Source organism: Cupressus sempervirens, chromosome 9, assembly GCF_028749045.1.
Source record: "Cupressus sempervirens isolate cs-2001-9-10 chromosome 9, ASM2874904v1, whole genome shotgun sequence".
NCBI classification, from domain to species: domain Eukaryota; kingdom Viridiplantae; phylum Streptophyta; class Pinopsida; order Cupressales; family Cupressaceae; genus Cupressus; species Cupressus sempervirens.
The window spans coordinates 106,995,802-107,067,890 of NC_143126.1; the positions used below are offsets into that span (position 1 = coordinate 106,995,802).

Consider the following 72,089-nt stretch of genomic DNA (forward strand, 5'->3'; position numbering starts at 1 on the left):
AGTAGGAGATAATTTCCATAGCTAGTCAAATTGTGATATGAATATCAAGATTTAACTGTGTGATTTTGAGTCAAACTCGATGACCCATGTTTCATGAGTAGTGATTCAACATGAATCCATCTCTCATGAGAATCAATGGAACACTTAGCACTCATTGGATCTAGGTGATGCTCACAAGGGTGAAGCACCGGGACTTCCCGGGAGGTCACCCATCCCAGTACTACTCCAGCCTGAGCGCGCTTAACTACAGAGTTTCCTCCATAGTTAAACCCAAAGCTTGCAACCCTATTTGCAAATAGGGTTGCAAGCTTTGGGTTTAACTATGGAGGAAACTCTGTAGTTAAGCGCGCTCAGGCTGGAGTAGTACTGGGATGGGTGACCTCCCGGGAAGTCCCGGTGCTTCACCCTTGTGAGCATCACCTAGATCCAATGAGTGCTAAGTGTTCCATTGATTCTCATGAGAGATGGATTCATGTTGAATCACTACTCATGAAACATGGGTCATCGAGTTTGACTCAAAATCACACAGTTAAATCTTGATATTCATATCACAATAAAAAAATATTATTATTACAAGTGAATAATCAACCATAGATTTTTTGTAATCTTTGCATACCAATGTATCATTATAGCTATATTGTCATTTCCATCATTCATCCACTGATAATAATTATAACTCATACAAAATATTCGAGATAACTCTAAAATTGGCTAGACCATGTCAAATAAGGATACGTAATCAATATCAATTGATTAAAATAAATATGCAATTTGTTATTCTTCTTTTGATAATACTAACAATGGATGTTAGCCAAAAGTTGAGATATTTTCAAGAAAAGTAAGGACACTTATAAACACCATTAAAAATATTCTAAGGATCATATAAGGCAATGTGGGTTAAGATGAACAAAAAGTTGTTAATTAATTCAAGGATGAATGATCCCTTTGTATAATGTACTCTAAATTGTAAATCTTATATTCCTAAGAGAAGGCTAGAGGTTTATTCTCCCATATCTTTCTTATAGGTGCCCTTAGTGTGTTGGAAATATATTCTTACAATTATTAATATAGATCTTGCCTTGAGCCTTTTATCAATAAAAAAACTATCTGGAAGAAAGGGGTAAATATAACTTTAAATTAAAATTAACTATATAGTTGGGGATCAATTGATTAAATAGATAAAAAAAAATTATAAATATAAAGGAACATTTTTAGACATCTACAACATCTTGTATATTTTCAGCTCTCTTTTTGTAGGGGAGAACTCTATTTTATGAGTCTTTCTCCCTTTCTCTAATTTATGATATTGTATTCATTTATTGCATTGCATTGTACATGAGTCCCTAAAATGACCTAATTATTGGGACTCATCTTGAATTGTGAATTTAAGTGCATTTCATTAAGGTTCACTTAAGGTAGGAGGTGGGGGGTGCTGGTCGAATTAAATATTCACTAGTTACACTTTGCTTAAGCTTACTTGGGATAATACATTGCATATGAGACACCTATGAGTTTGCACCTATATTAGCATATGGTGTAGGAAAAATTCCACTATAGGTTGTGATAGTTATTATCACATTCCACTTTATGTATGAGATCCAACTTTAGTATACACATCACATTGTCATCCTCCATATGTTGAACATACTTCATTGTATAATGGAGGATAATCCATCTTTGGTAGACATGTGATTCTATATTGTGTGGGTGATAACTTATTTGCTCCTTATCATAATCTCTTATTGCCTTTCCTATATAAGCAAACTTATTGTGTATATTTTCATTATGTCCATTATCTATAATATCATTCTTGCATCTTAATACAATTATCTACACATTCTCTTGTGGAAGTTATCTTGGTCTTCCATTTGATCTTAGGGGTGTTGCAGAGTCACTTAAGACTCTTAAAACTATCTACACTAATATTAACATATTTCCTTTGACAATCGATTTTGGCAGATTTTCTTAGAGACAATGATTTCCTTTGATATATTTTTGTACTATTTTTCAATACATTTGTTTAGAGACAATACTTTCTTTGGTTATCTTTTTTGCACCATTTTTTTGTAGATTTCATTGGATATAACACTTTCCTTAGATTGCCTTCGTTGTAAATTTCCTTGCATGCAATATTTTTCTTAGCTATCATTGGATGTGTTGACTAGAATAACATAACTTTCTATATTATCAATTACATTGTTGCATGTACCTCTCTCTTGGGATAAGTAGACATATAATAAAACAACTTGCTAGATTGATTTCTAATCTTCCTCCCTTTTTCGTAGATCGCATAAAATTGCACAATTTTTTGTCTAGTGGAATCTACACTTTTCATGAATCACCTAGCATGAAATAATTCACCAACCTACATAATCCATGATTTTCTTTCTCTCCTTCAATATCTCATAAGCATAGCTCGCTTGTTAGTTGATTAACAGAGTCTTGTCTCATCTTTGATTAGTGCTCTTACTCTATCAGTGGAACAACTAATAATTGAGACATTTTTTTACTATTTGATTTATAGCCTTTTTTAGTACTAACTCTTTTGTTGTCTTTCTTTTATTTTTATTTTGTGCCCCCTTGCATGAGTTGTATGAGTAAGATACTTGGTTTGGGGGATTGTTCTCTTGAATTTAGTAATTTATTATCTCTTTGTAATCTTTCCCATGATCACCTCTCTCTCTCTCCCCTTCATTGTGAGTATGTATGAAGGTTCATACTCTTGATTAAGTGGGGGCTAAATGTAACACCATAATTTTTTTCCTATTTGATTTCTTCCTTGTCTAGGTTCAATTTTGACATTTATGCCCTCCCTCCTACGTTTCCACTTAATACACCTTGATCTCATGCATATTTCTAGTACCCCTACACTAAATTGGACCCTTGATCCAAATCTGATCCCACATGGTCTAGGGAGACTTTTGATCACCTCTGACCTCGAGAATTGGCCCTAAATTTAAATTAGGTAATGGTTATTTGATATTATTAAAAAAAAAATCCTTATTGGCCCTCTTTAAATTTAACACATATATAGGAGAAATATATAAACAAGGCTACCCCCTTATTTTGAAATATCAATTAATCACAAAAGAAAGCAAGGTGAAGTCAATCATCTAAGCATCCAAGCATTCAAATATTCTTTCAAGAAATCGAGGATTCAAGACATTTTGTCCCACTATATGTTTCATTGTGGAAAGATTCAATAAATGCAAACATATCTTTTTACGATTTCCTTTTAGGCTTTTGTGGAGTCATGATATTGCATAAACACTTATGATTACATCTAAAGAGAATTGCATCATCAAGGTATAAGAAATCTTATTTCATAGATATAGCAAGCTACTACATATCAACATAAATTCCTTTCAAGTACATCTCATTGTGATTTCATGGTTGATTCCAAAACAAGAGCTTCACTTAGGGAAACCCCTTTTTACAACCCCTTTTCTCCACTCTATGTGCAAGAATAAAAAACACTCATGCAGTAGGATCTACAAAAAGAGTACATTGAGAGTTATACTTACAAGTTTTTTCATGGAAAATTACTAGGACAAAGGTAAATTTGACTCACCCACATCGATTGACTCACCCTTGACCTTGTAAGTCACCCATGACCTCTTAATTTGGGTTACAATTTAGTTTTCAAGTTAGTTACAATATTTGTACTAATGTTGGTATGTCATTCCTCAATCATCCTATACATGTAAAACCACATCTTTTCTCTCCACTTGACCCTAAATCTTGCATTCTCCAATTTCAATTGCATAGCTATCTTCTACAACAATGAAGGACCATTGTACCCACCTAGTGCTTGAGCTTTCTTGAGCATAGTGGATCATCTTCCTTCTAATGTATGCGAGGAAATAGGTATTGCCTTCCTAGTTTTTCCACACATCTTAATGAACACCTACATCAACATATTTTCTTTGATTACATTTTCTTAAAAAATATTAATAAATTTTATTTTGTCGATAACAAATTTCCACAACCCATGGTATTCTATTTATGCTCCTATGTAAGATTGCGTGTGATTTTTTAGCATCAATATTTCACATCATACTCAATGATCCATTAGTAGGGTGAGAGAACTAAGAATGTGAAATAATAGGATGCATACACAGGCTTTAAAAAAAGAAGAAAAGGGGAGGAGGCAAAGTTACCCAGAAGCATAAATATAATTTTGTTTTGGTTGACTCATATAATATGGAAACATCTAATTATATTTTTATGGAGGATTTTACATTACCCATGAGTTTATTTTTTCTACTTGATACGAGATCGCAAACCTATACAAATCCTGATCTTAATTTTATTCAAACAACAAAAGTAACAATATAAGCTTTGTGCTTGAAAACTGAGGGTATTCTATTCCATCGAAGTTTACCCAAAGGCACAATCATGAACACATCCCTTATATCATATCTTCAAAGCTTAACTTTCTATGGATTGGTAAGGAACATATCGTGCCACCTTCATGGATTGTACTCAACCAATTGATAGAGAAACTAAATAATAAAAATTCAAATTATGCACATTTTTAATGAAGAATTTATATCTTCTATGAGTTTGTTTTTGGTACTTGATTTTGGAACACAAACTAAAATCGATCTTGACCTCAAGGTCACTCAAATGGAAGAGGTATCAACATTTGTTTGTGCTTAGATAAAAAAAAATCCATTTTTATGAAGGATTTTATATCACCAAAAAGTTTCTTTTAGCTATTTGATATAGGGCACATACCTACGATGATATTGACCTCAAATTTGCTCAAATGGAAGAAGTATCATCATACACTTGTGCTTAAGAATACATCTATTTCATCAAAGTCACTTGACTTGAGATACAATCCTGACATCATCCTTCATATCATACTTTCAAAGATTGAACATTTATGAATGTTATAACAAAACAACATACTATCACCTTCACTAATTATACTCAACCAATCAAATTACACGATCCTTTAATGAAATATACAAAAAAAGAATATACCATTAAATAAATAAATAATTTTAATAAGATCCACAAAGAACACAATCTATTGGGCCATACCATTATAAAATGCACAAGTAGACCATGACTTCAAATTTTCTAGATCATGTCACTTTCATCAATAATTCTCAATCAATGGATGGAGAAATTAAATAAAAAATAACTTAAATTATACACATTTTTAATGATGAATTTATATCTTCTATGCATTTGTTTTTACTACTTGATATTGGAACACAAACTAACATTGTCCATAACCTCAAGGTCAGTCAAATGGAAGATGTATCAACATTTGTTTGTACTTAGATTAAGGAATATCCATTTTTTATGAACGATTTTATATTATCCAAAAGTTTCTTTTAACTATTTTATATAGGCGCACAAATCTATGTTGATATTTACTTCGACTTTGTTCAAATGAAAGAAGTATCACCATATACTTAAGAATGCATCCATTTCATCAAAGCCACATGACTTGAAGCACAATTCTAGCCTCATCCTTCATATCATACTTTCAAAGGATGAACCTTTATAAATAGTATAATAAAACAAGATACTATCATCTTCACTTATTGTACTCAACCAATCAAATAATGATTCCTTAAGAAGAAAAGAAGAATAAAACAAAAAGAATATACCATTAATAAATAAATACCTGTGATAACATCCACAAAATAACACAATCTATTGGACCATATCATTATTAAGTGCACAACTAGCCCATGACTTTGAATTTTCTAGTCATGATTTTGAGATGAAGACATTCACAACCAAGGCACCGCCCTTGCAAATATGACACCGTCCATATTGCTTTGAAGTGATGCTTTTCTAACGGAAAGGGAAAAGGGTGTCCCAATAATGCATACACTTGCATTACAATTGCAAAGGTTTAGAGTCCATAACTAGAATTAAATCGAAAAGTTTTGTAAAGCCAATTGTTTTTTAAAATAGATTGGACAATCTTCAACGAAAAGACACCACCACACACAATGAGAAGCATTCTAAAGCAGAAAATAAAGTATCATGGCTGAATATAATAAATGAAAGATAAATTTATTCAAGATTTGCGTACATGAGATGCGATACGTGGCAGGTGGAGAATTTTGATGAAGGAGACAACATGGGTGGTATCGGAATTTAACTGGAATTTAAGTGAAATTGAGTAACAGTTGAGTTCCGAACGAAGGAATATTCTGCTCTGCGTCAGGATGCCCCCGGCATGGTTTGTAGGCATTTCATGCCAGGTTAAGTACATGTGGCAATGGCCTTGGCATTTTATGCCGTCGATTAAAGAATAAGTATTTTGTTTTTCTTTGAGATTAAAAAGGAAAAAAAATTGAAAATTTGTTGGATTGAGATTCTGCAGAGGCAGCCATTGAATTTAACGGTCGAAGTCTGAGGAAAAGCAGAAGCATATCCTGAGTATGTGCTGAAGCGACAATGGGACGTTATTCTTGCATTGCTTCTGTTAGGGTTAGAAATTGGTTTTTCCTCAGGCTCTGCAAGGAAGAATTTTTGATGATTTTTTTCCAATTTGGATTGATATCGTGAAATTTGTGGTGAATTTCTTGCTAGTATGATGACTCTGTCGGAGGTGCGGTGTGTAGCTCCCTTTGCGATGGGGGAGACAGAGAATTTTACGAAAGAAGATGGGAATTCTGTACGGGTGAAGTTTCTGTGCAGTTTTGGTGGCTCGATTCTTCCCAGGCCCTCCGATGGGAAGCTCCGGTATGCAGGCGGCGAGACGAGGATTGTTTCTGTTAGTAGGGACGTTAATTATCGGGAATTGATGGCGAAATTGAGTGAGTTGTATGAGCAGGAAACCCTAAGTTTGAAATACCAGCAGCCAGATGATGACCTTGATGCGCTTGTTTCCGTTATGTCTGACGAGGACGTTTTCCATATGATGGAGGAGTATGACAGGCTTGAGGCCGGAGATGGAGTCTGCAGTAGGCTTCGATTGTTTCTGTTTGCGGCGGCCGATCAGCAGCAGCAGCAGCAGAATTTAATGTCAATTGAGGGAAATGACGAGAGAGACTGCGAGCAGAGGTATGTTGAGGCCTTGAATTCCGTGGTTGAGATGAATAGACAGCAATTTGAAAACAATCATATTAGTATCAGTAGTAGCAACAGCAATTATAATAGGAGTAATAGGAATAACGAGAATGTAAATAGTATTAGTATCAGTAATAATAATGATAGCAACACTTTACCATTAGTTGGGAATGGAAGTGAAGCTGGGATTGCACAGCATGTGTCTGTGGCTTTGCCTGTGTCTCTGATGAAACCCTTTTCTAAGGGTGGAGGATCGGCCTCATCCTCGCCGCCACCTTTGTCGCCTTCTCATCATCATCCTCATCATCATCATAAGCTGATGTCTGATGCTGATCAGTATTATCAAAAGCAGACTCATCATCAGCACAATCAGTATGTGCATAGCAGTAATTTAGTCCAGCATGACCTGTACTCTGATATACAAGGGCAATCCCATCAGTACTTGTCCTATTCGGAGGTGCAAGGGCATGAATATAGGCCAATGGGGCAAGCTGAATTCAATAGCCATAATCAATATGCAAATCATCATCATATGGCCATTAACGAATCATTTCAGAACCTGCAGGGGCCTGAATTACTCCCCAAGGGACAGCCCGAGCACAGTGGTCATCATCATCATCACTACCACCATCACGAGCATGTGCCTCAACGGCATGAAACTTACCGGGAACTCACTGCAGCGTCTGCAGTGGAAATTCCTTCAAAAGGGCAAGTTGGCAATGATGGCCATCGTCTGCATTTGTCACACCGAGTTGAGTCTTCTCTGGAAATACCAGTGCCATCTGTGGGTGAGATTCCATATAAAGGGCAGTCCGAGGTTGGCAATTATCATCAGCGTTTGCCCTATCCGCATGAAAACAAGCAAAACACCGGGGTTGAAGTTCCATTCCAATTACAACCCGATGTTGGATGTCATCAGCAGCATCCATCCCACTTGCAATCTGATTCAGGCAGCCATCTGAAACACGTTTTAACTACTGCACCCCAACTGCGGGAAACTATTGGGATGCATGGGGTTGAATCTCCTTTGAAAGGGCAGTCAAATTTTGGCAGCAGGCTTCATTCTGGATTTATGAATGGTAGAGATTACAAACAAATAATGACAGACAGATACGTGGCACACGTTGAATCCCATGACAATCTGCACCAGTCAGAGCAGCATCATATTAACGTTAAATCTGAGTTTTCTGTTAGTATGCTTGACTGTGATGGAATATATAGTATTCCATCACAACAGCATGATTTGCATAGTCCAACCTATTCTTGGCAGCATGAAATGCCTCTTGCATATCATCAGGCTGCTCAAAACATTTCTGATGAGATTTACCATGACCAAGAACATAAAGTTGGCTGGTCAGACTCAGTACAAAAAGGGACCATTCAGCACCCTATTGGCAGGCATTCAGAGCAACTTCAACATTTACAGAGTGATAATACATTGCACCAAGTTGCATTCAATAATTGTGATTATGTGTACAGAGATCACCACGAATTTGCCCACTCAAATTTGCTGCAGAAGAATGCATTTTCACGTACTATGGTTGGGCAAGTAGAGAAACAGTTTTTGCAGAATGATATTGAGAATGATGGATCTTGGGATGCCTCATATTATGTCCCAGGTCCGCAACTTTCTCATGATTTTGGCCATTTACCGCATTCATCAAATGTCTTGGATTTTCATTTGTATTCTGCAGCCACAATGCCTGAGGCAAATTCTAGCAATCACCATGAGAGGTATTTGCAAAACCATCATAATATGCAGGTTCCTTTGGTTTGTGATGAATATGGAAACCCAGTAGACTACATTGACAATCAACCAATGGGAAATTTAGCACCCTTGGATTCTCACCCAAGCTCCAACAGGTATGTACAGGGTGATAACCATGTAACTTGGCGTTGCCAGCCTTATTTTACAGAGGAGGACTCAAGATCGCCAGTGCAAAATCCGAGTCACCAGCAGAAAGTATTTGAAGGTAACTCTTCTTCTCAACAGCAATTTGCTGGAGTACAGTCAAGGCCAACCACATCTGAGGTTTGGGTCCCAAATCCATATTCGGAGCAATCAGTGCCTTATTTAGGTCAAAATCTATTAGACAAGGATTTAAACAAGAGAATGGATCAAAACATGTATTCTGCAGAACAGCCTGATCAATTAGTCACTTTTCAGGAGGTGCAAGAAATAGAGAAGGAAAGGATTCTGCATCCCATGAATGATCAAGTGGAACTGCTGATGGATGGGAAAGCGCATGGTATTTATCTGGAGGAAAGTTTGCATGATAGCATCGAACAAAACCACCTCTGGGATCATTATGCAAGGGGTTATAATGCTTCCCATCCAGATGATGCCTACAACATTACAGAAGTTGATGGTTTCCACAAGCAGGTCATTTCTAACCAGTATGAAACTCAAATATACAATACTTCAGATAAATCTGTAGAGGATATAAGGACACCTGACTTGGGAAATGTTCCACAGAATAAGCTAAGCTATACAGTTATTGGAAGTCATTTGAATGATAGGTTTGGAATTGATGTGCAGCCAAATAATGGGCAAGGGATTGGGTTTTACAATGTCGGAAAAGATGAGATTGCAGATCCTGACCTTGGTAAAAGATATAATCAGGACATTGAAAGGATGGAGCATGTTTATGTATCACATGGCATGAATACTTCAGACTTAACAAATTTTCCAAATTGCAAGCCAAGTGATGTTACTGTGAAGAATTCAAATATTTCTGACAGCAGCAGTAACCACCTTACAGGAACTCATGTCACAAGTGCAATTCAGGACTGTAAGGTACTTGCCATGGAGCCTGTTAAGAGGCAAACAAGCTTCCAGAGTGAAACTGACATCACACGTGTGTCTAATGTTTTTGAAACATCAGAAGACAGCCAAATTCTTTCTAGCAGTGATTTTTCACATGCTATAAATTCTATGGTTGCTTTTGTACATGATCAACCTTCCCTATCAAGATCATCGGCAATTTTTCCGTCTGTGTCATCTTCTTCACCCGAAACAAGAATTGACTTAACTTCTACCACTCCTCCAATATATGATCAAAGTCCTGCAAATAGCACCAATGTGGCTTTGCCAGAGAACCTGTTGGCAGAAACTGAAGAAGGGAGAAAATCTGGCGAGTTGGATAAAAATCCCATCTTGGAAAACATAAGAATGATGTCTATTACAGCACAGCTGGAAATGGAGAACAAGTTAAAAGACCCTGAATTACCAAAGCAAGACGAAGATACAGATAACAAGATGAATGAGAACAGCATGAATAGTAAAATGAATGCAGATTGTTTGGTTATGTCTAAACCCATGGATCTGTTGTCACACAGTCCAAGCATCCCACAATTAAATGTAGTACCATCAGCATCCGAGATATTGGGTAAGCAGCATTCTGTTGGAAATGAAAAAGAAGCAATAACAGAAGTTGATTATAAGGAAGTAAAAGACGATGTTATGTTTCCTACTTCAGATATTGAAGAAACCATGCTCCAACAAGAAGTTAATGAGGTAAGGTAGACATGAAATTTTTGTTTCTGAATTGAATGCTTGTCATATTGAATTCCTAATGCCCGCCTCTTCACTATTTGCAATTTTGTTAACAATATTAACTTTACTATTACAGAATTCAGACGCAGCAGAAATGGCAAGGAAAGCTGCAGCAGAAGCTGAGGCACAAGCGTTGGCTAAAGGTTTGCAGGTATGAACTACTCAGTATGTTCTGATTCATTTATGTATCAAGAAACATGCAATCTTCTCTTTGAGGTGGTTGTTTGTCTTTTAGGTACAGTAAATGCATAAATGCGTGTTCTTAGCTCATGCTTGAGGTCCATTTCAATTTTTTATACATCCAGTCCTTTACATTACATCTTTCAGATAATAAAAAATGCTGACTTGGAGGAAATACGGGAGCTTGGGTCTGGCACGTATGGAACAGTTTATCATGGAAAATGGAAGGGATCAGATGTTGCTATCAAGCGGATCAAAGCCAGCTGTTTTGAAGGAAGGCCATCAGAGCAAGAACGTCTGGTAGATACCTTTTTCAGCTTCTTCTATCATACATTTGAGCATTGTTGTTTAAAACCAGAGCTTTATTTGTTGTTGCAGATACTATAAATTTTGATTTAATTAATGGAAGAAGCATGCCATTTGCATGACTCTTATTGAAGATGAGATTGTATGAGCTCAAACAGTTACAGGAATCAAAGAGCATTTTCTAAAGATTTCCGAGGAGTCTAGACTCTAGAGCTTCACTTAGATTTTGGAAGATGATCATAACAAGTCTTTATTAATAGAGAGTTGTCAGTTGTAATATGAAGAACACTATAAATAAAATTCTTGACCTTCAGTTAAATTTCTTTATTGAGAAAGTCATTTCTTTCATAATATGGTTAAGTTGATTCCGAGAAATGTATTTTTTCATAGTGACAGGTTTATTGCTTTTTGTAATCTTGAATTCATTTTCTATACTACAACCAATATTTACCATTTGGAGTTCAAGGTTTTTTGATGATGATCTGAAAGAGTTTGTAATAAGTGATTTGTCCAAGTTTGGTTGATGTAAAATGGCTAGCATTGGAAATGTCACCATAGGTTGTCAGAAACACTTGTATGGAAATACCACAACTTCATTGTGATACACTTTAATGTTTGGTTCTCTAGTTAATCAATTCCCTATAAACTAGTGTCTATCTTGTTGCATTGCTTGTTTTGTTTGCTGGAGGTTGTTTAATGCTGAAGTTCATTTCTTAGAATTTAGTTAAAACCAGTGCAAAAAATGAATGACAGTAAAAGCTTTTATTGATTACTCTAGTTTGTTGATTGATTAGCGATTATCAGTTATTGTTGGGAAACTACTACATAAATTTGTTAAGATCAATTATGCTATCTGTGCATTTGAAACAGGTTTGTAGTCATACTTTATTTTGTTGTGATTTGTGCACACATTTTGGACAGTTTTGCCATGAAAATAATGTTTTGAGTTGGCTTTGTTGCTTGCAATGACCTAATATTTTTTGAGACAATTTAGTGTCATATTTTAGCTGCGATATAACTTTTTTCCGCATATTTGTATTATTTCATGTTCAGATAGCAGACTTCTGGAAAGAGGCTTCTATTTTAGGTCAACTCCACCATCCCAATGTTATATCATTCTATGGCGTTGTTCGAGATGGGCCTGGTGCTACCCTAGCAACTGTTACAGAATATATGGTGAATGGGTCCCTGAAACAAGTCTTGCGCAAGAAGGACAGGTAAGCTTTTAGAGAGAATGTAATAATTGGCTTTGACATTGATTGAGATGAAAATTTCAAGTGGTTGGATAGTTGTAATATTGTGGGTTCTTTGGTTTATATTCTTTATGATGGCTTGTGAGTATGCTTATAAAACAGTAAAATATCACAGAACCATTGATCGACGCAAAAGGTTGATTTTAGCAATGGATGCTGCATTTGGCATGGAATATTTGCATGAAAAAAACATAGTCCACTTTGATCTGAAGTGTGAGAATCTTCTGGTTAATATGAGAGATCCACATCGACCAGTTTGTAAGGTATATCACATTTCATAGAATGCTTATAAATTTAATTTTCATTCTCGATAAAGATTTTTTTCCAGCATGGTTAAAATATAATTTATAGGCATTTAAAAATATTATACAGGTGTAAGCTTTTGAACATTCCTATGTCTTATATTTTCTTTTTCATCATCACTGGTGCTGTAAAAAGTGCTCATCAGAAATGCTAACTCTAACCTGTGCTTCAAAGTTTATTTCTCATTGTGTGTAATTGGTTTTCAGATTGGTGACATGGGTTTGTCAAAGGTAAAACACCAAACTTTAGTTTCAGGTGGTGTAAGAGGAACATTGCCATGGATGGCACCAGAACTTCTTAGTGGAAGAAGTGGTGTAAGTGATAAAGTAAGCCAATCTTGAAACATTTGTGGAATTCTTTACATGCTTATATCTGCTTAATGTTTAGCATGTTAGATCCTTTATTTCTTCTCATATGTTTGTGCATCTGATTTTTCTACAGATTGATGTTTATTCTTTTGGAATAGTAATGTGGGAACTTCTTACTGGAGATGAGCCTTATGCAAACATGCATTGTGGATCAATTATAGGTATGCTTGACTGCCAATGAGTTTGTAAAATGTACTGATTCAAATTTCTCAATATGCAATTCTAGTGTTGAAGTGGTTGGTGTTTTTAAACAACAATTCTCAGAGCCTTGTTTAATTTCAATTATTGCTGGCTGTAACTCCTAGACTGTTGTCCATGACGGGCAATATATGTTTACTATTTTGAATATATTCCTCTTCTCCACTTAGAGATATATTTTACTTTTTATCATCCTCCACTGTTGGCACCATCATTGGATTCTACTTTGATTTTTTAAGTAGCTACCTGACGATCCCAATCTTGAAGATCTGTTTTTTCTTGCGCTGATCACATAAACCTTGCCTTATTGGCTTTTACCAAACTATTTCGGGCATATCTGTTTTGTTGTTATTGCCAAGCTGTTGCCCACATGATCAGTAGAAAATAATCAAATTTTTTTTACATTATGAGAAATTGGATGTCTTTCAGGGTCACGAATGAGAATCAGTGGGATTTCAAATAGATTGTTTTTCTCTACTCAGAAATTAAACTCACAATATAACACATTTCTTGATACATACATTTTGAATGACTCATTTTTGGAAACAAAAAAAGTATTTAATTTGAAGATGGAAACATTTAAAGATTCTCTTGTATTATGAAAAGCTTTACGCAAATGGAAAACATATTTACGTAATTGAACAACCATACCCTCATGAAAAGAACACTTATTTACCCTCATGAAAAGAACACTTATTTATTATATGCAAGATCTCCAGAATCTGGGAAACTGCTTTGCTTCCAAATCGTTGCCAGTTTTACTCCTTTTGTGTGAACTATTTGCCAGGGCCCCAATTTCAGGGAACATTTTTGCCTCCAAATCAATGCCATTTCTACTCCATGTATTAGAGCTATTGGCCAGAACCTGGGAAACTGCTTTACCTCCAAACTATTGCCACTTTACATCATGTATGTTGCTCTTAAGATGGAGTAATCTGGGACAAAAGAATCAATTTTGACAGAGTTCTAATACTCAGAATACCACAATCTAATATACTCTCTCTCTCTCTCTCTCTGGAGCAACTGGAAACTAGCGAAAATGGCTATCTTACAACAATTATATTTAAGAGTATCCCACAAAGGAGTGGTCCTGTTTCAGCAGTATATCATAGTAAGTACCAATCCGACTTTGGAAAGTATAACTATATTATATGTGTTTATGTGTTGAACTAACCAGATCAAGATACGTAGAAATACCGGCCCTGATGAGAATTTACTTGTTAGGGATGCAATTTCTGTCCATTAATCTGTATCTTTGAATGTGCAAGTTATTAATCTTCCTGGTGTGGTGTTACTGTGCTTAATTTTTTTGTCTTTTCATACCATCATTTAGATATTGACTCTTCAATCATTATTTGGTAGTGGTGATATTAATGATTTTTTCTTTATCACTAGATTGATTATTATATTTTCCAGTTTCCAATGTAATGGAGGTTATACCTTGTCACACCAAACCTTTTTCGAAAAGTGAATCTCCTTGTAATGATTCTGCTTAGAATTTTGGCTATGGTTTTCTTTATTGGCAGCTTATTGTGAACCTGCTTTGCACTATTGTATCTTTTCTCCCAAAATAGACCTAAATTTCTAGGAAGATTTTTAATAATGGCTTGCATCGGAAATTTTGGCTGCATTTAAGTTTTGTTTTAAATTTCTTTTTACTGAAGTAACTGATTAACAAAAAATAGGCAATTTTGGGAACTTATGAGAACCGAAGGTAAGTGAATACATTATGATTATTAAGAAATAGTTGCTATAATCTGTTTTACCCAAAGTTTTGGGGACGCGGACAGGATGGAAGGGGAACATATTTCTGAATCCCTGATTTTTTGGGCCATTTTTGGGAACAACAAAAAGGACTTCTATATAAAAAACGTAGAAAATTTAAAATAAATAGGGGAATTTTAAATATTCATATGAAAACATTGATAAAGTAACCTATATACATCATAGAACTTTAATACATAAAACTTGTGTTAAAATTGTCAAGTTAATTGATATATTAGAAACTTGTGATTAGTTATCCTTAGGTCCAGATGTACCAATTCAACTTTTAATGACTTCAAACAACTTAAACAATCTCATAAATCCACTTGGCCAGTATAACAACTCACTAGTAATTCAACTCATTCATTCATCACTTAGCTCTCTGTTTACATAACATACCTTTTTTTGTTAAGAATGTAACCTGGATAATTCTACAGGTCTATTAGTACAGGCCGTACCTTCTTTTATGGATAACATATATCCAATGATTGGCAAGTAATACATTTATATCTTTCCTAGAGGTGCCGGCTATTTCCAAATAGGTGTTCTTGTTTTGCATATAACTAAACTAATGTTTAGTTTTGTTAATTCTAAACATAATCCTTCAAATCGCGGATTTAGGGATGATATTTTTTTATTGCCAAAATGAAGGGTCATGTCCCTTGAGGGACATACCCTCTATATCGGATATATGTAGGGTTGAGAAAGTAGTTTGGAGAAAACACATGCACAGAAGTCTGATTCTCCAAGCTTTCTCCTTCCAACGAAGATATAACTAGAGATATTCTCCATCACTCAAGGTCGAGTATAGAAGACTGTACATGCAGTAAAACATCAGTTATATCAGCAACAATAAAATCTGAATACATATATTGTTTTAAAGATCATTCTCAGCATCTTGGAAACTGCACTATAAATCTGATTCAAGATAAACAAATTTCAGAACTTTACATGGTATCAGAGCCACGTTATCAGATCTAGGGCTCTGCAAAATTTTCAGTAATCAGACCTTATATATTTTCAGTAGTTTTATTTCTCTCCCATTTTCAATGGCATATACAATCAGACCTGAGGACAGATTCGATGGAAAGGAACACTTTGAAGCATGGAAATTCAGAATTTTAATGATTCTTGAAGAAAACAATGTCAAACAATTTGTTGATGGAGCATCCAAACAGCCACCAGTCGAACCTCACAAATCCATATGGACCAATGGAAATAGAAAAGCCATTCAAATCATCTTGGATGGAGTTAAAAATGATATTGTACCTATGCTTACGAAACACCAAATTGCCTACGATATGATGAATGCATTATGGAATGCATATGAAGTAAACAATGCAACTAGGGTCCTTGCATTAAAAAGACAACTGAATCACATCCAGATAAAGAAAGGAGAATCAGTAGACTCTTATTTCCTAAGAGTTGCTGGCATTAGAGATGAATTGTCAAAGCATAGGAACCATCATTAATGACACTGAACTAATACTGATGGCCTTAGATGGTTTGCCAGAATCATGGGAAACATTTGCACAAGGAATAAGTGCTAGAGGTTAGCTTCCGGACTTTAACAGACTCAAGAATGATTGTCTTCAAAAAGAGTCAAGAAAGCCAAAGAAAGGAGGAAAACCAAAAGTAGAAGATGAAGAACTTCATGTTCTTAATGCAAACTCCTATAAAGGCAAGAAAAAACTCTTCAAGAAGAGAAAGGGAAATCAGAAGGGTGGAAAGCCCAAGAAAGATCTATCTAAAATAAAGTGTTTCAAATGTGAAAAATTTGGACACTATAGATCTAATTGTCTGGAAAATTCCAAACAACAGGCAAATTGCACAAATGTCATTAGAGAAGAAGAGACTTATGATCCTTAAAACCGTGTTTTGTATTCCTCTCTATCAAATGAAATCTCAAATAAGGCATGGGTAATAGATAGTGGATCTTCCAGACATATAACGGGATACAAAGAAACTCTAGATTCCTTATCAGAGAAAGTGAATGTTGAAGTTACTATTTGTGATAACTCTACACACTCAGTTGAAGGAATTGGAAGCTGTACTTTGAAACTAAAAACAGGAAATACTCTTCTTCTTAAAGGTGTACTCTATGTACCAGGGATTAAAAGAAACCTAATCTCAATAACAACACTAGAAGATGATGGACACAATGTTGCATTCGTGGATGGCAAAGTATTAACTTGGGCTAAGAACTCTTCCATCAAGAAAGCTAAATTAATTGGTCAAAGAAAGGGATATTTGTATGAATTGAATACAGAATCCAATGGATCCATTCAAGCCCTAGTTCACGAAGCTGATAATTCGAACGAAATATGGCACAGAAGATTAGGGCATCTAAACTTTAAAACCTTATCAACTATGGAAAAAATGGTTACCGGATTACCTAAATTAAATAAAGATCACCTTAGTATTTGCAAAGGGTGTGCCCTGGGTAAAAGTACTAGAAGTCCTTTTCATGATAGTACTAGAAAAACAAATAATGTACTAGAATTAATTAATTCAGATTTATGTGGACCTATGTCCGTTCCCTCTCTTGGAGGATTCTGGTATTATATTTTGTTCATAGATGACTTCTCTAGGAAAACATGGATTTATTTCTTAAAATGCAAAGAATCAGAAGAAATCCTACAAAGATTTAAAGAATTCAAAGCATTAACTGAAATTTTTTCAGGATATAAAATTAAAACCCTTAGAACAAATAATGGAGGAGAATATACCTCAGACTTGTTTAAAAGGTTTTGTAAAGAATCAGGGATCAAGAGGAAGTACACTGTTCCTTATAACCCAAAACAAAATGGGGTAGCTGAAAGAAAAAATAAGACAATTATAGAAGCTGCTAGGGCTATGATTTTTGATCAAAATCTAGAATAATATCTTTGGGCAAAAGCCTCTTGTATTGCTGTATACATTCAAAATAGAAGCCCTCACTTCTATCTTAAAGATAAAACCCTTGAAGAAGTATTTACTAAAGTAAAACCCAATATAAGCAAGGTTGCATGGGTACTCGTACCCACACCCCTAGTACTCGTACCCACGTACCCAAGTACCGGGTACACGTATCCCACGTACCGGGTACTCGGTGGAGAGCATCATAGCTAAGGACCTTGATTAAGATTTTGATTTTTTTTTTTTGTTTTCTGTTTTTGTATTAGCTGCTTGTTTATCAAACTTAATTCAATACCAAATCAGTTTGAAACTTTGATACTCATTAACAATAAACTTTATCACTGTTCAAGTTAAAAGTTTATCATTTGCAATATGTCATTGTCATATGGTTTAGGATCTTCTTGTTCATGTTTAAAGTCTGCCTTCTTTGTTATGCATCTAAGCATTTCTCATGTATTATTATTTCAAACATATAGCAAATCTGAAACTGAAAACAGTACATTACATTTGCAAACTTTATCACTGTTCTTGTTTTGAAAAACCATTATCATGACTCATAAAATCAGATTTTTTATAAATATAAAAAATGTAATTTTTAAGTAAGTTTGTCATACCCAAGTACCTCCGTCCCCAATTATGAAAAATACTTTAAACATTCAGCAATAGCATATATATATATATATATATATATATATATATATATATATATATATTTGACTTATGGCTTATATTTTCAAATTTCTTGTTTTGAATGCTCAATGTCATGACTCATGACAGATATTTTGATTTTTATATTTTCTATAAAATATTAATTATATAGAAAAAATTAGGCTTACACACGTACCCCCGTCCCCTATTTTGAAAAATATGCGTACCCGTACCCACTCCCGTACCCGTTCCCGTTCCCGTACCCACGTACCCATGCAACCTTGAATATAAGTCATCTCAGAATTTTTGGATGTCGTGTATACATTCATGTTCCAAAAGAAAAGAGAACCAAATTAGAACCATTTGGAAGGAAAGATATCCTTGTAGGGTATAGTGAAACTTCTAAAGCATATAGAATTTTTATACCTGGATAGAAAACTATTGAACTTAGTAGAGATGTAATCTTTGAGGAAGATCTTGCATTCAAAAGAGCCTTAAGTTCCAATGAACCTTCTCCTTTAATTTTTGAAAGAATTAGTGAATCTGAATCCTAGAGGGAGAACCTAGAAGAGGTCGAAAATGAAAACCTTGAAGAAAATTCAAAGAAAAGACCACTTTGGGTCATAAAAACAGTTGAAGCAGCTCAAGATTTTGCTGCACCTTCAGGATCAGTCAGAGAAAGTAAAAGACCTAAAGATTCTTTCGTTATACAGCAAATATGATAAACGGAGCCAACCAATCCTTCTGATGCTATTAAACATCTAGCCTGGAAAGAAGCTATGATAGAAGAATATCAATCAATTATGAAAAATGATGTTTGGGAAATAGTTCCAAGACCAAAAGGAAAATCTATTGTTTCTTCCAAATGGATATTCAAAATAAAGCATGTTGTTGATGAGAGTATTGATAAATATAAAGTCAGATTTGTAACCAGAGGTTTGTCTCAGAAAGAAGGGATTGATTATGAAGAAACCTTTGCTCCTGTTGCCAGATATACTATTGTTCGAGTTGTCTTAGCAATTGCTGCATCTAAGGGATGGAAGGTATATCAGATGAATGTAAAGACAACATTTCTCAATGGAAAGATTTTAGAAGAAGTCTATCTAGAGCAACCAGAAGGATTTGAAAACCATGATCCTAATGCCTTTGTTTTCAGGCTTAGGAAAGCTCTCTATGGGTTTAAACAGGCTCCCAGGGCCTAGTATGAAAGGATTGATAAATATCTCACCGGCTTAGGATTCTCTAAGAATGAAGCCGATTCTAACTTATATTATAAAAGAGATAAAGATGGTATGGTAATACTGATATTGTATGTTGATGATTTATTAATCAAAGGTGATGATCATCTTATAGATCAATGCAAGAAAGATCTAGCTAGAGAATTCGAGATGAAAGACTTTTGGGGCTTCTTCATTACTTCCTAGGATTGGAAGTACGACAAAATTTTGATAGTATCATACTGAATCAAGCAAAGTACATGTCAGATATCTTGAAGAAATTTGGAATGTGGAATTGCAAGTCTATGTTTTCTCCAATGGAGACCAATTTGCATAAACTTAAAGAAGCAGCTGCAGAATCACCTCCAATAGATTCTACTCTCTACCGACAGATGATTGGGTCACTGATGTACCTAGTAAATACAAGACCTGATATTTGCTATGCTGTTCATGCCTTAAGTCAGTTTATGTGTGAACCTAAAGAGATTCACCTAGTTGCTGTTAAACACATTATGAGATACTTACAAGGCACTCTTAATTATGGACTCAAATATGAGAAAGTTGCTTTAGATTTGCATGGATTCACCGATTCAGATTGGGGTGGAAGTGTTAAAGATAGGAAAAGCACTTTAGGATGTTGTTTCAATTTAGGGTCAGCTATGATTTCATGGATATGCAGAAAGCAATCTTCAGTAGCTCAGAGCTCCACTGAAGCGAAATACATTGCAACAGCGATGGCCTCTTGAGAAGCAGTATGGCTAAGGAAGTTACTTGTGGGATTATTTGGGCAAGCCATGAATCCTACGATTATTCATTGCGATAATTAGAGTTCCATCAAACTCTCGGTGAATCCAGTTTTCCATGACAGAACCAAGCATATTGAAATTCCTTACATCATGTAAGAGATATGGTCGAAAGGAATTCTGTATAATTGGAATACATTTGTACTATAGATCAAACAACAGACATACTCACCAAACCTCTATCTAGAGTAAAGATAGAACATTTCAGGAAGAGACTTGGTATGGTTGAGTTGTAATTCATTTGTACTCTTTTGATTATTAATAAAATAATTTTATTTTGTCAGGCTATTGACTGTTATGGGCTCCACCATGTGTAATCATTATTTAAGAGGTGACGATCTTTGAAATAATGAATACTTGTGTAAAAGGCATTATAAGAGATGATGATCTCTTAGATAATGTACTAAATAGTAGATTTTACTATAAGATCCAGATGAGTTGTAGACCATTTTGTGACATTGACATTGCTATGTTCATGGGTCATAAATTGGATAAATGAAGAATTTTTGAAATTCTCCGAGTTTATCCTGTATTTTGGTAGATCTTAAACTGAGGATCACGTTGTAATATAGAAATACCAGTTTCTATGAGTCACAACATGTGTCTTATCACTAGTAGCAGTGATTTGTCATATCACAGGTTTAGTAATATAATTTTGTATCATGTGTTCTATGATACTAATAGTAAGAAGAGACAAACAGATATAGAGTATTAATTCTTGCTTAACATCTGCATTGATGTTGCTAGATTTGATATCTCTATGTAGGATTATCAGGTTAAGAGGGAGTGTTAAGAACGTAACTTGGATAATTCTACAGGTCTGTTAGTACAGGCCATACCTTCTTTTATGGATAACATATATCCAATGATTGGCAAGTAATACATTTATATCTTTCCTAGAGGTGCCGGCGATTTCCAAATAGGTGTTCTTGTTTTGCATTTAACTAAACTAATGTTTAGTTTTGTTAATTACAAACATTATCCTTGAAATCGCCGATTTAGGGATAATATTGTTTTATTGCCAAAACTAAAGGTCATGTCCCTTGAGGGACATACCCTCTAGATCGGATGTATGTAGGGTTGAGAAAGTAGTTTGGAGAACACATGTACATAGAAGTCTGATTCTCCAAGCATTCTCCTTCCATTGAAGATATAACTAGAGATATTCTCCATCACTCAAGATCACGTATAGAAGACTGTACATGCAGTAAAACATCAGTTATATCAACAACAATAAAATCTGAATACATATATTGTTTTAAAGATCATTCTCAGCATCTTGGAAACTGCACTATAAGTCTGATTCAAGATTAAAAAAAATTCAGAACTTTACATTTTTGCTAATCTGAAAGTAGAGAACATATTCTAAGATTATAACTGAATATCATAATGGAACGACATAAAGTAATTGAAAAACCATTACATCATACAAAAATGACACTATTAACTAAATTTATTATACCAGATATAAAATTAGAATGTAAGCAACGACTATATCCATTTCATACGAAAGACAACTAAATTAACTTCCGTAACTAACTTCTACGATTACATTTTGAAAGAAACTAATCGATTTAACTATATTTACAATAATAAATTTCAAAGTAACATAGAAGTATGTTACTTTTACCCAGCCAACCTCTTGAGGTGTCCACAAAATTCTTTTATCATCCCGCTTCAGAGGTTTAACCTTCAAAGGCCTATTAACAAGTGACATAAGATATTTATTTAGTTTGACAGACAATAAATAAATTATTTTATGTATAGATTACTTCTTATTTTAAAAAATATTTTTATTTTATAGTTGTATTATTTTTTATACATTTTCAAAAGAATATCTTTATTTTGTTCTAATAAAGATTTAGTTTTTTACATTTTGAAAATTTCTACTCTTTTATCTATTATATATGGTTATGAATAATATTTCTTTAAGAGGTGATTTCTTCTCTTCCTTCCTATTATATCTCATAATATGAATTTAGCTTAATTTGATAATCATCGTTATAGATTAACAAGCATTAAAAAAATTAAATCTTAACTTTTTTTTTAAAACTAGAAAATGTTTAGGCATGAGATTCATGAAATTTAGACGTTTCATATCAAAGTGAATCATAATCAGTGACATCGGGTTTGAATGTGTTCTATCATGTTTGAAGGAAGTGCTGAAATGATGTTCATTTAACTTCTACAAACCAGGTAACTCAGAAGTATTTGTAATCATCAATTTAGAATAAACTTTTTGCACCATAAGTTGAGATATTACCACTAAAATTGTTGTAGCAAGTGCAATTAGTAATTTATATGTGATCAGTTTTAGTGTAGAAGTTAGTACATAACCTTGACCTTACTTAATTGGTTAAACCAAATCAATATTTGATCCTTATGGTTGTGCTATTGCCCTTTATGCAATTTAAATATTTAGTAACTATGATTTAACCATCGGACGGCTCTATCTTTCATTTTTGTCAAAAGGAAGACACCCAAACTCCATCAAGGCTTTTTTAACATGTAGTTAACACAAATATAAATTATCAAAATGTATATAAATATTATTATTATATATTGTTAAAATATATTTCAAAATTTCCTTCAATTTCCTATTAGTGCATCCCTTGAACCTCCAACAGGTGCAAGTGCTAGTCAGATATTAAGAAGAATAGATCGATCAAGCAGATTGACCCTAGCATATATAAGTAATCAGATCAGTAAATCATCGTTTATTCCAGGATGTAGCATTATGCTTAATCATGTATGCTTAAAATATGTATGTGTTATGTATTGTTTGATATGTGCAGTAAAATATATGTGTATGGTGTATTTGATGAATATTCCTTAATATACTGATATTGGCAATTATGTGGGAGTGATGACTAGATTTCCAATATGTCTATCAATTTTCTGTAACCAACCATGAGGTTAGGAAAGGAGTATGAGGAGGGATAAACTGTAATGAGGTTCTCTTCTAAGCACCCCACCTTGTAGTGGCAACGGATAGTCCCATGATGCCAAGGGGGTGCAAGGAGTGCCCTGTCCTTGGGATTATTAGTGAAGGATGCTCTGGACACCCTATTGCAACTTCCCCACCAACCCCAACAATGGTTGATTCTTAGAATGGATTCTTTGGGATCTCAATTATAGATGGTGAATAAGGTGGCATGAGTTGGGAGAGCAGATACAAGTGTCCTCACTAGGTACACCACATCATGAAGGATGGAGGAAGGCCGAGACTCCAAGAGAGATGATATATTGCTCTTGGCCCAAGGGGAGAGAGTTGCTTTAGGCACCCTATTGTTTTCCCTCATTTGAGCCATTATGATTGAACTTTAATAATATTTTATATATCGTATGTGATTAAGATGATTGTGAATATATATGTTCTCTATTCCTAGTAGTAATTATTGATATTATGTTATGAATTTTTGCCTAATATGATTGCAGGATCAAGAAGTTTCGTTATATCTCTAACTAGGTATGTTCCTTGTTTATTGAATATGCAATTCTATGGCAAAAATAATTAGGACATACGCAAAAGGGGAGATTACAAGTGCACAGCTTATGATCTTTAGGGGATTAGAAATGAGGGACCAGTAGGGCTATATCATTGATCATTTGCTTGAAATTAGAGGAACAAGCCACATGAAATGGGATGGCATGGGCATATAATAATTTGGCAATGGAAAACTTTGTTGCATTCCATGTTTTCACATTAAACATATCCGCAATTGTCCCTGGTCTGTCACCTCCACTGATCTTTGTCTTTCCTTTTTGTGGAAATTTCACTACTTCCGCTAGTAGCCATGGATGGGATAGGCATATGTGATTGTCCACTTATAAGAAAATGAGCTGGCATCATCGCACCTTGAGAGCTCATTTCTGCATTCATGATTAGTCTATGAGCCTCTACCTTCTCAATTTTTTTTTTCTGGACAAAGTTTAACTCCATGACCTATAATGCCCCCAAAACGAAACTGTACACTTGTGTAGATTTCTCTAAATTCCTTCTCGCAAATGTGACAAAACCACATCATACTCCCTCTTGTACTTTTTCCTTTGGTATCTAGGTTGACACAACTTGGAAAGGTTTTTTTTCAACTTGTTAAAAGGGCCCTTTGATAGGGTTTCAAGACTTCTAAACTGAAGTACTGATGTGGATGTGGATGCCGGTGCAAGAGTTGGATGCCTGACTTTTTTTTTTCGATTATGGATGCGCGCGCGCACACACACACACACACACACACACACATATGCTAGGGTCAATCTAAATGCAAGAAATATACCAAACTAAATCATTTGATTGTGGAATTGGAAACAAAATGTTCAAGTACCTCAGCTACCTAAGCTAGGCCTTAAAAGCACAAGCAGCCTGGGCATTAATACATTTTGAAGGACAATGATTTCAGCCACATCTTTTCAGTCTTTTCACAAATAATGGATTAGCAACAAAAGATGATTCCTCACCTAAGAATGGAAGGATTCATAATTTGAAATGGTGGGACAGCTCAAAAGAATCAGAAGTAACATATGAAAACTACACCTGACATGCATAAATCAGATAGAAAATCTAATTTTCATCGGATGGTTGGGATACCTCCCGCATCTCCAAACAATGATAACACAGTTCATTCGGATAAACTTGACTGCCCAGGTATACAGTAAACTTGTGACATCAACAACTCCAGAACTCCGCAACATGGTCAAAGATTGTTGCCAAGAAATAGAAAAGATAAAATAAAATGCACAAAATCACATACAGCCATTACAGACAGTTGAATTTTCTGCAGCCATCACATATACATCCTTAGAAAAGTATCTCCAAACCTAAGAGAAGAATTTGTGGCATGCCATCTGTCTTGGCCAGAAATAAAACTCTTTACACGAGTAACCTCAACTTATAAGGCAAATCCCTCATAATCAAAGCATTATAGTTTAGGGAAATCCATGGACCAACAGGATGCCCCAAAAAGCACGTCCACAAGCATCCACAGGCCTGGGTGGCGCTTCCTGGGCACATCCAGGGAGAATCCAAAGGCATCTGCGAACCAGAACGCATCTGCACCAGCATTCGGGGGTTTCAAGAGAATCAGTATCTAAGCTTCTAAAGGGCACTCAAATGGATTTGATGGTTGTCTGAACACTCCCACTCTCTACCGAGGCTGAAACTCTTGCATTTGTTTTAGTTTCTTGCATTTCATTGACAGTACTATCATTCTTACTGCTTCTCATGTTGATTTTCTGTGATTTAATGAAACTTTAAATTGAAAAATGGAAAAAAAGAGCATTTCTTCCTGTAAGTTTTGAAAAAAATGCAAAAAACAAAAAAAAAAGGATAGATTGACTTGCTCTTGAAGAAACTGCAATCTCACTATCAATGATGCCTTAGATTCGACCTCTTTTGCAGCTGCTTCTTTAATCCCTACTAATAACAACTGCCCTTCCTTCAAACCCCACTGCATCTTTTTTCACAAACAAATCATGTAATTTGAAGTGAAATGAAGCTATTTTTTTTTGTCTGGAGTGAGCTGGAGTGTGGGATTCTATATTAAATGTTTTTCTTTAACTTAGAAATATGTTAATTTTTACAAGGGAGAGCTGGCTGCCCCAGAGACATCCAGGGATATCTGCAGACTTCCTTTGTGTATACATGTTTCAGGAACACTTCTGCTAGGTTGGCTGATTTTGGGGACATTCCCTAAACATCTGACCATACGTGGGACTTCCTGGAAATGTGGACTCTTCTATAAACCCTGGGGATGCATCACAGGATTTCCTTGGCTACGATTCATACTTATAAAAATTCTTGCATGGGTTATACATGAACCAGTTCAATTTTTCTGTGTGTCATGTGGGCGGGTAAAACGCACTTTTGGAGTGCTAAGTGAATTTTTGTTATAGCTTTTTTGAAGGTTCCCATTTACAGCTATTTCCTGGAACATATGGATCCCTTTGATTTTAAATGTTTCATATCTGGGATAAATATGGAAAAGAATAATGGATATTTTATGTTTCATAGTTAGGGATGGGTAAGCTAGAAAGGAAAAGAGAGAAAAGATTTTGTTTTTACTGAATTTGACATTGGTTACCCTGGATTACTTTGTTAGTACTTTTTCATAAAGCTGTGTTTTTTGTTACCTCAGAGTAGCTAAATATCTCCAAATTGGAAGAAACCCATAATCTTTGTGTTTTTGCCCACTCCTATAAAATTCTTGCCTTATGAAAGCAGGTTGTTATGATCTACACTCTTTCTCAACTGAATCTAAACTGTAAAGTCTATATGATGCTCTACATGCTTTGTGACTTTTATTAGAAAAGGATTTGTACTGATGTTTGTTTCCTTGTTTTTCATCTCAAATCATTATTTCTTCATTGTAAATCTCAGTAAAAAGTTATTGTTATAAAACCAGTAAATGAGTAATTGAGGAAAGAATACTAGTTTTCTACCACTGCTCATCCAACTTTGATTTTGAGACGACAATTGAACATTTGGAAATGAGACCACAGTAGTTTGATTCTCAATCTCATTTTAGAACCTGTGAAAAGTTAAATTCTTTGACGACTTTCTTCATAGGAGTAAGTGCTTTAAGTTGCAAAAGCCACATACACATGCACAGACTTTGATTGCCTTTTTTGATCTCCAGAGGAATATTTTTACAATGTGTTGTAATTTTACCATAGTTTTAATCTATTATTAACTATTTCAGATTGAGATATAATGTCTTTATAACCTTGTGATGTCTTATCATTGTTTTAACGATTGCAGGGGGTATTATGAAAAATACCTTACGGCCGCCAGTTCCAGAATGGTGTGAACCTGCTTGGAGATCATTGATGGAAAAGTGTTGGTCGGCGAATCCGGGAGAAAGACCGCCTTTCTCAGATATTTCCAGAGAGCTACGGGCAGTGGCTGCTTCGATGAATTTAAAATGAGCAAGCCAGTTTTGTGACCTTGTCTTGATATCAGTTTCATAAGTCACATTGATCTCAATGTGCATAATCTTTTGGGAAAATTAGTAATCAAAGTTCACAGAGGGCATAGATTTTTAATATTAATAAAACAGAAATACAGCAGCCTGCCATGGAAAACATTTTTGCCTCTATAATATGCTCGTAGGTTTGAGAACCTTTTTTACATATTGAAGCTGTATATACATATCGATTGTTCTGGGCTGCTTCTGTACCTGTGCAATATGGTACCATTACAGTGTGAATTTACTGCCTGGCTCTAGCTGGTGAGTGGTGGGAAAATACATAAATGTCAACAGCTTGGTGATTGCCTCTCTAGCCAGCATTGCTTACAGGTTCCTGATGCCATTATGCTCGATAGCTATGTCTAAACTAAGGGCAAGTCCTTAGTCATATATTTTCTGGTGTGATTATCTGGTATGATATGCAAACTCATATGTTGGCTATAATGGATGGTGGCAGATTGAAGGAAGCAGCAATTCAGGGCGATAAAACAGTACCAACAAAATTAATTGCATGATATGGAGATATAAAATCCCTAGCTGAATCTTTGTATTTTTGGTCTCTATTGAGACACACTTATGTATATCTTAAGTACGAGTTTCAAGAGGCATTTGACAGCCTATGTATTATATTCATGGTAATGAAAATAAAATAATGTGTAGTATGTGAAGTGAGACTATCTGTAGACTGCACCGACAACTTGAGATGTCCCGTCTGAGCATGCTTTGCTTTCGTAAGTGGGAAATGCATCATTAATCATGCTTACAATCCTTCTAAATATTTGACATAAATAAGCATTACATGGTTTTATAATGCATGAATTTTACGGAGATGAATCAAAGCAATAAACTAAAAGGTTCAAGGCACTGAGGAGCTGTCCCAGGTTTATTGCAGTTTTATTACTTATGTATCTCTGTTTAATCATAAACTTGTACTATATTTAGTTAAATTCCATTTATGTGTTCACCAGAAAGTATACCGCTGCCTCCACTCTTTCTCTTAGTGAACATAACACTGACCATTGCAGCTTTATTTATAGCATTTAATATATTTGCGCAGATATATATAGTGAACAGGCTATTTTTTGCATGGATATATATAACGAACTGTCATGTCCCCTTTTCAAATAATTAAAATAAAATAATCTTTGCTAAGGCAGGCAGGCCCAAGAAAGTGAAATTTCGGAAAAAGGGGGTTAATCTTTGGAAACCGTTGGACTAATAAATGAAAATTATTATTAAAATATGTTTCATTAACCTCTCTTGGACGTGAGTTACAGTTATGCCCTCTTTTAAGGGGTTTTGGAGGCATTTTGGGCTCATTCCAGAACTTGATTTTTGCTCATTCTTTGTTATTCTTCAGAGGCTGCCAAACCTGTGGAGAAGGAGACCCAAGAACGGGAGTTTGCAGGTTTTCAAGAAGGCTAAGGACGGGAGTTTGAAGCCATTCCATGTGCATGCTCATACAGAGTTTGCCTTTGTGCTGAACAGTGCAGATTTGTGAGTTTCCGGGTGTATTTTTGTAAGAGTTTGGTGTTTCCGGTTGAGTATTTCATATCAGTTTTGGTTGCTGCTGTATTTTATACTTTAAGCTGTTAAAATAGAGCTGAATATATATATTGGGATGTGATTAAACTTCTGAGATAGATTATTAGTGTTCTTGTGGTGTTTCCGGGCATATTTTGTGCTATTTCGGGAGCCCGATGAGCATAGTTTTGGTCCTACATTTTCGAGCTGTTGTGTAAAGGCTATACGGATCTGGAAATGTCAATTTGTAGGCTGTTATGCTGCTGAAAGTTCTGTAAAAATTTCCATTTTCAGATTCATTAATAATTTGTGAAGTTGTGAAGCTTTTAGCACTATTTTCAACATACCCGATTTGGGGTTTCTTGAGGAATTTGGTGGATCTTTGGGATATTAGCTGTTTGATTTTGAAAATCTGATTAGAGGTGTGAAATACCATATCAAATCAGAAAAGGGGACATTTCAGTGGTATCAGAGCCATGATCTTGCCAGCCTGAGGGTTTGTAGAAGTTGTAGGTCAGTTTTGACAACTACCCAGATCTTGCATGTTAGTTTTGATAACTACCCAAATTTTGCATGTCAAAATTTATGGTTGCATGCAACTAAGTGAAACAGAAAAAAGATATTTGCAGCGAGAAAAGAATAAAGAAATTTTGATCAAACCACCAGTTGAAAGTAAAAGTAAAAAATCTAAGGAAGGGAAAAGTATGGCTGATCCAGATAAGATGGCAAAGAAATTCTTCCAAGACATCCAAAATACTCAGAAGCAAACAGTGGATAGTTTGGCAAAAACTAGAGAGGCTTTGCGAATATTGACAGAAAAACTACAAGGAGTTGCATCTATTAATGAGAAAGGGAGCACTTCAGAGGAGCCAAGAAATCTGAAATCCACACCATCTAAATCAACCAAAACTATTTTCTTGCCTGCAGATGAGCCACCAGTACCAAATCCAGCCATTAATCCTATGGAAGAGGTTACAGGTAACTTGATTACATTAAGAGCTACTTATAATGGCTTAGATGATGACTTTCGTAGTTCAGTTCCTTTTAGAGAATATGTGGATATGATGAACACTTTGATGCCTAAGAAAGAGTACAGAAGGGAGCATGACATAAGTGGAAGAGAGCTCAAAAATAAAATAAGCAAGTTTATAGCACCTACTTTTGATGGAACAAATAAAATTTCAGCTAGAGCATGGCTACAAAAATTACAGACCTTCTTCACACTTAACCCCATGAAGGAGAGTGATGTTGTTCAAATTGCAAGTCTACACTTGGAAGATGCAGCCTATGATTGGTGGTATCATGGAATGACTACTCAAGGTCATGATCAGGTAACTACATTTGATGATTTTAGTCAAAGAGTGATAGATAGATTTGACCTCAAGGATGATGATTATGAGGATGTTGTTGTGCATGATGGTGAGATACCTGGTGTAGATGAGCAGACATTGAGCATTCATGACTTTTTTGAGAGAGAGTACCAGGCACAGTTAGATGCTTCGTCACATGAGGTTGAGGCTAGTAGTACTTCACATGATTTATCCCGCCAGCTGAAGGTGTGTGAAGACAGTATTGTCACTACATTATCTCATCATGACAGGTATGTGGAGTTAGTTGGTATTGGTCATATTACTCAAGTCAGGATTTTGCTTGAGTTACCAGCTAATTCTAGTTTACAGATATGGACTCGAGATTCTTATATTGGCATTTGGGGTTCGGTTGACTGTAAATCATTAACACTTTTTGGTAGTAGTGATTGTTTGGGTGCTACCATGGATTTGATTAGCCGATTGCATGGTGTTGTATTTTCTTGTGCCAGGAGCTTATCCGATGTTTGTATTAGTTTTTATACACCGGTGTTGGGCTTTGTTCATATATCTAGTCGACCATACTTGCTGGAATGTGTTGATGATATTTCATATTTGGCAGTGTGTATAGATGAGTCCCAGGATCATATTGGCACTGATGACATCCAGGAGGATGCAGTGGGCAGTTTTGAAGACTTAGTTTCTTTGGGTACAGAGGAGTTGGACAGCAATGCTAATGTTTTTGATACTCCATATGTTGTTATGAGCTTTAGATTTGATTCACAGGATATGGATGGTAATACTCTAGAGACTAGTAACTTTGAGGACACTCCTTCAGACAGTGCATCAGAGGGGGTTTGTAGGAGACAGTCAAGCCAGTGCCATCATGTGTCTAATCAGTTGAGAGTTAGTGACCAAGACATTGCTATCACTTGCCAACATTTCGATGCTGCTCGTCAGTTGTTAGCTGTTTATGGATGGGGTTCTCCTACTAGTGATGAGTAGGGAGGAAGTTATCTTTCCTTGACAGAGATCCACTCTTTATGGGAGGCTATTCAGATTTTGAGACAAAATTATATGCAGTTGGTAGCCGACAGAGATTATCTTATGGAGTGGGGCAGTACAGCATATGATGCATTGTTGGCCAAGGAAGATGAGGTGAGTGAGCTTACTGAGCAGCTTGAGGTGACTTCTGAGATTATTGAGAGTACACAGTTGGCTCTCAAGGAGTCACAGTTTCATTTGGCTAAGGTGACCATGGAGTTAGAGCGACTACAGTCTTTACCTAATTCTATACAGTCACAAGCTGTGGTGTTTGGTGATTCGAAGATGTCCATGGTCGAGATTGTTAGAGACAGTGGAGATGGGGATGCATCCATCCTTGATACTAACATTGGCATATCAGGTTCATTCCCACTAGAGTCAGGTTCAATTGAGTTGGGTGCTGTAGCAGATTTTTGTGGTGTGCCTGACATGGTGGTGACCTCTAGTACTAATGGCACGAAGACTAGAGATGTTGTATCAAAGACCATGTGTGACGTTGGTGAGCTGATAGTTGGCATGGTTCCTACTAGTAATACTACTCCCTTCGCAATGTCTTTAGAGGTAGTAGTCAGTTCCAACTTGGTTAATGATCGATTGCAGTTAGTTACATCTAGATTGCAGTCTAAGCCACTGACTAAGATTGGTGCATTCTATCGGCATTACACTGTGAGGTATGCTCATCTATCTACCTTTGATGACCATGTTGATGAGATAATGATACAGAGATGTACTTTGGTTCCTAGTGCTTATCATCAGTTATGGGGCAAATTGATGCCTCAAGATGAGAGTTGTGATGGGCATGACATGGCGATAGGTTCTACAGTTGAAAGCTTGATAATACATGACTTAGAGCAGGAGTTTCAGAGTGATGCTTCAGCGGGTGTTGTTATTGATTCTACTCCTTTGGCTATGACATCTCCTGACTTAGCTGGTGATCAATCACAATGGGTTGTATCACTTGTTCATGGTGAGTTGTTGACTAAGGTTGGTTTTTTTTATCAACATTATATTGCAAGGTATGTACATCAGTTAGCATTTGATCCTTGTGTTGAGGAGTTGATGGCAGAAAGATTTGGTTTGGGTTCCAATTCTTGCTATTTATCTTGTGATGGCTTTTCACCATCAGGGGTGCATGGTAGTTATGGTTATGAGATAGTGGCCGGTGATTTGCAAAGTTGTGTTGACTACAGGAGTTGTACAGTGTGTGGATTCTCCATACTTGGTACAGTTTCATTCGAGAGCATTCACCATTGTTGCAGAGTTGGATTGTGCATTCCGTATAGGCCAGTGGGATGCGTTGATGGTATTTACTGTGTTGGTAGTTTGATTTGTCCACTTTGCTTGGGTTCTGATGTTCTAAGAGTTTGTGCCTCATGGGTTTTTGACTGTGGTAGTGGTGATTTTGGATTTTGGTTGAGCTATAATTGTCAGTTTGATTATGGATTCCTCTTGGTCATATTGCAGAGGATATTGCAGGAGCCTGTGTTAATTGGTAGTAGTATAGCTCATGACTACATTTGGGATCCAGGTGGATTGATTGGTTTATTGTTCAGCCATTGCTTGAGGACAAGCAATGATTGGGAGGGGAGGACTTGTCATGTCCCCTTTTCAAATAATTAAAATAAAATAATCTTTGCTAAGGCAGGCAGGCCTAAGAAAGTGAAATTTCGGAAAAAGGGGGTTAATTTTTGGAAACCGTTGGACTAATAAATGAAAATTATTATTAAAATATGTTTCATTAACCTCTCTTGGATGTGAGTTACAGTTATGCCCTCTTTTAAGGGGTTTTGGAGGCATTTTGGGCTCATTCCAGAACTTGATTTTTGCTCATTCTTTGTTATTCTTCAGAGGCTGCCAAACCTGTGGAGAAGGAGACCCAAGAACGGGAGTTTGCAGATTTCCAGGGAGACCCAAGAACGGGAGTTTGCAGGTTTTCAGGAAGGCTAAGGACGGGAGTTTGAAGCCATTCCATGTGCATGCTCATACAGAGTTTGCCTTTGTGCTGAACAGTGCAGATTTGTGAGTTTCCGGGTGTATTTTTGTAAGAGTTTGGTGTTTCCGGTTGAGTATTTCATATCAGTTTTGGTTGCTGCTGTATTTTATACTTTAAGCTGTTAAAATAGAGCTGAATATATATATTGGGATGTGATTAAACTTCTGAGATAGATTATTAGTGTTCTTGTGGTGTTTCCGGGCATATTTTGTGCTATTTCGGGAGCCCGATGAGCATAGTTTTGGTCCTACATTTTCGAGCTGTTGTGTAAAGGCTATACGGATCTGGAAATGTCAATTTGTAGGCTGTTATGCTGCTGAAAGTTCTGTAAAAATTTTCATTTTCAGATTCATTAATAATTTGTGAAGTTGTGAAGCTTTTAGCACTATTTTCAACATACCCGATTTGGGGTTTCTTGAGGAATTTGGTAGATCTTTGGGATATTAGCTGTTTGATTTTGAAAATCTGATTAGAGGTGTGAAATACCATATCAAATCAGAAAAGGGGACATTTCACGAACAGGCTATTTTTATAGAATTGTGCAATTGTAACATTGGCATGCATGTGGGGTTCTTATTTTGCCAATTCAGGTAAAGGTTGTCATTTGCAAATAATTATTGTGGGATGGGCCTCTTTATTGTTTTCATAAAAAACAATAGGTGGTAGGTTTGGGATGGTTATCTAGGTGGGAATGCATCTTCCTAGATTTATATTCATTATGTGCCTTTTTGTTTTTCATTCCCTGGAAATATCCTTGTTGATTCCTGGTGTCCTAGATTGTGCTGCAGTTATTCTCCGTTTTTGTATGGCAATTTGCTGATTCAGAAGATGCTTGTTCATGTTTTGGAGCACAAGCTGCTTTATCAGAAAGACGTGCATGTAAGAAGCTTCATAATTTGCCTGTTATTTATTTATTTTATGAAATATTTTTTTCTTAAGCTCATTCCTTTTAGGTCTTGTTTTTGGTTAGAATATAGAAAGTTCGTAATGCCAATTATTCAGGTAATGGCCCTAAATTTGTTTTTAACCTCTCTCCAAAATTGTTGAATAAACAAATAGCACATGAGAAATAAGTTTTGACAGGCATCCTGAAGTATTTCTTACAGATCATTGGAGCAAGTTTACCCTGACAAACATGTATGATTCAGAACACGTTTACTTTTTTAGCAAAGCAGTTTGAGAGCCCTATTATTTTGGATTTACCTGATCAAATAAATTGGTAACAGGGCTCTGGTTGATAAATGACAAAAGAATGTAAGAAGTCCCGCCTTATAGATTGATAGGACTTCACCAGCAGGAGAGAATTTTGACATATTCTCTTAGGGAAAGCTGTTTCAGAAGGAAGCTGGAATGGAGTGGAGCCTTCCTTATGTGGAGGGACATAAAGGAAACGGTCTTTTGAAAAACTTGAAAGGATCCTAATGTATTTGGATATTCTGCTTGTTAAGGATATCTTTGTAAAATGAATGAAGTACAAAGTTTCATGGAATTATTTTGCAAGAATGTTTTATTGAATCATTTTATTGTGAGGTAGAATAAGAGTACTCTGTAACTGGATGAGGACAATCATGAATATTGTTCTCTATTTATTAATGAGCTAGTTTTTAACGAAAATTGATTTTTTTAGAATTGCCAATATTAATTGATATCTTTAAGACACGAAAAATCAGATTTTGTTAATCTAAATCCTTGTAATCGGCTACTAAATACTGCAATACATTTTAAATTCATAATTAATACCACCTTGCACACTCTTCTCTCCTGTCCCTTAAGACTGGCATTATACTTTGTTTCCTCGATTGAGGAAAATCAAGAATTAGCGACTGAATCAAATCCCTCACCCGGAAGTTGAGTCCACAGACTGGGGAATCTCACATTCTTTAGAGAATCCAGTGTCGAATTTTTGTAGTTGGACAGGTACTTCTACACTTGTGTGGTGTATACGCATGTGGAAGTTGCCAAATAAAAAATTTTTAATCTGAAGAAGCACATTAATTAAATGGAGATCTTTTCTACAGTAAGAAAAATTGTGATATTGCAACAGAAATTTTCACATTTTCACTTGTGGAAAACATTTCCTGTTTATCAGTTGGTGAATTTAAAGAGGTTTTTTAATGTGTAGTTAATAAGTCTCAACACTTGATGAAGGTTTTGCAAATGGAGTTGCGAGTAGAGCGGGTTTAATAATGGAGGAAACTCCATGGTTAAGCATGTTTGAGCTGTAGTAGTGGGATGGGTGACCTTCTGAGAAGTTCTGATGCTTCACCTATGTGAGCATCACCTATATTTAGTTTATGCTAAGTGTTCCATTCATTCTCATGAAAGATAGAGTTCTTCTGAACCTCACAAAGCATAGGTCAACAACTTTGATTCAAAAAGTTACATCGTTGAATCTTGAGAGCAATATTACATATTAATTATAGTTTTAGTTAATGTAGGCTTATTTTATCTGTAATACCTAATTTTAGTGTGATTTAAAAAAAAGTTAACGTAGACTTATTTTATCTTCGATATCTATATTTGTCTGAAGCTAATTTTAGTGTGGAGCTAATTTTAGCTTCGAGATTATGGATTACTGGATGATTATAAATTCGAGTGGGGAGGAGGAATTACAATTGAGAGGACGAGAATTTCCAAGAGAAACTGAGGAAGAAGGGGAAATCAAATTTTAACAAGGAAATGGAGGCAATTATTCTTGTAGACAAGAATTGCTATACTTTTGCTGTGAATTTTTAGATTCTTTCGAAGGTACAAGTTTTTTTGTACAAGTTAAGAGTGAGTGTTTGGATAGAGAGAAGATTGTGAGTTGTAATAATCTTTGTATAATTGTTGTGACAATTTTACAATCTGTCGTATGAGTTCTTGAAGTTTCTGACTTTGATTCTTTTGTAAAATTTATGTTACTTATTATTGATTTCTTGAAAATTTGCTTCTGTTGCTTATTGATGTTAACAAACCCAAAGGATCAGCCATTACAAATCAAATATAGTCTTGTTTCTATTCTCTGTAATTTGTTGAGTAGTTAATTTGTAACTAGGTTATAGAATTAATATGGTACTAGATCTTTAATATTTGAATATGAACCTAAGTTTCGTAACATAGATTTCAAGGAAAAATCAGATTTTAGGTTCTTTGAAAGTTTCATTCAGCAATTGCAACTAGTGTTCAATATGAGAATAAGCTTTGGGGTTCTTCAAACTAAATGCAGTACATTCTTACAAATAGGCCGATACAAGACATCTTGATCAAGACTTTGATGGAATGCATGTTTGTATACTTTAAAGAATAAACTGAAGGTCGTGCGAAATATATTCCTCACTAAGAAAGAGTGTTGAGTCTTTGTAGATTGGACAAGTATTTCTGCATGGTTGTGGTGTCTAGCATGCGAAAGTTGTCTAGTTAATTTCTGTGCACTCAATTCATGTAAAAATGAAGAATTTGTAGTCTTTAATGGAATAGCACATTAAATTTCGTTTTTGTTAATGTAAATTATTTATTTATTTTTGAGATCTAGTTGTGCTTGAAGCTAATTTAAATGTGAAGCTGATTTTAGCTTAGACCTAATTTTTAGTGTGGAGCTAAATTTAGCTTGGAGATCTTGGGTTAGTGGATGATTATAAATTGGAGTGTGGAGGCAGAATTACACATTAAGAGGAAGAGAATTTCCAACAGAAGCTGAGTGACAATAAACAAAATTTCAACGAGGAAAGCAGAGGTAATTATTAAGTAGGAGATATTTTCTTTTTTTTTAAAGAGGGGTAAACGCTTTGACCTGGAGCTATGAATCAGTGAGGCCACAAACGAGGGACCTCATCCCCATGAGATTTGAACTTTGATGGCAAGGATAACAACACAACGTGTAAATTAAAAGTGCTATGTTTTCTACCGTAAATTTGTAGATTCTTTCAAAGTCAAGAGTTATGTGTGCAAGTTGAAGGTGGGTCTTTGGACATAGAAAGGATTGTGAGATTGAAATTATCTTTCTATAAATGTTGTAAGAATCTTGTAATATATTGTATGAGTTCTTATTCTTGAAATTGAATTTCCACATTGTATTAATCTTTATTGATTTCTTGAAAACTTATTTTTGTTGCTTATTGCTATTAATTAACTTAGAATAACAGCTGTTATAAATCAAATATATAAACAATATTCTTGTTTTTATTATGTATAATTTGTTGAGCAGTAAATCTGTAACTGAATTATAGAAATTTACAATTTGATATAGAACATGAGATCGTGGGGCTCGATGGACCCTTTGTGTATTTTCAATGTAATTTTAAAAATACAACCAACCAAAGGTAGCAACGAGTTGAGCAGTGATCCAGTTGTCAAGAAATTAGTTTATGAATTGTAAAATGCAATTCTTCTGGTTTAGAGTTAAAACAGTTTTGGAGTTGACTGCTGTCATGCTACATTGAATATGATGAATGGCGACAAGGCTTTTACTCGGTTTGATTAGTGGTTTTGTTAGTGAATTCTCATAAGCTCCACTCGTGAGATCAAGTCTACCAAAAAGAGGGAATGACATAGAATTAATGGACAAGCATCATAAAGGAGCTGTAGCAACACAACCTAGCACTCCACGAATTGGAGGCTCACCTGTCTATAATGTGTCTACACATGACCGTATATTTTGGAGTGTTATAATTAAGCCTAGCTTTAAACTTTTCTTTGCTTGGAAAGTTACTTCTATAGTTGTGATGCATAGACTTTGCACTTCAAAAATTACAAAAGTTTTAATTTGATTTAGACATTTTATGGTTTCTAGTTCATAAGTAGTATAAAATATATCATTGCTAGTTCTTCCAACACCTTTCAAATATATCATTGTTAGTTCTTCTAACATCTTTATAATTCTTTAAGTTTTTAATTGTGCTATTTTTGCAATTAGATTGTTGTTAGGAATGATAACAAATTTCAAATTTTTTATAGAAGCGTGAATACAATTTCTTAGTAATTTTGTTAATTATAGAGTTATGAATGATGTGAAATATAAATGAAAATAGTAGAAACAATTGAATGTAATATCTAAATTCACAATTTACACAATCATGAAATAAATTCTAAGATCTATGTATGAAATCAAGTAATAAAAAATAATACCACAACAAAAGCCTTAAGAGGCTTCATTGTTACTTGAGACTTGTTTAAATGCTTGATGTAGATATACTCTCAAATATTGTAGCATAACTTTGATGCCATAATGATATTGAGATTTGCTAAAGGATGCTAGCTCTTGATAATGCTAGTGGTAGCTATTGATTGAGAACACTCGATAACTTGACTATGATGTAGGTATTTAAAAGTGTCAAACATGGGCTTAATAATAGTGCTATCTTGGAAGTGATGAATGAGTGAGGGTCTTAATTATGTCTCACAACATATTTGATCTATGGTAGGGATTTGATTACAAGAACAATACATGAAGAAAATGAAGGAAAGGTGAGATCATAGTAGCTATCCCAATGCAAAAAGCAACATTGTAAGCTATATCAAAAGCATGCTTGACGCATGATAATAAACCATATTCCATCTCTCATGCAATGAACATACTAAGGTAGGGGAGTTACAAGTCTTTTTTTAGGTCCAAGAGGTCAAATTTAGCAACTTATCAAAAAATGATACTTTATTCTCATCAAAATTTAATTTCTTTTACCAAAATATAAAATTTAGAAATAGCTCCCTTAAACTTAGGAGCTTAAACTTGTCACTACGAAATTCATTCACTTTACAATTTATCTAAAAAATCTCGATGAGTGGAGCTCTATTTTAAGGAAGTTGGCATCCATGGAATCTAGCCTAAGGAAGGATTAGACAGGGTTCCTATGGAGGGGGCCATTGACATTTTTAAGGAAATGTTTAAAGACGATTAGTAAAATTTCAGCTGAAATTCAGAAGATTTAAAATTTAAAATATCAAATAAAAAATTTAAAATCTTTATTTTCCTTCTAAACTTTAACTTTTGAAATGTAATAAATAATGGCGGGAGTAGATGACAATACGCATGCCTGCCTTTTTGTAATATTTGGTCTTTGCATGGCATGTCCTTGTAACTGAATTCCTTTCATTTTTCTTTCTTATCTTTCAATCCTGAGATTCCTGCGCCTAGAATGTGTTCGAGGTGGGTTCAACAGAGAAATAGAAAGTTAAAGTCTACAATTATTTAGAAAAAGATATAATAAAATATAGAATTAAAAAATAAAAAGCCAAATTCTACACTAAAGAGATAATGCAGAATCGAATTAAGAATTGGAAAATAGAAAAGGATCAATCTTGCAACAATTTAGAATTAGATAAAGTAGAATCTAATTTTAATCTAGAAATATGTGTATTCCGGTTCCCATCAAACACTGGGGAATTCCTATTTCATGGCCATATTTGTTGTGCCATTTCTTCGTTCCCTTCAAAAACATGCGGAGGGACATTGAGAGAGTAGTTCGCTGTGTGGTGGGTGACAATATTCTGATTCCTCGATGCATTTACCTTTCACAGGTGGTGTCATCGTTTCTCTCTAACTTGTTTGCCGTATCAGTTCACAAAGGCACGGGTTCATTAGTTTGAAGATTGGTCTGTTCCAGTTGGTATATGTTTCTATATATAGATATGTTTTAATCAATATGTCCTCCTCCTAAAGATGTTATTAGCTAGGTGGCTATGTTATTTTCATAGTTGGTTTTGTATGTCTTAGCCTCATTTTGTATTAGGATTTTGAGGCTCCCATATTTGCTGGTTTCACGTCAGCCATGTATGCTGGTTTCACCTTTAAACATCACAGACTATTTAACACTTTTATCATAGAAATTAAGTTTCAGTGTGTTTAAGCCGTCTATATGATAGTTGAAATAGAAAAATATAAATTGTATGATAGTTGAAATAGAAAAGTATAAATTGTATGATAGTTAGAACATATATTATATAATTTTGTATGGTAGAGATTAAGTTTTCAGAAATAGGTATGAATTTAAGGAAAATAGACAAAAAGAAACAAAAAAAATCAAATTACATAAATTTTAGCAAATAAATAAAAAGACACATTACTTAAATGTATAAATGATGGATAGATTTCACAAATATAATATAAAAATTAAATGGAATGTAGTGTCTACACTTTATAATTGGCATATTATATCTCATCTTATTAATCAATTAGGACTAGATCTCTAAATAGCCTTGATTGTGTACCATATTTTTTACCACAGTATAAACCCTAAATTTAACAATAATCCAAACCAAAATCTTTATCCTATCCCTATTCCTTAATAGGACTAATCCTATTCTTCGATCCTAACCCCAATCCTAAGCCTAATAATAATGATACAAATGTGATGTAGAACTATAACCCTAACTGTATTCCTAATCTAGTTATATGTGATGTAGAGCTGTAAGAGTAGGCTAGAAGTAACTTGAATTGTTAGTCATAGATAATGTAGGTTTTGGGTGTTAAAGTTTTTTTAACATGACCTGTTGACTCATTAACATGTCACATTTGTTTTAATTTAACATGACATGTTGGGATGGATCAACATTGCTGTGAAAATAAGTCAACACGTCATGTTAAAGTAGACTAATGTGACCTATTAATGAACCAACACATTGTATTAAAAAAAATTAACAGCCAAATCGTACACTAACCTAACCTAACACTTAAAGTTAGTTCTAGTCAATTCTAAACGCTTGTAGAGAAAATGAGAAGGGGTACAAGAAAGTAAAGGGCATGATGCACCACATTATAATTTTTGGTGTGAAAAAAATGACACGTTATAGGGTTCAAGGTTGAGAGAGAGAGAGAGAGAGAGAGAGAGAGAGAGAGAGAGAGAGAGAGATAATGGAAAGAGGGAGGGAGTATCATTAAGTTTGATAAAAAACTACATAGTTCAATCCTGATAATAGTATCACAATTTTATTTTCCATGAAAAATATCTTCTACATATAATTGGAAATAGAAGTTATAAAGATAAAGTAAAGAAACACTATTTGGTGGCAGGAATTAAGAAAAAAATGATGTATTAGGTTAAAATCCCTTTGGGCATATTGATTTAATCTATATTGTTTTGAAATTCAAAGAGATAATTTTAATAAGTATCATGGTAAGACCTACAAAAAAAAGCCTATAAATTGGTAGAGAGGACCATGAAAACATATTTTACAATATGTTATGGTAGGTATTGTTAAGAAGGAGATTGTTGAACACAGATTGTTACAAGTATGACACGTGTTTCAATCATTGTTTTGTCACTAATGTCAAACCTAACTTTTGTTAGTAAGACAACTACTTATACGATTTAAGTACTATCACCTTTTGATTGATGAAGAGGATTTGATCAAAAGATGTAACAATAGCACCCAGAGGAAAGGTTGAGTTATGATATAAAAAGGAGTACAAGAATCAGCTAAGACAATGATATTATAGTGCATTGATAATCTACTTAAGGTTGCAAAGGTTGGTTACACTAAGAAAGTTCATAAGAATAAGTTAAACAAAGTTTGTTTGCCAAACTTGACTGAATGGATAGTACATGATGAACAAAGTTAGTGCAAGCCAAGTAGAAAATTAGTTGGAGCCGAGTAAAAGTATATTTTAGTGTATGCTGAGAAAAATAGTAGATGTTGAGTATAGTTTAGTTGATGCCGAGCACTAGTAAACTTTAGTTCATGCCAAGTGATTCTGCAGAGGATGTCGAGCATCAGAAGCAAGTTAATGCCAAGTGCCAACATTATTAGAAAGATTGTGAATTCAATGGATCTAAGCTGACACATTTGTTTTCTTGGATTATGTGAACTAGGTGGAAGATAAGATTAATGAGCTGGTGGCACAGAATTCATGGTAAACCATTTTGAGGAAAATTCAAAGAGGATTGAAGGAGAAGTTTCTAGAAGTGATGTGAAATTGATGCATGAGCATCTTGGGTTTCCTTATAATCCTGCACTTTTGTTCATTCTGCCAATTGTTGCTGAGTTCCAGTTGATGCTGAGTTGCCAGTTTTCAGTTGCTACCGAGTTGCCAGTTTTCAGTTGATGTCGAGTTGCCAATTTCTAGTTGTAACTGAGTTGCCAGTTTCCAATTGATGCTGAGTTGCCAGTTTCCAGTTGCTGTCGAGTTACCAGTTTCCAGTTGATGTTGAGTTGCCAGTTTCCAGTTGATGCTGAGTTGCCAGTTTTCAGTTGATGTTGAGCTGCCAGTTTCTAGTTGATGCCAAAATGCCAGTTTCCAGTTGGTGCCGAGATGCTAGTTTCTAGTTGGTGTTGAGTTGCTAGTTTTTAGTTGATGTTGAGTTGTTAGTTTTCCTTCATGTGTCATGTTACCTAGTGTATGCCGAGTGCTAGTATTTGGACAAGATTTTTGCAAGCTAACTTGCAGGATTTATTTTGATTGCGACATATATGTTAAGATCTTTTCTTGGGATGTGTCCAGACCATTGTTGGGTCAGCCTTCCTCTTATGTGATGTTGTAGAATAATCTATAAGTCATTTTGGCAAGTATATATAGAGTGTTTTAGCTTATAGTTAGGCAAGTTTTTGGGGAGAAGATTGGAGAGCAGAACTAAAAGTGTGAATTTGCAATTGGATATTCGAAATGTGAATTTATTTGTAATTGGCTATAACCTAGAAAGCCTTACAACTGGGCATGTATGAAGATGTTTTGATGAATCAATAAAAGTATTTCACCTCCTTTGGTTGCTATCCCTTGTGTTTTCTTCCGTTGTGTTAACTCTTGTAGGGTGGTTTGGATAGCTAGGTGAGCCTTTGACCCTAGTTATTCATCCTTTGCCTACGTTAGTTGGCATCAGAGATTGAGGTTCATGCTTGGGGAGATTGGATTGTAGATTTGGTTGTAGGTTGGTAGATCTACGGATTTGACATATAACTTGTAGAGGGTTATGATCTTATAGGAACCTGATTTGTAAAGATGGTTCGTGGTAGAGGAAATAATATTGATAATGCTATATTGGATTAATTGAGACAAATTGCAACCAGATTAGATGCTGTGGAGACAACCTAGAGGAGAGGAGCACATCTTGAAGATGTGAGTGATGATGAAGCAGCAACACCAAACCATAATCAAGAACTTGAAGAAGATCGAGATGAGGAAAGATTGTTGTGAGTGTTGTCTAGGGAAAATTCAAAGCCTGCTGTAGAAGTTGTTCCTTATGATGGAAAATTGGATACCAATGCTATGTTGGATTGGATCTTTGATATGGAGAAGTTCTTTGAGTATGAAAACACCCCTGATAATAGAGAGGTGAAGATTGTAGTCACTAGGTTGAAAGGTCATGCATCACTATGGTGGGAACACTTGCAAACAGATAGACAAAGGAGAGGAAATGATAAGATCAGAACTTGGCCAAAGATTATGAACAAGGTAAAGAAAAAATTCCTCCTTGCTGATTACCAAGTTAGCCTGTTGAGAAAGATGCAAAATTTGAAACAAAAGGACATGATTGTGAAAGAATATATTGAGGACTTCTATAGATTGGACATCAGAATTGGACATGTAGATGATGATGTTGAGAAAATTGCAAGGTACATTAATGGATTGAGATCTGGAATACAAGATGAAATAAGTTTTGTGAAGTTCGAAAGTGTAGAAGAAGCATATCAATATGCCTTGAAAGCTGAGGAGATCTGGACAAAAAAGCATGAACAAAGACAAAGAGGTGGAGGTGGTAGATTCACGGGAGGTAGAGGTAGATCTTATGGTGAAGGTGGCAGATCTGACAGTTCTATGTAGGATAAAGGCAAATCTGAATGGAAGAATGATGACAAAAGAAAGATCGAATGGAAAAGTGGTAATTCTTATTGAGGAGGTACTAATTCTTACCGAGGAAGAGGTAATTCCTATTCTAGAGGTGGATTTCATGGTAATTGTTTCAAATGTGGTAAAGAGGGACATAGATCTTTTGAATGTAGATCCTTTGAAAGTAGGCAAGGTAACAAAAATGCTGTGATTCAAGAAGATGATGAGGGTTCACCAAGTGGACCTGAGGCTGGAAAAAATCTAATGGTGAGAAGAACCTTATGTAATAAGGGAAGTGATGAGGAACCTGTTTTAAGAAGAAGTCTTTTCAAGACAAGACGTAAGATGGTTGGAAAATGCTACAAAGTAATCATTGATAGTGGAAGTTCTACAAATCTAGCATCAGAAGAGCTGGTTACCAAGTTGCAGTTGTAGCGGTTGAAACATCCCAAACCTTATCATGTTTCATGGATCAAAGATGAGCATAAGATATTGGTAAGTGAGCAATGCTTTGTGAAGTTCAAAATTGGACAGTACTTTGATGAATTTTTATGTGATATTATACCCATGGATTGTTGTCATATTTTTTTGGGTAGACCTTGACAATATGATAGATATGTTGTATGTGATGGAAGATTGAATCAATATACTCTTTGGGTAAATGGGAAGAAACAAACATTGCTGCATTTGATTGAAAGTCCAGATGAGGTTGATTGTACTGCTGTAAAAATTTGCATGGTTAATGGGAAACAATTTGAAAAGGAAATGAAAAGAAATCAAGTTTTTTTTGCAATGATTCCCAGAGTATTGAGTGTTGGTAGTAATGGCCAAGCAACACAAGCTAGTAATGACCAAGTGACAACAGATAGTGACAGCTGAGTACTAGTAGAAATTACAGAATTGTTGAATGAGTACAAAGACATTATTGCTGATGATATTCTTGATGGTTTATCTCAAGTAAGATACATAAGTCATTGTATGGATCTGATTCCTAAAGCTAGTTTGCCACACAAAGCACCATATAAATTGACACCTGCAGAGAATGAAGAACTTTACAGAAAAGTGCATGAGTTGTTACAGAAAGGTTTGATTAGAAAAAGCTTGAGTCCATGTGCTGTACCTGCTGTATTAGCACCTAAAAAAATGGGGAATGGAGAGTGTGTACTAATTCTATAGCTATTAACAAGATAATAGTGAAATATAGGTTTCCTATGCCAATGATGGATACCATAATGGATAGTTTGAGTGGAGCAAAATATTTTACTAAGATTGATTTGAAGAGTGGCTATCATCAGATCATAATCAAAGAAAGTGATAAATGGAAGACTACTTTCAAGACAAAAGATGGTTTGTATGAATGGTTGGTTATGCCTTTTGGTTTAACTAATGCACCTAGTACTTTTATGAGGTTGATGAATGAAGTTCTAAATTTTTTTTTGGGTAAGTTTGTGATTGTTTATTTGGATGATATTATGATATTCAACAAGACTAACGAAAAACATCTTAAGCATATTAGACAAGTATTGCAGAGGTTGAAAGAGGAAAAGTTGCTGATTAATATGAAAAAGTATTTTTTTATGCAAGAGGAGATTGTGTATTTGGGATTTGTGATTTTAGTTGATGGTTTGAAGATGGATCCTGAGAAGGTTAAAGTAATTTTGGAATGGCCTACACCTGAGAATGTGGGTGAGGTAAGATCATTTCATGGTTTGCCTAATTTTTACAAAAAAATTATAAAGAATTTTAGTGTTGTTTGTAACGCTATAACTGAGACAATGAAAGGAGATAGAAAGGAATTCAAATGGACACACAGAGCTAATAAGAGTTTTACGACTTTGAAACAAAAGGTTGCTGAATTATCTGTATTGGCTTTACCTAATTTCAACAAAGTATTTCAAGTTGAATGTGATGCAAGTGGTAATGCAATAGGAGCTATATTAAGTCAAGAAGGTAAGCTTGTTGCTTTCTTTAGTGAAAAGTTGAATGATGCTAAAAGGAAGTATTCTGTGTATGATCAAGAATTTTATGCTATTGTCCAAGCATTGAAGAAGTGGAGACATTATTTGATTCCTAAGGAGTTTGTGCTGTATACTGATCATGAAGTTTTACAATACTTGAGAAGTCAACATAAATTGAATCAAAGACATATGAAGTGGGTTGAGTACTTGTAGAGTTTTACATTTGTGATCAAGCATAAGAGTGGAGTTACTAATAAAGTTGCTAATGCATTGAGTAGAAGATGTTCCTTGTTGATTGAAATTAAGGTTGAAGTTCTTGGTTTTGATGAAATGAAAGAGTTGTATGATGCTGATCTTGATTTTTCTGAGATGTGGAGAAAGTGTAGAGCACCAAATCTGACAGATCACATAAGTATGATGAGTATTTCATTCAAGAAGGTATGTTGTTCAGAGGCATTCAGTTGTGTATTCCTAGAAGTTCTATGAGGTTGAATCTAATTAAGGAAAAACATAGTGATGGATTGGCTGGACATTTTGGAATTGATAAGACATGGAGTTTGCTAAAAGAGAAGTATTATTGGCTACAAATGTATAAGGATGTACACAAATTTGTAAAGAGTTGTGGAGTTTGTCAAGTTGCAAAAGGGGTGAGTCAAAATACTGGTTTGTATACACCTATTACTGTTCCTGAGAAACTTTGGAGTAACATCAGTATGGATTTTGTTGCTGGATTGCCTAAGATAGTGAAAGGGTATGATTCTATATTTTTTTAGTGGATAGATTTTCTAAGATGACTCATTTCATACCATGTAAGAAGACATCAAATGTTGAGCATGTTGCTGAACTTTTCTTTAAAGAGATTGTGAGCTTGCATGGATTACCAAGAAATATTATTTTTGACAGAGATAGTAAGTTTGTTGGTTATTTTTGGAAGACTTTGTGGAAGAAGATGGGTATTGAATTAAAGTTTAGTTCTACATTCCATCCACAAAAATATGGATAGACAGAGGTTGTGAATAGAACCTTGGGTAATTTGCTAAGATATTTAGTTGGGAATAAGCCAAGTAATTGGGAGATGGTATTGGCACAAGATGAATTTGCATATAATAATTTTATAAATAGGAGTACAAGGAAGACACTTTTTGAGATTGTTACTGGAATACATCCTAGAGGTATATCAGATTTGAGAGATGTTGTTGGTAAAGAAAAGAAAAACACTATAGGAGAAGAATTTGTTGATTTTATGGAGTCTTTGCATAAGGAAGTGAAGTTGAGGTTGGAACAAAGTAATCAAAAGAATAAGGAGAATGCTGATCAGTCTAGAAGACACCATGATTTTCAAGTTGGTGATGAGGTGATGGTTCATCTGAAGAAAGGAATATTTCTAGTTGAAACATATAGTAAGCTGAAGCTGAAGAAATTTGGACCTTGTAAGATTTTGAAGAAGTTTGATAGTCGTAATGCTTATGAAGTTGAGTTACCTAATGAAATGGATATATCTCCTATATTTAATGTTGCTGATCTGTATAAGTATCATGAGTCAGATGATGAAGTTGTTGTACCTGATGATAATCCTAAGAAGCAAATTGAAGAGGTTGAATATATATTAGATCAGAGAGTTGGTAAAAGTACAAGAGGAAAAGACTACTATGAATATTTGGTGAAGTGGAAGAATAGACCAGTTGAAGATGCTACATGGATTTCTCAATTTGAATTGGATTCAATTTAGGTTGTGACACTTGCATGATTCAGGAGAATCATTTCTTCAACCCTAGTTGTTTGATGTAGGAGCATCTTGGGTTTTCTTATAATCCCGCACTTTTGTTCATTTTGCCAGTTGCTGCCGAGTTCCAATTGATGCCGATTTGCTAGTTTCTAGTTGCTGCCAAGTTGCTAGTTTCTAGTTGATGCCGAGTTACCAATTTCTAGTTGATGCAGAATTACCAGTTTCTAGATGGTACCAAGTTGCAAGTTTCCAGTAGATGCCAAGTTGCCAGTTTCCAGTTGCTGACAAGTTGCTAGTTTCCAGTTGATTCTGAGTTGCCACTTTCCAGTTGATACTAAGCTACCAGTTTTTAGGTGATGTTGAGATGCTAGTTTCTAGTTGGTGTCAAGTTGCTAGTTTCCAGTTCATGTTGAGTTGCCAGTTTTTAGTTGCTATCAAGTGCTAGTTTTCCTTCATGTGTTGAGTTACCTAGTGTCTGTCGAGTGTCAATATTTAGACGTGATTTTTGCAAGCCGACTTGCAGGATTTATTTCAATTGTGACATTTATGTTAAGATCTTTTCTTGGGATGTGTCCAAACCATTGTTGGGATGTTCTAGAATAATCTATAAGCTATTTTGACAAGTATATATAGAGTGTTTTAGCTTAGAGTTAGGCAAGTTTTTGGGTAGAAGATTGGAGAGCAGAACTGAAAGTGTGAATTTGCAGTTGGATCTTTGAAATGTGAATGTATATATAATTAGTTGTAACCTAGAAAGCCTTACAACTAGGCATGTACGAAGATGTTTTGATGAATCAATAAAAGTATTTCACCTCCTTTAGTTGCTATCCCTTGTGTTTGCTTCCATTGTGTTAACTCTTGTAAGGTGGTTTGGATAGCTGGGAAAGCCTTTGGCCCTAGTTATTCATCCTTTGCCTATGTCAAAAATGAGGGGTAGATTCATTAAATCCTACCTAATCTATTCTAACCCTAGATTGGATGATAGAAAATGAACGGCAAAATATTTTAATTCTCTATTTAAAGGGATGACTGGTCAGAAGCAAGGGTTGTCATGTGCGAGAACCTAAGGAAGACAAGGAGTCAAGGGTATTGCTTCATTCAATGACCTAATTGAGAGTTTGCATTGGCATGATAGGAAAGAAGGCTTAAGGGTATGGATGCTTGAAGGGTGAACAAGCTATCAGAGCTAAAATGTGTGATAGCCAAGCAGAATGGAGAACTGAAACAAATATCTATAATCTACAAATGGAGTTGTAAGTTGTTATCAGATCAAGCCTTATTGTTACTCTTTAATAATTGTATCAGTCTAGGGTAAATCCTTTCGATTAAGGTTGACCTAATAGTTATTTGTAAATCTTTTAATTGGGTGACATTCCAAGTGAATAGTCTAAAGTCCTCTAACAAGGTGATTGAAATCCTTTAACAAGGTCACATTTAATAGTGTGTATTGTAACCTTTAATAGGGTTGGTTTTTCACATGACATCACTTCAAAAGAGTGAAAAAGAGTAGCATGTTACTGGTGGTTTTTCTGAAATTGTGTTTTTACATAAATCATTGTGTCAAGTGTGTTGCTTAATCTATTATGTTTCATGTTTACATTTCTGCAAATTGATTTGATAGTAACCTACAAGTTTTATGTGATTGCATAATCTTATGGATGCATGCATGATGATAAATGTTTTAGGAGTTTATTAAGATGTGAAAATTTTTATTTATACATTTAGACCTTGGATAATTGATTCACCCCCCCTCTCAGTTATTCTAAAGAATTCCAACAATTGGTATCAGCGTCATTTTCTTAAGAGGACTAGTTTGAAGGTACTAGAAGCACAAAGACCAAGATGTCAAAAAGAGATGTACTTAAGCCTAATAGAGATAAGTTTTCTCCATGGAAAAATTTGATGAAGCTAGACCTTGGAGGACTTGGAGATCATGCACAATCTACCATTACTACTGAGCATGTTGATCCTACTGGAGCCCTAACTACCGAGGATCTAAAAAAGAAGAAATAACACAACTAGACAATGTTGGAGATTGCCTCTGCCCTAAGCTATGCTAAATTTGATGATATCACAATTCTTGATTGTACAAAGAAAATGTGGGATGCTTTACACACCATCTACGGAGGAGACACAAATATTATAAGAGCCAAATATGAGTCTCAAAGGTAAGTTTGATGATATGAGAATGCAAGAAGGTGAATATATTGCTCAATATTGCTCAAGGATAGAAAATATTGTTAATGCAATAAGAGGAGCTACTAGTACAATAGATGATGATACTGTACTAAGAAACGTTTTAAGAAGATTGCTGCCTATATATACTATTAGAGTTTCTACAATACAAGAATTGAGATGTATACTAGGGAATACTCTATCTCTTGAAGGTCTGGTAGGTAGATTCACTGCTTTTGAGCTATTTAAATTTGATATTACAAACTTGAAAATATTGAATCTACCTTCAAAGCTAAGCTGTCATTGAAAAAATCTAATGTGAAGAAGAAAAGGACAAATTACATGTCCAGTGATAGTGATATAAATGAGGAGAATGTAGATCAACTTGAATCACTACTAGCAAGAAGATTTCACAGAGGTAAAGACAAGTTTAAAGGTAAATTACCTATCATTTATTTCAATTGTGATGAATTTGGTCATATTATTGCTAGATGTCTAGAGAAGAACTATAGAGGTGGTGACAAGTATAAAAGTAGAAGAGCTGAAGGTAACAAATATTACAAATACAAAGACAAGAAGTTTTGCTATATTGCTGAAGAGGAAACAAAAGATGAATCTGATGAACATGATGATGAAGTTGTGTATGTTGCAATGAAGGATGAATATAAATATGAGGCAACTACACTTATATCTTGTGTAAACAAGAATGATAGATGGATCATTGATAGTGGGTGTTCACATCACACTATTGGGGATAAAAGTAAGTTGATTACCTTAAATTGTTATGATGGAAATAGTGTAAGATTTGGTAATGATGCACCATGTTTGATAAAAGGAAAAGGTTCTATCAAACTCATAGAAAATATTTTATGTGACAATGCATACTATGTTGAAGGACTTAACTATAATCTGTTGAGTATGTCACAATTGAATAATTTAGGATGTAAGGTTGATTTTGAAAACAATACTGCTAAGATATATGATATTCATAGAAAACTGATTGGAAAGGGTGATTAGACTAGGAGTAATCTATTCTACTTTGATATAGAGGATGCTACTTGTCTAATTGTAAAATTTGATGATGTGTGGCTATGTCACAAGAGGTTATTTCATGCTAATTATGATAACTTGATTAGTATTAGTAACATGAGAAAAGTTAGAGGTTTTCCTAAGTTGAAGAAGCTTGATAATATAATGTGCAAAAAATTTCAGTTAGGCAAAATGACAAAGTCAAGTTTTAAGAGTAAAACTCATACCTCTAAAGGAATACCAAAGATTGTTCATACTAAATTGTGTGGACCAATTGAAGTGCAAAGCTACAAAGGAGATAAGTACATTATGCTACTTATTGATGATTATTCTAGAATGATGATAGTTATGTTTCTAAAACAAAAATATGATGCTTTCTAAATGTTTAAGTGATACTTAGCAAGAGTTGAGAAGGAAACAGATAAAAGTCTAAAATGTTTGAGATTTGATAGAGGAGGAAAATTTACATCAAATGAGTTTGAGGTGTTTTGTAATGAAAGAGAAATCAAAAGATAGACATCTGCTCCTAAAACACCTCCACAAAATGGAATTGCTGAAAGGAGGAACAAGTCTATAATGGACTATGCTAGGACACTCATGATGGAGAAAAATGTTGCTTTGAAGTACTAGAGAGAAGCTGTAAGTATATCTATCTATACCCTAAATCGTCTACAAGTCAAGAAAAGTATTCATTCAAATCCTTTTGAACTGTGCTATGGATGCTCACCCAATGTAAAATATTTTAAGGTATTTGGAAGAAAATTCTTTGATGCAGAGACCTAGGTGGACCTTTTAGTTATTCATAATCAGAGGGACTTCCTTTAGTGTTCTCACAACACAAACAAGCTTCTTCATAGAATCATTCTCCTTGATCCAGTCAACTTTAAACCTTATCAGAGTGCACATACCATTCTCTTGTGCCACCATAGGCTCTACATCTTATAAAACATCCCCAATGTCCCTCAATCCTTCAAATGGATTCATTTGAGCAATCTTGTCAACAAACTATCAAATGCCCTCAATGCCTCGATAGGCTCCAATCTTGACTTCACCTTAACTAGGTGTTTCTTTCACCTTCACACTTCTCAAACAACTTCAACTAACCTGTTTCCAAGGTTACCAAACTCTCATCTTATTATCTGATACAAAAAACCCACTACAAGCCCTTCACCAGGCCTATTTCCCAATTAGCCCTGCCTAATCAATTTTTCACACTCTTCTCTCACTTTTCCCAAAACTCTTAGAAAAATAAGACCATATCCGGATACCCTTTTGGATTCTACACAACATACTTCAAATTCTCATGCTACTCCTTTGGACCAAATGCCCAAACCAATACTGCTGCCTACAATTAGCCCTCTTTTAGCCCTCCTATTACAAAGAAACTACTAGTAGATCACCTTCCACAAACCATATGACCTCAAAAAAAGTTTTCTTGTCACCCCAAAAAAAGGATTTTTCAATTCATAGGAGATTCCATCAAGTTTTCCTAGCCCAAACAACAAACCCTCCTTCTTAGGTGCCCAAGCCTAGGGTTTTCTCAATTTACCTTTCCAAACACCTCTCGATCCTCCCAATGGTTCTAACACCTTCTCCTGGTTCTATCTTGACCTTCCATGCCCTAAAATATAGCCCTCATTCAGATGGAACCTCCAAACCTATGATTGTCCCAACACCTAGTGTTTCCAAACATCACTCTGTCTTCAACTAGAGACCTTCTTCTCCAATCTCATTGCACATTCCTGCATATATTTGCACAAAACATCATTATATAGATACATTTAACATATTGACAGCCTCTCCCATGAGTTACATCTCCATTATAGTAGTGGGAGAGGTGAAACTTTAAATAATCTCAGAAAATTAACTCTCTGTCACGTGACAATGACAGTCACTAAATTGCTGTGCAAAATATTTTACAAAGGACCTATTCAAATGGAAAGAACTTTGAAAAACCTTCTAAAACATTTGTATGTTCAAAAGAAAAACTTGAGATGAAACAAAACTTGTTCGAACCAAAAGAAAATCAAAATATAATGTCATTGTTTTGTGACTGTTTGCAGTGGTAGAGAAAACACTATCTTTTTATTGATTTTTCCAAAGCTTTCTTAAATCCTCGATACATATCCTTGAAACTCATTTACATCATGATTTTATAGACTCCTTTGGCACCTTTAAACTACTTAATCCCCTAAGGAGATAATCAACTTCTCCTAATTGTTTGGGTGACAATTTTGATTAACTTTTAATAACTTTTAATAACAATTTTGCACCATAACCTCGGGAAGTCAAAGACTAAAGACCTTTGAACACAATTCCTAAATGACTCAATACTCCTTACTAAGACTTAATGACTCTCAACTAGTGCAATGTTCCTAATGACTCCTTCTTAACTCCTTGATTCCCTTATTGTGGCCTATTGTTAACATTTTGACAATTTGACATATTTTGGTAAGTACATTGTGCTTATTTGCATTTCATATGCTAATCATGACCTTTTGACCACATTTAACCATCCTAATACCTTCTAGGATTCTATTTGCCCTTGAAACATCATAAATGACCCTAGGTACATTCTAATTCCCATAATGCCATTTAGGCTTACATAATGATCATAAAACATATTTGAAGGACCATTTCATGGTCTCATTACAACCAATGACCTATCATGGTCATGTTCATATCTTGTTTCCTTTAGTGATTTCTTGTGTCCTCATCCTTGGCCTTGATGCTCCTACATCATTCTCCCAAGGATCAAAGCAATCCAAGTCCCTTTGGATTGGTAGCCTTCTTTCTTTTCTTCCAATCTCTAAGTACTCCATCAACAGACCTTGCAACTATAATGCATCCTTTGTTCTTTGTCCTCATGTACCTACAAACAAACACCTTGGGTTGATTCCAAGTGTTCCATCCTTCCACTAGTCTCTTGATGTACCCATGGTCTACACCATCATCATGCATGTAGTAACCCTACAATCCTGCAACCAAATCATTAGAAAAAACAAATATTACTGCTCCTTCATTCACCAAACCATATGCTTGGTTCACCATACTCCTTCCTTGCTTGTCAACTTCTTGTTTAGTGTCCACACTTCCTTTACCACCATCTCCCTACCATTTTTCTTTTATGACAACAAATCCATTAGTTACATTCATCATGTCCTCTACCCTTCCATGGGTACTTATTGCATCAACACCCTTCATAAATGGTTTATCTTCATTTAAGACCTTTAAAACAGTAGGCCCAACACTTATCAACTTGTGTCTTTTTCTTAATCTCCTATCCTTTCTTCTCATCTTTTTATGCCAACTTGTGCTCCTTCTATTCACCCTTGCCTTCAATGGCTCTTTGATTGTCCATTGTTGCACTTCCATGTCCTGCTTATTGTCCTTGCCAACAGAACCTTTCTGTTTAATGATTGTTCCACGGTCCTTTCTCACTACCATCTACTGTCCTCTACAAATAAAGATAGTCCCCTATTGCCTTGTATCATTAGAGACTATACCACTATCCTTGCTATCTGTCCTTTGTAATCCACTATCCCAAATCACTGTACTTTGCAATTCATTGTCATAAAACATTGTACCTTTCAATTTATTGCCTGCCCTCTCATTGTTTAATGTGTTTTCTCCATTTTTGTAGGTACTCCTCTCCATTTCAACTTCATTGTTTCTCATTGCACTTTCTTGTCCTTTAAATTGACACTCTTCTATGCTGTTTGTCTGTAACAAGATCTCATGTTGATCCATTCTTCCATCTGCTAATTCACTTTCACTTTTCCTCATCCTCACTTTATTTTTTCTATTTCTTTTCCTCTACTAGCCATGTCCTCCCAAGGATCAACTGACTTTCTCTCTTATCTTCTTCACCCTCACTTCCACTCTTACTCTCCCATTCTTCCATGACGGCTTTATATTCTTGCCATAAATCAAATGGATGTTAAATTTGCATTTTTGAATGACATATTAGAGGAAGAAGTTTACATAGAATAGCCAAAAGGATTTTTTGATGTTAACAATAAGAACATAGTATGTAGATTATACAAATCTTTATTTGGTTTGAAATAAGCACCATGAGCATGGTATGAGAGACTTCATAATTATCTTGTGAAGATAGGATTTGAAAGGAATGATGATAACAACAATTTGTACATGAAAATAGAGAAAATAAAATTTATTTTGTTATTTGAATTTTTTATTGATGATATCATATTTGGAGGTCAAGATGCTTTATGTAAGGCTTTTGCAAATGAAATGAAGCAAGAATATGAGATGTCTATGCTTGGAGAGATCAAGTTCTTTGTAGATTTGCAAGGACATCAAATGAAATATGATATATACAACACCCAGTCAAAGTATGTCAAGGAGATACTAAATTTTTTTGGATTGGAGGATTCCAAACTAGTAAGTACACCTATGGTGACAAGACATAAATTGTCAAAGAATGATGATTCGGTTGAGGTGAATCAAATATCAGCCGAGATGAATCAAACATTATACAAGTTTATGATTGGAAAATTACAATATGTAGTACATGGTAGACTTGATATTGCATTATTTTTAGGGATAGTTGCTAGATTCTTTGCCAATACTAAAGAGAATCATTTGAGGGTTGTAAAGAGAATAATGAGATATCTGAAAAGAACAGAGGAATATGGTCTATACTACAAGAAAAATGAGAAATTTGATTTAAGAGCCTATACTGATGCTGGTTGGGCTAGAAACATTGATGATAGAAAAAGCACCAATGGAGGATCATTTTTCTTAGGCAAGAGGCTGGTTCCATGGACTAGCAAGAAACAAAACTACGCTTCATAATCTATTGCTAAAGTTGAACATGTTGCTATTGTTGTAAATTGCACAAATAGCTACTCAAAGGAATCAAGGAAGAGATCATTGAGAGAATTAGTTCAAGATAAGGAGGCAAAGATGGAATATGTTAACACAAAAGAGAAAATTGCTGATATCTTCACAAAAGCATTACCTAAGGATTCTCATGAATGTTTAAGAGGTAAACTAGGGGTGATGTCCCTATCAAAGGCTATCTAAGAAACAAAAGGAGTGCCTTGCATCAAACAAGATGATTGACATATATTACACATTGATGTAGTGGATCTTACTTTAGGAGCTGCCTAAAGTAATCATAGTGCTAAAACTATAAATCAATAACAAACAAGGTGATTAAAGAGAAACTAAGGAAGTTCATATTTACATATTAAGATGACAAGTCTTTGGCATTATTGTCAAAGAGGGAGAAGTAGAAGAGATTAAATTGATCCTGAAGGGAGAAATATAAGCAATTAAACAAAGAGGGAGAAATCTTAACAAACAGTAAGAGGGAGATATTGTAGAAGGGAGAAATAATAAGTAATTTAAAGGGAGATAAGGATGAATTGATTGCTAATTACCTGTTGATTAGAACTGAAACCTATTCAGAAGATGAAAGTTGCTAATAGAGGGAGAGATTTCAATATAAGGAATTATTTTCTTTTTGGTATTTTGTTGGTCTTACTATTTTAACCAAGTCATTTTGGTTGTTCAGTTTGGTTTTCCATCAATGCCAAAGAGGGAGATTGTTAAGAAGGAGATTGTTGAAGACAAATTGTTACAAGTATGATAAATGTGTTTCAATCATCATTTTGTCACTAATGACAAGCCTACTTTTTGTTAGTAAGATAATTGCTTATATGATTTAAGTACTATCACCTATTTGATTGATGAAGAGGATTTGATCAAAAGATGCAACAATAGCACCTAGAGGAAAGGTTGAGTTATGATATAAAAAGGATTACAAGAATCAACTAAGATAGTGATATCATAGTGCATTGATAATCTACTTAAGGTTGCAAAGGTAGGTTGCACTAGCCAAGTTTAGAAGAACAAGTTAAACAAAGTTTGTCTACCAAGCTTGACCAAATAGATAGTAGATGTAGAGAAAAGCTAGTGCAAGGAGAGCATAAAATTAGTTAGAGTCGAGTAAAAGTCTATTTTAGTGAATACCGAGCAAAATAATGGATGCTGAGTAAAGTTTAGTTGATGCCGAGCACTAGTAAACTTTAGTTCATGCTGAGTGATTTTATAGAGAATGCTGAGAAACATAGTATGTGCTAAGCATTAGAAGAAAGCTAATACCAAGTGCCAAATTTTTTAGAAAGATCATGAATTCTATGGATCTAAGTTGACAAGTTTATTTTCTTAGATTATATGAACCATGTGGAAGATAAGATTGATGATCCGGTGGCATATAATTCATGGTAAACTATTTTGAGGCAAATTCAAAGAGGATTGAAGAAGTTTCTAGAAGTGATATGAAATGAGGGGTAGATTCATTGAATCCTACCTAATCTATCTTGACCCTAAATTGGATGATGGAAAATGAATGACAAAATATCTTAATTCGCTATTTAAAGGGATGGCTGGTCAGAAGCAAGGGTTGTCATGTGTGAGAACCTAAGGAAGACAAGGAGTCAAGAGTATTGCTTCATTTAGTGACCTAATTGAGAGTCTATATTGACATGATAAGAAAGAAGGCTTAAGGTTATGGATGCTTGAAGGGTGAACAAGTTGTTAGAGGTGAAATGTGTGAAAGCTAAGTAGAATGAAGGACTAAAATAGAGATCTATAATCTGTAAATGGAGTTATAAGTTATTATTAGATCAAGTCTTACTATTACTCTCTAATAATTGTATTAGTCTAGGGTAAATCCTTTGGATTAAGGTTGACCTAATAGTCATTTGTAAATCCTTTAACTAGGTGATAGTCCAAGTGAATGGTCTAAAGTCCTCTATCAAGGCTAACTCCTAACAGGGTGATTGAAATCCTTTAATAGGGTTATATTTAATAGTGTGTATTTTAACTTTTAATAGGGTTGGCCTTTCATAGGGAATCAATTTAGAAGAGTGAAAAAGAATAGCATGTTGCTGGTGATTTTTTCCAAATTGAGTTTCCATCTAAATCATTATGTCTAGTGTGTTGCCGAATCTATTATGTTTCATGTTTACATTTCTGCAAATTGATTTGACAGTAACCTACAAGTTTTAAGTGATTGCATAATCTTATGGATGCATGCATGATGATAAATGTTTTATGGGTTCACTAAGCTATGGAATTTTTTATTTATACATCTGGACCTTGGATAACTAATTCACCCCCCATCTTAGTCATTTTAAAAAATCCCAATAGATATTTATCCTAATACATCATGTTATGAACCTTTATTTGGAGCACTTGCTTGAATAAATTGAAATGTTAGCAACAAATTCTCTAAAAACATGACATAATGTACCATCTTAATATGGAAGCACCACCATTTAATAATTTTGATCTCCCTTCCTTTAGTGACCTTATGGACCATGGATGGATTTGTGCTCAATCAATTCCCTCTCCCATTTAGTTTCATCTTTTCTATAGTTATGTTAGCATAATTTTTGAAACCCTTAAGGATTCTTATTTGAGATAACCTTGGAATAGATCAAATTTGGAGGAATAGGCCAACCTAAGTCAACCTATTATATAATAGATCAACCTATTCCTAGAGGATTTTGGGTCTTGGGCCAATTTTTTTGATAGCTAATGAGCTGAAGTGCAGAGTATTTATTATTATATTTTTTTGAGATTAATTATTATTATGTGTTAATATGAAGTAAACTTGAACTGAAGATCTCTTAGATGATAGGATCATAATTTACCATTGTGTTGTAGGATTGTACTTGGTCCCAAGGCCATTTTTTATATGGGAATTATTTTTAAAATTGGATGACCTTCTAAATTGCATTATTTTTGAGCCTAAAAAATAGTATAAAAGGAAGCATAGAAACATTATTTTCACATCACAAGGCATAATCAAACACAATGTTTGCATTGAAGATAGTAAATTTCTTAAGGTATTTCAAGCATTCAAGGTGTTCTCAAATATTCAAGGATCCTTTGTGAGCATTTTCTTCAAGATCTAGCATTTTGTTGACCATTTATCATCTTCTTCATTGGTGCACATTTACACCCATGAACCCAAGATGTGGTTTTGGTATATACATTGTACTTGTAAAGATTTTTAATATCATTCAATGCAAATTCAACATTCACAATACATAAGCATTGGAAAATCTTTATTGACAAGGGTTTCTTCAAGAAAGGCAAATATCCACATTTGTATAGCTTCCTTTCATGTCTTATATGTCAATTTCAAGGTTTATTCCTCAATCCAAGGCATTACCAAGGAAATCCCTCATCAAACCAAAACAAAAAACCAAATTTTATTGTGTGTAGGAGGAGGATATCTAAATTGTGGTTGCAAATCCAAAAACTACTCACCAAGACCTTTCCAAATAATTTGGGTTGAATTTTTCTAGTGTCCCAGGAACATGTCCAAATTTCCATAAAGTGTCAAGACACTTTAGCACCAAGTTGACCTATTCTTGGAGGTATGAGAAAAACAACATTTCTAGATTTTTTGTTGTAATCACAAATTCATAGCTAGAAGTTCAATCATAGGCTTAGATCTACAATTTTTAGAGGAGAAAAGAATATTCCCTTGCACATTTCAAGGTAAGAAATCCATCATTCATTGCACTTTTTAATATAGACCCATTTCCATATTTTAATTAGTTTTATTGCATATATTTACACCTAGGTCTATCTTACTCTTCTCATTAAATCAATTGGTTCAATTTGACATTTTCATTTCATATCTTTAACCAATTTTCATTTCATGAAAGAGGACTTCCTTCCATACTTCCTTAATATAATATTGGTTTATTTTTGGCATCCCTTCATCCATTTTGTTTTTTCTAATCTAACTTAGTTTATATTGAGAGTTATGTTTGGAAGCCCCTCTTTCTCTTTTATTTAATGTTAGTATGAAAGATGAAGTTTTATTTGATGCACATATCATTGAGAACTTCCATCTTTTACCTTAAACATTTTTTTAAAACCAACACATCTCTAGTTAGATCCCTTCATCTCTCTTATTTTGTATTAGTTTCACCTTAAACATTTTGGTGAACCCAACTCATGTCTCTTTTCTTTTTGAAGTTAAACTATTTATTTGCACTGGGAGTTAGATTATTCTATCTTTTGGAGTTAGATTACTTTATCTCTTATTTGTGCATCTAGTTGATCTTCTTTTGCATTACATGTCTTGTTTATATGCATTTCTCTCATGTTGTAAAATTTATTTTCTATCCCCTTTGTGATGAAAAAACATTCTCCTTTAATTTATATAAATTCCCCTAAAAGGAATCAATTTATTTAATGAGATATTTCTTTGTCCTCTCTTACATCACTTTATAATGAACTATTAGACAAAGAAGATGATTTTTAAACCTTTCTCTTAAAGTTCTTTATCTATGTGAAGAATAATTGAATATTCATGTTCAGTCTTCTCCTAATATAAGTCTTACCTATGGGGAGACTTTTTCCAAGGATGATTTTATACCTTCTTTCATTTTGTCTCCTTTTTCTTCTATGATGTGTTTTCTTGATAGAGATATTATTACCATTGATGATTCTCCTATTTGAAATGAACTCTTGGATGCTAACATGGATTACTCTCTTCATCATTAAAAAAAATTAGTTCAAAATGATGATTTGAAACCTCTTCTACATAATCTTAACATGATATAGTTGATATTTCCCTAAGTATCCTAAAATAGACCCTCCTCTTAGGGATATTTTAGAGAAAGAGGAGGACATTATAAATTATTTTATCAATATCACCTTGCCTTGATCTGATACTCCTAGTAGAGATGAAATGCTAATAGAATGTCACAATCCCTATGTTAAGGACTCATTGGGAAAAGAGGATAATTGGTGGCTATTTTAGGAAATTTTTTTTAACCAACAAGGACATCCTAAATATTTAGCTGATGGGGTGATTGTGCACCAAGGATGATGCTAGTGTTTGATATTAGAAGAGCTTGTTTGATGAGAAAAGTGGGGGATATTCCAGAACCCAACTAAGGATAAGGGCTTCCCATACTAGGATACACATTTTTGTATAATGATAGTGTATATTGTAGCTCTTATACATTTTTTCTTGTGTTAAAATCCTATGGAACATAACATTTTGGGTTAATATCTTTAATTAACCTTGATGAAGCTACAATGGCTATTACTATTACAAGATGATGGTTGTCTCAATCCTTATGTTTTGCAAATAATTTCTTCAACAATTTGGAATTTCAGTAGTTCATTATATCATTATTAGTTCTACCTAGTAACATAGCCACAAGAGTGGAGCACCTGCATGAGAGAAAAATGTTTGAGATCATAGGAAAATTCATAGAAGGATAGGTTGGAAGAAATACATTTAGGGTTTTCCGGGGGGTTTATTGATTTTGGTTATAATCATTAGGAGGTTAATTGACTCATGCTTGCTTCCATAATTGACATAGAAACTACAAATGATTTTGTCTTCTTCTAATGAGAACACACCATGCTAAATATTAGGCCTCAAGTAATTCATATTGTTAGCATGAATGCTAATGGTATTCCTATGGAAAAATATCCTAGTAGTGTTGGAGACATGTTTCACTATTTGTGTGTTGCATTCATGACATAATTTGTCATTGATGTCAAAATAGTAGTTATTCTATGAAGACTAGCAGAGCAATATACAAAGTTTGGCTTCAAATAGTTTAAGGATTAAATATAAGCTTATGCACACGTGCGATTATGTTCTAGGGTATGTCTAGATGCTAGATTTAAGAGCATTCACATAAATATGAAGAATGGATAGAGTTATGAAGGATTTGGCAAATGTAGTTTTCAAACAACATTTCTAGAAAATAGGTGCTAATATTTGGATTCTATGTCCTAATAGAGACAAAATCTAGTTGAGTGAGCTTAGATAAAGGTTGAAGACATGCTGAAGATGCTTTGGTTAATCAAACATAATGAGATGATCAGTAAGTGTGTAGTTATGAAGACTTTGAGCTAACATATTACTTGTAATTGTGAAAAGAAGTAATCTTGTAATGTAATGTGTATTGTCAATAATTTTTTTTAGGACTTGGTATAAAGGAAAGATATTTTCTTTGGTTGTAATCATTAGTGAGATCACTTTTATGAAATGTGAACTTAAGAGAGTTATCTAGTGCAAATTATATGATATTATGTATTATGAAAGCTTACATGCAAATATCTTTTGGAACAAAGAAGTGATTGGTACAGTTGAGGCACAGTGAGATTACAAGGAACTGTATTTGGAAAGAGAAGTCATTGTTGGATAATTTTTGATGTACAATTGTATTATTTAGTTACTAGTAAATTTGGACCTATTTTTTGACGAGGGTTGGTTGATTTTTTGACAGTAAATGATAGAAACATTTCATTGTTATAATTTTGTCAAAATTTTGATGCAAGATAGGGATGTCTATTTATCAATGAATGGCATCATATCAAATGAGCCCAATCTCTGGCAGGAGGAGATGTTGAGAATTATTTAACTTCACCTCACAAGTGTCAAAATATCTACCAATAGATGTGGAAACTTCAATGATTTCTAGTGGTTTTCGATGAGGTTGCCATGCTATTGGAAAAATTCCCCATTGATACAGTTACACAATCCTTTCAAAAGTGACAAAATCCTAGGAGATTGTAATGATGTTTTCATGTCATTGATGACAAACATCATAGAAATATTAATGAAAGGCCATAAAAAATTCAACGAGAACCCTATTTTGGACATAACAATAATAATTTTGATAATGGATCACAATATTGTTACTATGGGCATATTGATAATTTTGATAAGTAAATATTGATTTGCATTTAAAAAGTCCTTCAAATGAGACATGTAGCCAAATGGATGGATGTGTTTAGGGAAGCCTCAGGTCAAAAGAAAAAGTTGAGTGTGAATTGAGGGGATGTTGATCAATGATTGAGCATCATGATTCATAACCATTCTCATTTCAATTTATGATGTTTGATTAGATATATAGTCTATAGAAATCCATTGGGTGTATTAGAAAACTAACATAAAAAATATTAAGAGGAGAAGACTATAACCTGCTACAAAGTTCTCAATGCCCAACCTTTGAAAATTTAGTCTAAAATATCTCTCAATAAATTATGTGTCATGAGCTCTTGACCATTAAGATGGAGGATCAATTTGAAATATAGTTGTATGCCATTTCTATCATGCTTGTAACACATAAGAAAGGATGCTATTATTGAATATTTAATCCAATTTGCACACAAATATTATAAAAGAAATAGAATAATTTGACTGTCTCCATTCTACCATTTTACAAATTTTGATATATGGGTTGCAGAGATCATGTGGAGAGACATAGATGCAGAGATAAGTATGGAAGATTTAATTACTAGTCATTAATAATGACAAATTGGAAACTTGAATACTTATTAGCCAAAGTCTTCTACTTTATTTGCATCATGATCTATGATAATTTAAGAACCAACACCCAAATCAATGGAGGCATTTGGGGCATATTTTCTATATGAATGAAAACTAAGCTCGTAGTAATGGAGCACATTTCCTTTAAGGGAGTGCCAATGAAGTAAGGAGAGGATTTGATCAATTTATATGGGTAGAAAGCCAACATAGCACCAAGACAAAATGTAGAACAAAAAATCTAACCAAAGACTAACCCAAGCTTTTCAAAGTCTATATATGTTAAAGTTATTTTCAAAGGAGTAGAAGGTTTGCTGAACCTTTATGCTAGGAGTAATATTTTAACAAGTTCCTTAATGTCTTTGGAAGAAATGAATTTGATTTATATTGGAAATTTATGATATGCGAGATCTTATTATATGGCAACTGGGATAATCTAATGATGTTGATGTATGGAAGAGAAAAAATAATGCAATAATAATTTTCCATTTTTGTTTTACATCACTTGTGTCGATGAATTTAGTTTGGGCTCCTTTGACACACTAATGCAAGACACTTTCCAACTCTTTTGGCTATAACTTATTTTTTTAAATCATAACATCCTTGATACAGTTACCAAACTTCACATTATCATGGTTGCTATTTTCATCCCACTTTTTAAAATTTCATATTATATAAATTCACACCTTTTCTAGACATGGTTCTTATTTGTTACTATGCACATTTTTATCAAGAAAAATGGGGAATATAGATCGAAGTTTGTGAGTTCAAGTAATTTGTGTATTCTCTATTTCTTACTAGCTAAACAAAGTGAGTAAGAAGTTAATCTAGACAAAACACTTGTAGTTTACAAAACATGAAAGCATGGAACATTCAATAGACATAGCATAATAATTATCAAGATCAAGTGTACACATCTATCTTCTCCTTATTATCTGCAACTACATCAGTATACATCTTTTTCTACCTTTTTCTTTCTTAAATCCTATACATCTTATACACACATACATTATATGATTCCTATATATGACCACATTTTTAGTTGGTTCTTTCATTATACAAATATCTAGTTGATGGCATGTGTTCCATATATTCTACTTCTATTCTATGTTATTTTTTAAATATTAAATTCTGCAAGGTTTTTCTATTCTAAGTGCATTTGGAGGACTATGTTTGCACTTACTCTATTCCTTCCAACATCACACTCTTTCAAAATATTGTCCTTCCTCAAGTTGGCTGCTTAGGGAGAATATCCTTGTAAATCTCCTCTAGGATTAGCAAAACATTGTCCCATTATGTATTATATTGTCTACACTAATCCATCTTACTTTTATTTGCCCACAAAGCAAAGTTTAAAAATTCAAATATGCTTTTTGAAGGAAATTGATAACATGTGTATACATGTGACAAAATATAACAAAGAAAGGTTCCAAACCTACAAAGTGACATTATTTTCCCATTTTCTAGAGCATGTCCTTTATGTCTTTGGCTTCTCTCCCTCCCATCCAAAATAAGATTCAGCCACTCTGAATCAAGAATGCACATGCAACTGCATTCCATATGCATAGACAATAGGCGAAGTTGAAAAAATGTACCATCTTTACATTATTTTAATAGGTCTATAAGTTTTTTTAATTTTTAGACCATTAGAACATTACAACTTTGGCTTCTATGGCCAAGAAAATGCTCCTAGTAAGACAAAATATAAAAAGTATTGATTTGCTTGCATGATGAGGGCATTGCGATCTCCTATAAGTGCCAAAATTAAAATTTTCATGATGGTATATAAATTAAAATACCTAATAAATGACTTGTAATAAAAAAGAAAACATGTTGCATTTTTTTAGCTCCACTTGATGTCCTATGCAAACCAATTGAGGTTGCATGTTGAACTAGGGCCTCCTTTTTCATTCCCTAAAACCAAGAGATTGACACAGTTAACATCTAAAACTATATTCATTAATTTGGTCCACTCAAGCATAATATTTTAATTTTTCTTTGAAATAATTCTTAAAATTGATTTTTATCAAAACATGGATTAGTGAAATTAAAAAAGAAGCTTTGGATTTCATGATCAAAGAAAAGGATATCTATGTGGAAATTCTTTAGTAGGAACAAGAAATGGAAAGGAAGTTTGAAAATACCAAATTCTTTCTTAGAAAAGCAGAACCTAAGTACTTCACAAAATGTCAAAAACTAATTAAAACATTTGATTTGAGAAAGTATTCTCCAATTCAGAATATAATTAATCAAATATGTGGTACAAAAGTATAAACTAGAAGGAAATAAATATTCATTGAGATTTGGATAAATATGAAAAGATATTGACAACCTATTAATAGGTAAGGATGAAAATAATAGTAGAGGTTATTGTAGTTTTTATCTAAGCACATAAATAGTAAATGATATCCAACATATTCATTGCCAATTTCTCTTGAGTATTTTCACTAATAGGATCAACTCATAGATAGAAAACAAAGTGTTTGATGCAGATGAAATGAAGAGTTTAAGTGTTTCTTCAATTACTTTAGATATTTATGAGATACCAAATTTATCAACAAGAGTTCATAGAAATAGAAGACACAAAAATTAGTATGAATTTGAGAAGGGATATTATTTTCATTTTAAGCTATGAGCCTATGGTGGAGATTCTTAGTGCATACAAGACCAAGTCAAACACAATTCTTCTGATTTGTGGGGATGAATTTTCACTCATATAAACTTCTAGAAAATTCTACGTAATATCATAACATAACATCTATTTCTGTCCTTATACATTATCCTTGTCTTAGGCTTAAAATATTTCTCCTTATTTTTGGTTGGCTTTGTAAAGGTTAATTAACCAATACTCTTCACACATATATTTGAAGGTTATGAAAACTTGTTTAAAACATGCAAAAAAGAGTTGGTTGTTATCTTGAAAGTTTTGGTACTGACAAGGAAACTTGTCTATATAATCAAGTAAAAGCATTGTTTGATGGACTTTTGAGACTTTGTGATTTTGAGCAATATTTTGTTTTGAAGTAGTGTAATTTCATTTAATGTATACAAAGAATATTTTGAGAGTATTACCAAGTATTTAATGTGTTCATATGTTCTTGTCTCATATTCATCATATGAGAACATGATTAATTTTTTTTAAAAATCTCTACTCTAGTTCATAAAGGAAATAGACATTTCCATTGAATTTACTTACCACATTCTCTTATTTGGTATTTGTGGAGTGTATATGTATTTTTAATAAATTAGATTTTCACCATTGTGCATGCTTATGCATAGTCTTGGATTTTCAATGGTGAATATAATAGGGTATTTTAAATAAAACATTGAGAACCATTTGTACATTTATTATAAGGGATCTCAAGTAGTAAAAATCCTTTATTTTAATTGAAATTTTCATTCTTAAAATATATATAAGGGAGTTTCCCCTCCTAAAAGAAGAGGAATATCACACTATGAAGTGGTTTATCCTATAGTTGTATTTAGTTTTTCACACTTCCATTGGGAGCATTTTCAAGAGTTTCAAAGTGACAAGTCTATTTACCAATAGATAATATTTATCATAGAAGATATGACTGTGATTCATTATGGAAATGTAGCTGTAATAACTAATAGTGTATACATGCGATGAAACTATAGCGACAATTGATATAGAGTCTATAGAAACAAACATCATAGACATGTCTATGTCAACATGCAAGAAATGATATGTTGAAAATAAATTGATACAAGTATGATAATGTGTTTCAATCATTATTTTGTCACTGATGTCAAACCTTCTACTTGTTGGTAAGACAATTTCTTAGATGATTTGAGTACTATCATTTATTTGATTGATGAAGAGGATTTGATCAAATGAGATAACAATAACACATAGAGGAAAGGTTGAGTTATGATATGGAAAAGGAGAACAAGTATCAATTAAGATAGTGATATTATAGTGCATTGATAATTTACTTAAGGTTACAAAGGATGGATATGCTAATTAAGTTTGGAAGAACAAGTTAAAATGAAATATGTTTGCCAAGCTTAACAATCTATGTAGTAGGTTTTGAGAAAAGTTAGTGTAAGCTGAGAAAAAAAATATTTGGAGTCGAGAAAAGTCAATTTTAGTACAAATCAAGTAATACAATGCAAGTCGAGTAAAGTTTAGTTGATGCTGAGCACCAACAAACTTTAGTTCATGCTGACTATTTTGATAATGGTTGCTAAGAAATGCAGTATGTGCCGATCATCAAAAGCTAGTTAATGCTGAGTGTCAACAATATGAGAAAGATCATGAATTTGATGAATATGAGCTATCAAGTTTGATTTCTTAGATTGTGTGAACTGTGGAAGATAAGCTTGATGAGTTGGTGGCACAAAATTCAAGGTGAACCATTTTGAGGTAAATTTAAAGAGGATTGAAGGATAAGTTTCTAGAAGGGAATGAAATGAAATGATTGATAGATTAATTAATCCTACCTAACCCAACCTAACCCTAAAATGGATAAAGGAGGATGAATGGAAAAAGATCTTAATTTTCTATTTATAAAGATGGCTGGTCAGAAGCAAAGGTTGTCATGTCTGAGAACCTAAGACAAGGAGTCTAGTGTATTGCTTCATTCACTGACCTAAGAGAAGAGAATACATTGGCAAGAAAAGAAAGAAGGCTTAAGGATATGGATGCTTGAAGGATGAACATGCTATCAGAGCTGAAGTGTGTGAAAGTCAAGCCAAATGGAGGACTAAAATTGAGATCTATAATCTACAAGTATGTTGTAAGTTGTTATCAGATCAAGCCTTACTATTACTTTCTAATCATTATACTATTCTAGGATAGATCCTTTGGCTTAAGGTTGACCTAACAACCATTTGTAAATCTTTTAACCAGGTGACATTCTAAGTGAACGATCTAAAGTCTTCTAACAAGGGTCACTCCTAACAGAGTGATTGAAATCTTTTAACTGGGTCACATTTAATAGTGTGCATTGCAACATTTAATAGGGTTGGCCTTTCATAAGGAATCACTTTAGAAGAGTGAGAATGAGTAGCATGTTATTGGTGGTTTTTCCCAAATTGGATTTCCAAATTAAATCATTGTGTCAAATATGTTATTGAATCTATTATGTTTCATGCTTACAATTATGTAAAATTGATTTGATAGTAACCTACAAGTTTAGGTGATTGTATGATCTAATGGATACATGCATGATGAATTTTTTTTATGGATATGGGTTCACTAAGTTGTGAAAAGTTTTAATTATACACCAAGACCTTGGATAAATGATTCACCCCCTCTTAGTTATTCTAAATAATTCCAACATGATAGTCATTAGTGACTATGGTGAATTTCTCTAGCCGCTTGATGATGGGACCATTTATTGGTCCTTAGTTTTGATAGGTTTAGTTTGAGCTTCACTTGGTTTTGAGAATCCTTTAATATTCTCTACTTAACAAGGCCAACTATGTGAAGGTGGATGCTCATTTGGCCTCTCCCCCTATAATCACTCTAAATGCCCCATTAACACCCTAGTAAATATTTATATCATTCATTTAAGAACTATAACATTGAATCATTATTATCACATTACATTTATTAACATGGCATAAAATTCATTACTATATATAAACATTCATCAATAATTCATGAACACATCAATAATTATAATCACATAAAAATATTCAATAACATGAGATAAAATTCACTAGTAAGAAAAATTCATCCAATATTCATCAACACATTCATCATCAAAAAAGGTTTTTAACAATCATTTCTTCTTTTGCTTTTTCTTTGATGTTTGTCGAAGATAAAGGCTAATAGGAACATCATGATTATCTTTGACATTCTCATCTTTCTCTTGTGGTTATGATCTTATGACATGATGCTTCCTCTTCTTTTTTCAAGCACAAAGTTGATGTGCCCCTACAATAACAAATAAATGGGTTTAATTCTAAACATTTTAAAAAAATATTATAAGTTTTTCATTAATCTAAAGAACATAACATTAATTTTTCTTTACTTGATAGTGCCACATCATCTACTATCACAATTTTTTCAGCCTCAACCTCAACATGCTCAACAATAACATCACGCTCAACTTTGTCACCATGATGTTCTATATACTCAAAAATTTACACATAAAGGCTACAAAAATTAAAATTTAAGATTTTAAATTTTAATAATAATTACATAATTAAATTTTAGTAAAAATTGAATATATACCTCTATCACTGTGATGCACATCAAGGCCTTTATCATGTGTAGGATTTGTGCTAGGAGTGTAAGGCTACAATGAAATGTCATGCACATTGTTATCATTGTTCAAAATTAACATCAAATATATTATTTATCACAAGGTTTTTAATTTGAATTATTTCAATAGGCCTATTTATCTATGTTTGAACCAATGCACCAGAATCTTCTATATCTCTTTGGCCACTAGAATCTGTGCAGTGGCACTGCTTTATAACCTTGCTTGAAGCCAATTTGTTTGTCCTCTTTTATGGGTGCTAGATTAAATTAAAAGCCCTAATTTTTTTGTATAATATCATCAATATTGAATGTATTTCTTATTTTTAATTTCATTTACTGCTACTTACAAGTCATGCATAACCAGAGCTAAGATGATGTTGGCCAACCTTATCTTTTCTAGCTTGTGCAACCTTTGATGTGTCCCACAACCTATATATGTAAAATTTGAAATAAATATGTTAGATTATATAAATATAAAGATCACTAATTTTTGCATAATTATATTAGTACTACCATATACATATTTTTTTCTGGGTGGTAGTTTAATTCCCTCTTTTGCATCTTTAATGATTTCATTCCACTCCATCTTTGGAACCATAGGAGGATGCTTGTACTTTGGGTTGACCTTTAGAACCCTTATGTATTGGTCTCTCATAGTCTTTAGATGTTTGCAAGCTTTTTGAAATAACTTGGGCTCTATTAAAAATATTTTGACCAAAGAGATTCTCTAGAGATTTTATGAGATGATCTTTTAATTTAGGGCCTTGGTCATTCCACCTTTTAACAAAAAAAAAATTGTTAGATAAAAAAATTAGGTCAAGCTATGTATCTTGAATATATTACAACAAATGGATGAATAGAAAATACTCTAACAATTATATGAAGCTACATACATTTTACATAATGTGGGCCCAAATATATTGAATGTTAAATCATAAAAATATTCATAAAAAAATATTTCTTGCAAAATCATCATCAGATCATTAGTCAAAAATGAGTTATGAATAAGTAAAATACAATTACACTCTAAATAATTACAGATTTAAAGTACCTAGAAGCTTAGGAAATTTTAAGGGAATCACATGTTTCTTGACCATCAATAATGATGCCTCCAACAATCTAGTAGAAGTGACACTGGCTGCTCTAGGAAAAGATGGTAAATTATCGCCAGTACTGGTATTTGTTGTATCATCATGAGAAGGTGTACCTATCACTACAAAAAGTTAATCAATGACATACTATGATCAAATGAACAAGAAAGTACAAATAAAATCATATTTAACACAAAAATATAGAAAAATAAGGATTTACCAACTCTAGTTGTAGTTGCAGCAGGCGTGGATGTTTGAATGCTTCTTGTTGTCGGTCTTGTAGTTAGCACTCTTGAAGTACTAACCAACCTCATCAAAGAAGGCATATGAATCTCATTAGGACCTGAAAGAAATCATATATACAATGTATTATATTTTTAAAATATAGATTGCAAAAATATGATAATAGTAATATTCACCTTTCTTATAAAACTGCCAATAATAATCATAAGGAAAATAATGGTGTAGTTTTGACTATTAATGGACTGCAATAGAGAAGCATGGTATATGGTGATTTTGGTGATGTCCCTTCTAATGGTTGAAAATTAAAATCACACACTTGTAGGAATTGCACTAGTACCCTCATTAGGTCCAACAACTTGGTGAGGTCTCAAAAAATGCTGTAACAATACATGCATATTTTGGCTCATGATCCATAAATTACTATAAAACATAAATGTTTATTGAACTATTGTACTAGCTAAAGATTCATTATTTCTTACTTCTAGACGATGTGCTCTTCGACATAATTCATTTCTTGTTGCTTCTTTCTCTTTGGTTGGATTTGGATCCATCACAAGCGCAAGAATTTGTAGATTGATGTTTTTAAGGATCTTTTTACACATGCATATAGAGTTAGTGGTATATGCGATGTCATCATCACATAATACTATGACTTCCATATCAAAAAATAATTGCTCTTGTGTAATTGATTCTTATCCCTTTTCGTAAGCATCAAATTGTGAGAAAACATCAGTAAAACAATCAAAACAAGTCCAAAATCATAAGGAAAATAACATAATAATATGAAATTTTGTAAAATTACTATTACACCAATTTTATATACAAAAGGATTACCTTCATTGAAGAAGGGGTGAGAGAAAAATCCCTACCTCAGTCATCTAATGGATTCATGTTGGCTTGTAATAAAGAATATATATAAAATTGACATAATGAAAGAAATAGTTGACTTAGCAAAAAAACTTATCAATAAAATGCTATATTGCATATTGGAGTTATTAATTGGAAGTAATTACTTTAAATATTACATATATAGTACTTACTATTATGATGTGGAGCCTAATCAAACTTGAAGATTTATTCAATGTGATTTCTCCCTAGATTATTTCTATGGGGGTTTGGGGGTAGTTCCCTAGGTACCCTCCCTATCACAATACAAGGTGGGGTCAAG

The 72,089-nt window shown here is 34.0% G+C and overlaps 1 protein-coding gene and 1 long non-coding RNA gene across 2 annotated transcripts; both read left to right on the forward strand.

The window, feature by feature from the left end:
- The first annotated feature begins 6,426 nt into the window (after positions 1–6,426).
- Positions 6,427–28,174, forward strand: LOC149537785 (RAF-like serine/threonine-protein kinase PRAF). Its single transcript, XM_089799175.1, has 8 exons — positions 6,427–10,564; positions 10,680–10,754; positions 10,931–11,083; positions 12,143–12,306; positions 12,458–12,605; positions 12,852–12,971; positions 13,087–13,174; positions 27,299–28,174. Exons 1-8 carry the CDS (start codon positions 6,569–6,571, stop codon positions 27,463–27,465), a joined length of 4,911 nt encoding a protein of 1,636 aa, XP_089655301.1. The 5' UTR covers positions 6,427–6,568; the 3' UTR covers positions 27,466–28,174.
- Positions 28,175–33,857: 5,683 nt separating this feature from the next.
- On the forward strand, positions 33,858–34,988 carry LOC149537786 (uncharacterized). The gene is made up of 2 exons (XR_016355888.1): positions 33,858–34,511; positions 34,601–34,988. It is a non-coding gene; the product is annotated as an uncharacterized LOC149537786 (long non-coding RNA).
- The last annotated feature ends 37,101 nt before the right edge of the window (positions 34,989–72,089 follow it).

Excerpts from the sequence above, each read along its gene's own strand:
- LOC149537785 (XM_089799175.1), top strand. The coding sequence starts at position 6,569 with ATGATGACTCTGTCGGAGGTGCGGTGTGTAGCTCCCTTTGCGATGGGG. Across the intron at positions 11,084-12,142 it reads CATCAGAGCAAGAACGTCTG|ATAGCAGACTTCTGGAAAGA; the intron begins GTAGATACCTTT and ends TTTCATGTTCAG. Across the intron at positions 12,307-12,457 it reads GTCTTGCGCAAGAAGGACAG|AACCATTGATCGACGCAAAA; the intron begins GTAAGCTTTTAG and ends AAAATATCACAG.